At 36.9% G+C, this 72089-nt stretch overlaps 2 protein-coding genes and 1 long non-coding RNA gene across 5 annotated transcripts; 1 reads left to right on the top strand and 2 right to left on the bottom strand.

Moving 5' to 3' along the window:
* Positions 1-33244: 33244 nt before the first annotated feature.
* LOC113319475 lies at positions 33245-35598 on the bottom strand. 2 transcript variants are annotated; one of them, XR_003345539.1, is made up of 3 exons: positions 34893-35598; positions 34119-34219; positions 33245-33823 (listed from the first exon to the last, which is right to left on the bottom strand). It is a non-coding gene; the product is annotated as an uncharacterized LOC113319475 (long non-coding RNA). The 2 variants fall into 2 exon arrangements; XR_003345538.1 differs by having other exon boundaries at positions 33245-34219.
* Positions 35599-46412: 10814 nt separating this feature from the next.
* LOC113317875 (NADP-dependent malic enzyme) lies at positions 46413-51912 on the top strand. Of its 2 annotated transcripts, none has more exons than XM_026565995.1 (20): positions 46413-46529; positions 46816-46979; positions 47652-47772; positions 48058-48132; positions 48216-48367; positions 48487-48592; positions 48737-48802; positions 48972-49067; positions 49186-49257; positions 49372-49455; positions 49590-49688; positions 49959-50006; positions 50134-50187; positions 50280-50378; positions 50483-50572; positions 50655-50732; positions 50827-50901; positions 51010-51100; positions 51212-51340; positions 51464-51912. In XM_026565995.1, the coding sequence occupies exons 1-20, from the start codon at positions 46497-46499 to the stop codon at positions 51550-51552; spliced, it is 1821 nt and encodes a 606-aa protein (XP_026421780.1). In that variant the 5' UTR covers positions 46413-46496; the 3' UTR covers positions 51553-51912. The 2 variants fall into 2 exon arrangements, with proteins under 2 accessions (XP_026421780.1, XP_026421781.1); XM_026565996.1 differs by having other exon boundaries at positions 46417-46529; positions 46829-46979.
* Positions 51913-61081: 9169 nt separating this feature from the next.
* On the bottom strand, positions 61082-62648 carry LOC113316481. Its single transcript, XM_026564649.1, has 4 exons — positions 62508-62648; positions 62259-62462; positions 61921-62130; positions 61082-61810 (listed from the first exon to the last, which is right to left on the bottom strand). Exons 1-4 carry the CDS (start codon positions 62646-62648, stop codon positions 61082-61084), a joined length of 1284 nt encoding a protein of 427 aa, XP_026420434.1.
* Between the last annotated feature and the right edge of the window lie 9441 nt (positions 62649-72089).

Here is a 72089-nt window from a genome sequence, read left to right as displayed (position 1 = left end):
GCGATGAATGCCAAAAGTTTGGAAAAAAGATACATGCGCCCGCAGTAACTCTGAAATCAGTGATTAGCCCCTGGCCCTTTGCCAAGTGGGGGATCAATATCGTAGGTCCCCTACTAGTCGGGTCGAGGCAGAGAAAATACTTGATCGTGTCTACTGACTACTTCACCAAATGGGTGGAGGAGGCACCACTAAGGAATATTCGGGATAAAGACGTTTTTTCGCTTCATCTGGGAACACATTATTTGTCGTTTTGGCATGCCGACGGCAATTGTCTTGGACAATGGAAAACAACTCCAAGGAAAGAACATTGACCTATTTTTTAACACCTATAACATCCGCAAAAGCAAGGCTACGCCTATTTACCCGAAAAGTAATGGGCAAGCCGAGATCAAAAACAAAACCATAGCCGACAACCTAAATAAGAAGTTGGATGGAGAATAGAGAGAGTGGTGTGAGTAGCTCTACAATGTTCTGTGGGCATATAAGACCACCCGCAGGGACGCGACCGGCTTATCACCTTTTATGCTAACATATGAGACTGAAGCCATCCTTCCAACTGAGGCAATGATACCTACTACAAGGACCGAGGAGTGGAGAAGGAACATCTCAGCATACCTCATTTTGGCTAAGCTCGATGACTTAGAAGAAACTAGAGAAATGGACCTACAAAAAATGGAAAACATCCAAAGGAGGTTACAACGTGAATACAACAAACGCGTCCGACCGAGATAATTTCAATCCGGGCAATTAGTATTGAAGGAGCTACCCAGCTACGAGCGTGACAACAAAGGCGGGAAATTAGCGGCACGATGGGGCGGACCATATACCATTGTGGAAAAGGTTGGAGAAGGGGTGTATAAGATACTGAAACTAGATGGAACACCCGAACCGCGACCATGGAATATTCGATGTCTAAAGCTATATCACCCATGAGAGGTGTGTAAACAGGTACGATACTCTGTCATTTATTTCCAATCCACATGGGGTAGGGAATGTGACAATTGCGTCTAATGGTCATTCGTACTCGGGGCGATGGCAGTGTGCAAGTGCTGAGGTGACTTACACTCGAATGGACATTCGTACTCGGGGCGATGACAGTGTACAAGTGCCGAGGTGTCTTACACTCGACGGGCTATTCGAACTCAGGGCAGTGGTAGTGTGCAAGTGTCGAGGTAGTCTAAGTGCCCTGGTGGTTGGAAACCAGTGGCCGATTGTCGGGGCACGAGTACCCGATAGTCGACCATACAACATTGCTCCCATCGCAAGTGGCCGAAATCACTTTCCCAAGCTAGTTAATTGATAACTTCTTGGGATATCGAGCCAATAAAACTTAGGAATGACCGAATACCCTACCACTAGATCAAAATGACGGTGATGAGATACCTCAATCGGTATATGGCATTGGGCCCGATGACCCTCCCTGTTGAGTGTGTTCGACAGAAATGGAATTCATACTAACTAACACATTAAAACATTTTGTTGCAGGAAATAGTAAATTCACCATAAATAAAGAACCAAAGTATGACTACAGCTACGCAAGCAAGGAATGTCAAGTAACAAGAAAATAACCGATTGGCGACGCAGCACCCCATCAAAGAAAATTGTTAAAAAGGATGAAGATGTTCAAACGAATTACAGCCCAACATAAGAAGCACATTAGTGGCGCAGCACTACAAAAAACCTGTTTACGGCTTTGGTGGAACTGATCTCGAACCAGCCTTCTTAGCAGCAGCATCGGCTCGCTTCTTATCAATGACCGCCTTCACACCTTCTTTCACCTTGGCAACAAGCTCAGTATTAAAGCTCTCCTTTTCGGTAGCAAGATCCCGAGTCAGTTGAGATGATGTCACCTCAGCAGTAGCAACCTGCCCGAGCAATTGGGATTCCCTCGTCCTCAACCGAACAATCCCTTCCTCCAAAGACTTCACTTTCCCCTGTTCAACTGCAGATAAGAAAAGACGGTTAATAACAGGGGCACTAACATCATAACATCAAAATGAAAACAAATATAACATATCACAACCAACAACACCTTCAAGCAAGGGAAAAACTACTTTAACGGTTTCCTCGGACTTAAATAAACTACATTTGACGGCCGAGATCTTAGCAGTTAACTCGTTATAGTGTTGTTCGTTAAACTCATTGGTGGGGCAATGTTTTTGTGGTCGCTCCAACTAGCCTTCTGCCGATCATGAGCTAACTGAAGAACCGACAACTGAAACTGAACCCACTCCAAATTTCGAGATACCTCATCAAATTATCGAAGTTTTTCCTTTAATTCTTGGTTAGACCTTTCGGCAACATCTTTCTCTTTCAATATCCGTTTACGATAAACATGTAAATCCCTAATCTGAAGTCTCAGCCTACCAAACTGACTTTCCAAGTTGTCAGCCAACAACGTTTTATCGGCAGCAATCCCTTGGGCTCGAGACAAATTCATCCGAAGATTGTCCATTTATTCCGGCACATACTCAAATCTCTGATATCGAAGTAGCTCATCTCGAAGTTGCTCGATCTCGTCCTCTTGACGATCTATCTTATCGTCCTTATTCACGATTCTTTGGTGGAGATTGTCAACATGGCTCAGCTCAATATCCAGTTTTCTCTTTAACAAACGATATTCAGAAGCTGCATCGGCGTCTATACTAGACATCTCAGCTAACAAGATAATACTAAGTTCAGGATATTGGCACCACGGAATCAATCATAGCTACTTAAGTTTTGAATAAATACCTTGGGTCTCGGCCAGTCGTTTCTCTAACTCTCGGTCTCGCTCCTGCTCTTGCTTTAATTGGAGACGAAGACTCTCCTTCTCTGCTAGCTCCCTTCGCCGATGAGCAGCATCCAACAACTCCTTATTGGCAGCCTGAAAGCATTATGAGTGATTAACAACCACTCCACGTTATAAATGTACGGTTAAAAAAAAACTCACCATCTGATTAAAAGTGCCCTTCAGACCGGCTGAGTACAAAGACACAACATTGATCATCTGATCATCGGAAGAGAGGCAAAGTCGGGAGAAGTGAGAGCCCCTAGAGAATTGCACAACGGACCAGAGATAGTAAAGAAGGTAGTCCCGCCCGAACTCGGGGCAGAAATAATAGGAGGAACATTTTCCCCCAGTTTGTGACATGTTTTGATGTCTCGAGTGTTTTTGTGTAGCATGTTGCTATTGTTTGGCAAGTTAAGCTTGGGAGGCTTGCTGGCTCGGTGGTGACCTTCGACGGTCGAGATTTTGCATCTTGAGAGGAAAGGTAGTCGTTCATTGTTGTAACCTTCCGTTTGGCAGCCAGTGGCATGTTTTAGGCGCGGCCAAATTGGGGTTCCAAACTTGCTTCGGTCACAAAGTGAAGGAGAAGGGTTGGTCTTAGGGAGGGAAGGAAAGAGAGTGTTGAGACTAGAATAGTTGATTCGGGAAGAGTAGTTGTTTGACGACTTGTATCAGAAAGTGAAACACTAGCAGATTAGAAAGCTAACAAGTGATTTCTGAGTATTGTATGCTCCTGACCGAAACTTGTCCTTTGGTGGAAATAGGTGAGACCTATTTATACAAGTCGTAACAAAACGTACTCTGGTCTCGTAAGAAGTGGAAATTGTTTGAGTAATGGAGGATAATGGTAATGGGTAACGCCTGGAGTTGATGTTTCCATAATGAAGAATATGTTTCACCATTATTTCTTGCCAGTACTAACCGCCTCACTCTTATGACACTTTCTTATAACGGGCGTATTGCACGCCGCACGCTGTAAACCTCCAGACAAATACCCTGATGACCATCCCCCAGTTTGTGACATGTTTTGATGTCTCGAGTGTTTTTGTGTAGCATGTTGCTATTGTTTGGCAAGTTAAGCTTGGGAGGCTTGCTGGCTCGGTGGTGACCTTCGACGGTCGAGATTTTGCATCTTGAGAGGAAAGGTAGCCGTTGATTGTTGCAACCTTCCGCTTGGCAGCCAGTGGCATGTTTTAGGCGCGGCCAAATTGGGTTTTTGGCATAAACCGGGGAATTTGGCATTGGGACAGAAGTTTCCATGCGTTTGGTGGCGAACTTGTATGGCTGAGATTTGCATCTCAGGAGGAAGGGTGGTCGTTTATTGTTGAAACCCTTCGTTTGGCATCCAATGGCATGGAGGCGTGGACGGCATGCTTTAGGCGCGACCAAAAATTAGGGTTTGGTACAAACCGTGTAGTTTTGGCATTGGGCCAGAAGTTTCCACGCGTTTAGTGTCGAACTTGTACGTCTGAGATTTGTATCTCAAAAGGAAGGGTGGTCGTTGATTTTTGCAACCCTTTGTTTGGAAGCCGGCGACATGGAGGCATGGCTGGCATGGCTTTTGGGTGCGTCCAAGTTAGGATTTTGACATAGTTTAGGCGCGGCTAAAGTTAGGGTTTTGGCATAGTTTGGGCTTGACCAAAATTAGGGTTTGGTGTCGTGACCAAAGAATTGGCATCGTAGCCAAGTTGGAGTCGTGACCAAAAGTTGCCACAAGTTTGGCGGCGAACTTGTACGGTGATATGTTGCATCTCAAGAGGAAGGATAACCGTTGATCGTGGATACCTTTCGCTTGGCGACCAGCAACATGATGGCATGCTCGCGCATGCTTTAGGCGCGGAGGAAAATTAGGGTTTGATACAAACCGTGTAGTTTTGGCATTGGGCCAGAAGTTGCCACGCGTTTGGTGGCGAACTTGTACGGCTGAGATTTGCATCTCAGAAGGAATGGTAGCCGTCGATTGTTGGAACCCTTCGTTTGGCAGCCAGCGGCATGGAGGCATGGCTGGCATGCCATTAGCACGGTGGTGCGGCTGGCATGGTTGGCATGCCTTTGGCGGCGGAGCTGCGGTTGGCATGGTTGGCATGCCTTTGGCGCGGAGATGTGGCTGGCATGGTATGCCATTGGCACGATGGTACGTCTGGCATGCCTTTGGCTCGGAGGTGCGGTTGGCATGGTTGACATTCCTTTGGTGCGGAGATGTGACTGGCATGGTATGTCATTGGCACGGTGGTACGGCTGGCATGCCTTTGGTGCGGAGGTGCGGTTAGCATGCCTTTAGCGCGGAGATGTGGCTGGCATGGTATGGTAAGCATTCCTTTGGCTCGGAGACGTGGATGGCATGGCATTCCATTGGCACGGTGACGTGGCTGGAAAGGCATGCCATTGGAACGGTGGTACGGCTAGTATGGTTGGCATGCCTTTGGCGCGGATACGTGGCTGGCATGGTATGCCATTGGCACGGTGGTGCGGCTGGCATGGTTGGCATACTTTTGGCGCGGTGACGTGGCTGACATGGTATGTCATTGGCGCGGTGACGTGGCGGACATGGTATGTCATTGGCACGGTGGTGCGGCTGGCATGGTTGACGTGCCTTTGGCACGGAGACGTGGATGGCATGGTGACGTGGCTGGCATGGCATGCCATTGGCACGGTGGTGCGGCTGGCATTCCTTTGACGCGGAGACGTGACTGGCATGGTATGTCGTTGGCATGGTGACATGGCTGACATGGCAGGCCATTGGCACGGTGGTTCGGCTGGCATGGTTGGCATGCCTTCGGCGCAGAGAAGTGGATGGCATGGTGGTACGGATGGCATGGTTGGCATGCCTTTGGCGCGGTGGTGCGACTGGCATGGTTGGCATGCCTTTGGCGCGGAGATGTGGTTCGTAATACCGAGGGTTTTGCCGTGTAACATGACACATATATAAAAAAATAGGTACCCTGGTAAATTTCTCACAAACGTTTTGAAGGTGTCAATAAATGCGCTAGTGGAGACATTATTACTCAAGTTCTGTTTCTTTTTAGAGTGACGTCACTGTTTGACTAAGGTTTTACTATTTTAACCCCTAAGATAAAAACCACCATCAACACTTCCTAACAATGACCGCAAATCCGCGCTGTCCAGATCACATCATGCACTTGAATCACATCAGTATGCGTCATATCGTCCAGATCTCATAGCACGTGTATTTGAGTTAAAGAGAGCCGAGTTGATTAAAAAAATAAAGAAAGGAAAAGTGTTCGGAAAGGTGGTTGCTCATGTGTTTACAATTGAATTTCAAAAACTTGGTTTACCTCATATGCATTCTCTTATATTCTTGGATGGTCTTGAAAAAATAAAGACAGATGAACAGGTAGATAAATTTGTGAGTGTCGAATTCCCAGAGGAAGAAACAGACCCAACTTTGTTTGAGACTGTAAGGAAATGCATGGTACATGGTCCATGTGGTGTGGACTCCATGTGCATGAAAAATGGAAAATGCAGCAGAGGTTATCCAAAAACACATACCCAGAGTACAAGTATGGGCGAAGGTTGATATCCATTATATCACCGCCGCGACAATGGGAATGAAGTATTTGTCCGAACTGGATTCAAAGCAAACAACACAAATGTTGTTCCGTACAATCCTTACCTGTCCAGGATGTTCAATTGCCACATTAATGTTGAGATATGTGGTGGTGTAAGGGTTGTTAAATACATACACAAGTATATCTATAAAGTACACGATCGTGCAATACTAATTGTTGGTGAGTGTGATGAGGTACAAAAATACATTGATGCAAGATACATTAGGGCACCTGAGGCTACGTGGCGTTTATATGGACATTCAATGCATCAGGAAGAACCTAACGTGATTCGCATGGCTATTCATCTTCCCTACCAACAGAGGTTTGTGTACGATGCAACTAATTCAATGGAAAGGGTCACTGTCACTGCACCATTTTTCTGGATTCGCAACTAAAATCGTAACGGCCCAGCATCCGTTACGAACGTTTCTGTTACAAAATGCCATTACAACCCTGTTGTAACAGGTTTAGCCCATACAGAGTATTTTCATTATTCGTAACAGGCTGTAGCCGTTACAAATTGTAACAGACAAATATATTGCGCGTGCTACTCACACGCTTCGTCAAACCAGAGCCGGTAACAGGGGTATTTGCGCGTGTGCCAATTAGTCGTGTGCGATTTTTTTTACACCCAATATTACTTATGCTAGAGGATAATTCCTCCCCATGAAGAGATATTTTCTATCCCTTCTCATCGAGCAAACTCATTTTTTATTTTCCCTTTCTCTTTCTTTTTTTCCCTTCAGCTAGCTCTTCTCATCGCCTCCGCAGAAGAGATTAGGGTTCATCAGTTTAATTCAATCGATCTGTTAAGAGATTAGAGTCTTTCGATCTTTGTAAGTTTTTTCGGTTTAGGGTTTTTAATTAATCGATATGTTAATTCAATTGTCTGTTTTTTTTATTAGGGCTTTTTGTTAGTCTTTCATTTTAGGGCTTTTCTCATCTGATAAATCTTAGTGTTTCATCCTAAATCTAATACGATTTCTTTTCCGGATTTCATTTTAGGGTTTCAGTGAATCGACCGATTTCGAGAAATTTCAATGGCATAAGTTATTAAAGGAAGTAGTGGAAAACGAAGGGGAAAGACAAGTGAAGCTTTGAGTACCGAGAAAAGAAAGCGAGGAGAGAAAGATTTAAATCTTAATCTTTCTAGATGGTAATATCTCTTTCAGAAATTCCAATTCTCGGATCTGTTTTATGGAAAAATCTATTGAATGAAATCGTGTTTTATAATTTTATTTGTTTTTTGATTCTTTTTGCAGTGATATGTTGTGATTCTAACACCACACAGTTAGTTATTTGTTGTATTTAGTTTCCTAGCTTTCCATAATTAGTTAAACTCTTTCCTAGTTTAGGCAGTCTTTAAACTCTAAGTTCTTTTCTTGTTTAGCAAGGCTTTGAAGCTATAAATAGCATAGCCGTAAGTTGTTTTAAGAAATCAATCAATCAATTATAAGAAGTTTATTCAGTTCGTTACCAAAGGCAGAGACTGCTAATCCAAGGACAAAGGGTTTTATCCTTGTCTTTCTTAGTTCTCCGTAGCTTATATCAAGTGTAAAGGTTTAGGACCCTAACACCTGGATCAGAGCAGGTTAAGATCAATCTCCAAAATTTGACCAATTTTTTTTTTTTATATACCATCTTCCGCTCATACTGGAGTATCACGGTCAGAAGCTATCATCATCAACTGATAGCAAGTTGCGACAGCAAGAAGTTCTGGTGTTTGAATCGATTTTTGTTCGTGCACTCATCTTTTTCAACCTAAAACAGTTAGGCTCCCGACAAGTCCAGCACAAGCTTAGGTGTCGTTCTTCTAGCCTACAAGTTTTTCTTTTGGATTTTCTCAAAGATGCCAAATACACAATTCGCCCCTGCTTGAAAAGATACGTGCAGATCGTATAGCTTCCAATGCAAAACTTGAATCCATATTAAAAAAGTTACGGGAATGGCGTCCAGAAAATTTGAAGTTCCCTAATTTTGACGAAGATGATATAGAAGTTTGGATTTCTAATGCAGAAGAGTACTTTAGTATCTGTGGTGTCACTGATGGTGAGAAAGTATCTCTGGCTGCTATGAATCTTAACGGTGATGCAACTCGTTGGTATCGAAGTATGATACACCGTCTCGGATTTCTAACATGGCCACAGTTTTGTCGGACACTTCGTTCTCGATTCGGTTCTCACAAGCATATTGACTCCTGCAACGTTGCTTCTACGATAACGCAAACAGATACTTCATCAACTCAAGAGGATTTTTCGTCATCTTTGGGTACTGGAGCTGTTTCAGCTACATCTGTTGACCAAGAAGAGCTTAAACCTACATCTCAACAGGAGGATGAAAATCAGCTCCAGGTTTCGGATGATTCCCAGGAGTTTATCGGTGAGTGTTTCCAGTTTAACAAAATTATCAATTTGGAAATTCCTGATAATGCTATATCTACTGTTGTGAATAATCAAATTATTTCTCCTTTGGATACAAGAACGGTATTGCATTAAAACCCTAGCAAGACTAAACTTGTTGAGTTACCTCATTGGAATTCTTTTGCGGTATGTTCGTATAGAACAATTAATTATCAGCCATTGTTTTATTCGTTTCTCTATAGATGTGCTTTTCATTCTCTCGGGGATATAACTACTAAGAACAACACCGGAAAAATTCGTGGTCGAATATTTTCAAACGCTGAGAGAGTATCATTAGCACAAGTTTTAAGAGTAAAACTAAGTAAAAAGATTTCCGTCATTAGATTTTTTTCGGACCTGATGGAATAATTGTCCTTTATGTCACCTGGTGCGAAGCTAGAACTATAAAAGAGTTCATGCAAAAACATTCAACTGCCTGATCTTTTTCTTTGTTAGAACACAATTCTGCGAAGGCTATTTTCACAACTTTTTCTCCTGTGAAGACTATCTTCACAACTTTCTCCAGTACAAAGGTCTCCACCTGGATTGTGGTTGGAAATACTGGAATTTGTGTGCATATAATCTTTACAACACTTCATTCTGTGCATAACATATTCACATCACTTTCGTTATGTGAAGATTCTCTTCAAGTCATTTTTGGTTCAGTATTTGTTGGTTCTCATAACAATCTTTCCTCAGATGGTTGTTGCACTGAAATACTGATTTAAAATTAAGTTCTGGTTTAAACTCTTCAAACTGGATGACTTTTTATGAAGCTTTATCTAAGCTGTCTGAAATTCACTATATACGTGAAGAAAGTACTCTGCATTGTGTTCCCAGCAAAAAGTATGAGATTCCAAGAAAGCCTCCTTGGCTTGTGCCATGTACATTCGCAAGGAGAAGAAAAAGAAGAAAGAATACAACTACCGGGCTTACTCCATTTTCGGTGACAGCAATCTTTGGGAATGTCTTATACCAAAAGGTAGAACAAAGGCGTGTTGTGACTGCGCTGATTAACCTGTTGGTTCAAAGTAATGCAAATCTTCCAATAGTTGTCGCTTCCATCTTAGGTGCTCCAGTTGATGCTTTTCATTACACTAAAAGCAAGGAAGATTCCACTGTGGCTTATTGTCTCTCCTGGACTCTTTTCTTTCAGCAATTTCCCACTGTGAAAATTCAAGATGAATATGAAGTTAAAGGCTATCAGTGAAGATATTTTCATGGATTTATTGTCGACATTGAATTCAGCTCCTATTAAGGTTCTCTATGTCTCGTTTCTGCTCCTATTAAGGTTCTCTATGTCTCGTTTCTGCCGAATGCTCGATTCAAATATAAAGACATAACTTCAGGTAGCCTAGCCATTGACCTACCTATAACTTTTGCAAGGTTGAAAAGTAATGCTTTGTTTTGCAGCGGGGAAATTCCTACCATAAGCCTGCGAATACTGCCATCGCCCGTAAAACGAGCATTGCTTAAACACTTTGGTACTATTTTTGACTTGATTATTGTTTACCTCTTTTTGCCTGGTGGAAAACATCTGAAGCAAAATGTTACAAAGAGTTCCAGATTTGAGAAGTTGGCCGCAGTCGGCATCCAATGGTCCTTATTCGTGGAATTACCAATATCTTTAGAGAAACCAACTTCAAGTGTTGAGGCAAAAATTACTGGCAATTTTAGTTATCAAACTCTACTACAGAACGACGCATTAACTGTTTCCGGGAGGTTTGATTTTCTGTTTATACGTGGCAGTGAAGTTATTAAAATCCTCGATGTAGAGGGAGGAATCATAAATGATTTTACTGGGAAAATTAAAAGAGATGAATGCAAAACTCCTAAAGGTGTATTACGACATGGAATGGCGGATGATGCTTTCATCAAATATGACAATACACTTTTCCTTTCTAGATTATGGACTGGACCTTTATGCTTCCCAGAATTCCTTAAGCCTGTCGCTGCATGGTGGACAGATGCTATCAAGTTTTTTCGAAAGTTTTTGCTCGTTAATGGTGGTTGGATCGTTATGAATGCATTTTCGAATTTCTACTATGGAAGCTATAATACACTGAGGACAAATAGTTGGGCGAACAGGAAAATATGCATGTCGTCCACTGATATGTCATTCTATATTATGGATGATCATAAGTGGGATCGTAGATATTTTTATGCCAAGAGTCACTTACAGAATGAAGAAGGTCTAGATATAACATTTGCAATATTTTCAGAATACCAGCTTCAGAAATATGCTAGATTTTTAAATTTCAAGGTCAATGAATTTGGTTCGGACAACTGTCAAGAGAAGTCGCAGTTTAGTGGTTTTCTATTTTATGAAAGGAATCGAACAGCTCAAGCAGTTCTACCCGATTTCATTTTTCTGGATAACTTCGGTAATAATTACTACGAGAGAGGCAAAGACATCTCAACGGCAAAACTATTTGGTTTTTCCCAGTACACAAACATGCTGCTGCTTGAGGAGAGAATGATATTTGTTTGGGAACAACAGATGGGTCGAAGCACTGAAACTCGTATAGTTTCAAAAATTACTGTTGGAATACTGGATAACATCATCGATGCTAGACGATACGTCGAAGACAGAAGACTTGGTTGGTGGATTCTATTTCCAGTTGATACTGAAGTCAAGGAAGTATTCTTTGACCAGAGAAGGACTGAGTTAATCGAACACGTTTTCAAAGGTGTAGCTTCGAAGTTGGAAGACACACATATTATAATCGTGGAAGTCGTTGCTAACATGGTTATCATTACCAACATTAGTGACGTGATTTTTGTCTTTGATCGTGCTAAGCCGTACCGGTGGCTTAATAGATTTATATGGAGAATACAAGCCGCACGCATTCGTTGTGTCGTGATATATTTCTCGAATATAAGACTTGAGGACAAGTCTGTTTTCAAGGGGGTGGGATGTTGTGAAGCCAACACCACACAGTTAGTTATTTGTTGTATTTAGTTTCCTAGCTTTCCATAATTAGTTAAACTCTTTCCTAGTTTAGGCAGTCTTTAAACTCTAAATTCTTTTCTTGTTTACCAAGGCTTTGAAGCTATAAATAGCCTTAAGTTGTTTTAAGAAATCAATCAATCAATTATAAGAAGTTTATTGAGTTCGTTACCAAAGGTAGAGACTGCTGACCCCAGGACAAAGGGTTTTATCCTTGTTTTTCTTAGTTCTTCGTAGCTTATATCCGGTGTAAAGGTTTAGGACCCTAACATGATAGTCAAGGTACTGTTGCATCACTGCAAAATATTAAACATGATCGAAGAAGAGTGAAAAAACGATTTATAGGTTATTTTTTTTTATACAAAGGAAAAACCAACTTCGGATTTTGATTTTATATGAAGAATTTAGGGATTTGATGTGTTATAATTTTCTTTTAAGTTCCTAATCTTAAGTCTCAATTCAGATTTGATTTTGCTTATATCTGAATTTTATTGAAGAAATTATGCTTTGAGTTCATAGTTTGTATTTATTTTCTGAATCAGTGTGTCTTTAGAAGTCAAAACAATACTGAATGATGCAAAATCAAAACCCGAGAAAGAATGGTGAGACCTTGAACAAGTTCGTTTCCTTTAGATCTGACTGTGTATTTGGTTTTGAACTCTCTTCTAAATTGTTTTACGATGTTTCTAATTACAAGCAGATTTTTGTGAAGGCTTTCAAAGAGCTCTAAATAGGTATAAACACCTATAAGTTCTATTGCTCACATTGCTCAAACTAATGGGTGTAATTGACAGACTTAGAGGTCCTAATTCAGTGCAATGTTCTATTGGTGCTGGTGAACTTGTCCGAATATATTCTCCGGTGTCATACTTGGATTGGGAGCGAATTCCAAAGACCTTGAATGAGGATGTGTGGAACGTGTAGCTGGTATGTATGTACTTTTTATATTATTGCTCTTTGAATACTAGTTGTTCTGAATGTTTAATTTATTTCGAGTTATATTTGAGTTACTTTTAGGACATAATAAATTGGTGTATTCTGTCTCGGATTTGCTGACTAAAAATCTGTTTATTTCAGCAACAATTTATAGTTTAACGTTCCAAGAAATTTGGCCTAGAAGTTTGTGGTGAAACATGGGTAGGAGCGTAGCCTGTAATGACATAATCGTTCACTCGTTCTGTTCCTCTCATTGCAGGCAACGAAGTATTGAGTTCAAATTGAAATTAATCGATAGTACCCTGCCTGATACCAAGTGTGGCGATATCTAGCAATGGGAAATCAGAAGTCATACGCCTACTGAGAAGCAGAACTACTCCCACGAGAATGTTGAGGAATCTGCACCATGGACAAGGTATAAGCTTTCACAATTCTCTTCTACTGGTCTGCTACAACTTTAATTCCAGTGATGAACATGGGATGTTCTATTGAGCATGATTTTTCTCGTGAAAAGGGTGATAGTAGTGCTTTTACCTACCGCATAGTGGGTACTGCTACTCATCTTTCTTATTGTAAATTAGAGTTGATTGTTCTTTTGGTTGGTTAGTTACTGTCCTTCATCTATAATTTGCTTCTGGAATTTTTAGGATAACCATTTTATCTAAAAAGCATCTTACAACTTATTGAGGTCTCAAGGGGGTGTGAATTCCAAAGGGATTACGAGCTAGCATTATCGAGTGGTTAATAAATTGGTTTAATATCCTGATATTGTTTCCCAAGCAGTGTTCCAGTTACCGACGGACGTTTGAACATGAGATCCTGGCAAGTAAAAGGAACATATATTTGTTTTTTTTTTTGCCCATTGTTCGTCTATCCATGAACTCTTTCTTTTTCGGGGCTGTCTCTACCTATTAGTCTATCCATGCCACTGATCTTATGACTGCTTTAGAGTTTAACTAGTTAGATTTTTTCAAAAACTGAATCTTGTGCAGTTGATTATTCAGTTTTATGCAGTAATTAGTTTTTGCGCAATTGGTACTAAGATTACTTGTGATTTCATTTTAATTTGTATCTTCCTTAAGGTTGATTTGATAAATTTATCTCTTTTGAAATTAGATTTGTGTTTCTGTGTATATTCGTACATCTTTGTCCAGTTTCAAATCTTAATAATTTCACCTATTCGTATTAGACAATGAGACGTAGGACCTGCCACCATTATCACCTTCTTTGCTTTGGACTGCCATATTCCCAAATGAAGTGAACTTTAGAATCTGATAACCAGGTCATTGTCTTGGTTGAGTCTTTACTTAATTCTTGCCGCACTTCTATCATAGCATATCAATAGAGATGTATAAGGCAGATTAGTGCAGAAATGAGTTGAATGCTAAATTAAATACTAGAATTACAGGGGAGCAGAATCAAATTCTTGTATGTATATCTCATTATTCATGTAGTATGTTGGTATTCAGAGAGTGAAATTATGGCAGCTCCAATTGATATTTTTGTGTAATTTCATCAATATATTTTAACTGCTGCTAGGATTGGTATGCTTATGTATGTTTTTGGTTAGTTTCATGCAGTATGTTTCCTGCTCCACTTGCCGCACTTAAAGCAAGGGATGAAGGGGGTGATTTGTCATCTGGGATCGTAAGTTTCCTGCTCCACTTGTCTTACTTGCAGCAGTAACCTCATAACTTAGGGCTGATTTTTTTGTGCATACTTCCCATCTAAATATATATTTTTTGTGTTTGCAGGTTAATTGGAAGATTCTCTGGTGCAACAAGGATGGAGCAGAAAGGTTGGAGAACAAGGCAGACATTAGGTTGCAGTAAGTTTCCATGTACATTCTAAGTTAGATGAATTTGTGAACATAGGAATTTTTATGAACTGATACTTAGTATATATCCCTTAGTATTTGATACTTAACAAATAAAATTTGTACTTAGAAGAATTTAAGTTCTTTTTTGGATGAATCTTTTGTATGAATCCATTTGTATGTGATAGAGTTGATTGTAAGTGAGATGAATTTGATTGAAGAAAATATTGTTTGATTGTGGAGGATAAAATGAAAGGTGTATATAGGTGGTTATTTGGAATTCCGGGGTATTCCGACCGACAATGAGCTGCCGGTCAACCTTGACCTGGTCAAAATTGGTTATTGCTGATTGCTTTTGACCAGGTCAATATTGACCTACAGTAAAAAAAAATTACAGTTACAAAAACATTCGTAACGACTTAAACTTGTTACAACGTCTTGTTACTAAATAAATTCGTAACGGCTCTGCCATGTTACGACCATGCCACGCAGTAACGGCTGAAAACTGTAACAAGGGCCGTTACGAAAAAGATTCGTAACGGCCGCTGGATCGTTGCTAAAAATTTGTAGCACCCCTTTTCGTAACGGTCAGAAACCTTTACAACCCTGATCCGTAACGCTAACCGTTTCGAATCGGAAAAAATGGTGTAATGTGTTGCTGCAGATAATTATAAGTCGACATTGATGGGGTTCTTTGAGTATTATCAAAAAAATCCAACTGCCAAAGCATACACTTATCAAGAGTTCCTACAACATTTTGTATGGGACAAGAAAGAATGGAAAGAAAGGAAACAGGGATTTGCAATTGCAAGGATGTACTTCATCAGTCCTAATGCCGGTGAATGGTATTACCTGCGGTTATGACTAACGGTTGTACCCGATGCAGATTCATTTGACACGCTAAAAACAATTGAGGATGGTGATTCTAGGAAACTGCACCGTACATTTAAAGGAGCATGCATCGCAATTGGAATTTTAAGAGATTTACAATGAATGGTCTAAGAGTTTACAAGAGGAAGCAGTGATGAAAACTGGGGTTCAGTTGAGAAAAATTTTCAAGATAATTCTTTGTGACTGTAATCCAAATCAACCAGCCGTTTTGTGGTCAAATTTTAGGGAACATATATGTGCTGATTTGCATTTTAAACTACGCATGAAGTATAATATCAAAAAGCCGACAGATGAGCAAATATTTGATTATGGGTTATACCTTTTAAATGAATAGTTGCGTAAATCTGGAAAGTCGCTTGAAGATTTTGTGGATATGCCAAGACCAAAACTACCATGGAGTGACGCTATTGGTGACAAGTTTATGTGGGAGCATCAGTGCCTATAACTTGCAGTGAATGATGATGAGGTCGAACAGAGCATCCGGAAGCTGAATTCCGCCCAGACGTCAGCGTACAATGCCGTGTTCAGTTTTATGAGAGATGGTGCGGGTAAACTGTTTTTTTCTAAACGGCAGTGCGGGAAGCGGAAAAACATTTTTGTATAACACATTGGCATCTAGCTGCCGCAGGGATGGATAAATAGTTCTGACTGCTTCTTCGTCTGGCATTGCTTCACTTCTGCTGGTAGGAGGTCGTACTGCGCACTCTACGTTCAGGATTCCCTTTGAAATAGCCGAGAACAGTGTTTGTGGAGTTGACAGACAAGATCCACATTCCAAAATGTTGAAACAAGTTAAACTGATTACATGGGACGAAGTACCCATGCAACACAGATTCTGTGTTGAAGAAGTTGATCGAACTCTACGTGATATTGGTAATAAGGAAAAACCATTCGGTGGAATTACCATTGTTTTAGGAGGAGACTTTAGGCAGATGTTTCCTGTTATATCCAGTGGATGTCGCGAAGCAGTGGTTGGAGAATGTATGAGAAGATCGCTTCTTTGGAAGGACGTCACTGTATTGGTGCTGCACCAAAATATAAGGATGGATGCACTTGAACCAGACAGTGTATCCTTCACAAAGTTCTTGGTAGAAGTATGAATACAACTTTGTTTTTCACATCCTTATGTTCCATTTACCCTTAAACATGGCTCTGATTTATACCTGTATATGTTGGATATAAATAACAGGTTGGTGATAATCCCAAAACAATTGTTGATCTTCCAAACATAATAAATAGATGCGAGAACATGGATGGACTTATAACCAGTCTTGACCCCTGGATGGGAACAAAAGAAAGGGTATCTACAGAACGTTTTACCGAGCGGATTTTACTGTCAGCCCTTAATGATGATGTGCAGAAGATTAATGCAGAAGCAATGAAAAGATTCGACGGGGATATGTACACGTACCTTGCTGCAGACAGGTTAAATGCATATGATGCTGGCAATATTCCGCACCTTTCTAGCGCAAACCTGCAAAATTTAAATCCACCTAGAATGCCTCCGTTCAAGTTGGATATAAAGGTTGGATGCCCCATCATGATGTTGAGAAATCTTGCACCCAGAGAAGGCCTTTTCAACGGCACAAGACTGTTGGTCACTAGATGTGGACAACATGTGATTGAAGCCAAGATTTTAACTGGCGAAAATACTGGAGAAATTGTATTTATCCGGAGGATAAATTTCAAACCATCTTCGTTAGAGATGAATATTAACTTGACGAGACGTCAGTTTCCTGTCCGTCCAGCTTATGCTATGACGATCAACAAGTCACAGGGACAGTCAGTAAAATATGTTGGGATCGATTTAAGCACCCCTGTGTTTAGCCACGGTCAACTTTACGTAGCATTGTCTAGATGCACTGCCGCACAAAGAATAACCGTTCTACTACCCAATGAAACCAAGGACCTTTCAACAACAAACATTGTCTACCCCGAGGTTTTATTGTAGAGTTATATTTAATTCACGTATGAACTTTGATGTAATTTGGTGATGGATTATTCTTTTTTTAAATTTTTATGCATGCCGACAACTATTTATGTTATTCTAATTTAATATATAATATGAGTCCCTACATTACATGGCCATTATAAGTGATTTACAGATATTTATATCTGATGTTTCAGTAACCTATCCAAACGATTCATTACTTCGTCACTACTATGCCTATATATAAAATTCTAATCACATAACTTACCAACTTATTCTTCTGGGATTTCTACAACTGATATAGAAATGATGAGAAGAGATTTAATCAAACTAAATCTTGGATTTACATCAAAAAAAAAATGCATGGTGAAAACTGAACACAACCATGAATGATCATACAAAACAACTTACAGATATCACTGCAGTATTTTCACAGTCCTGATTGTTTGACATCACGCTATACTGATTAGGTATTCCTTGGAACACAATATTACATAGTATAAGTAGTAAAGAACTTCATGATTAGAATTTAGAAAAATGAATAGATGAGAAGACAACGCAAATTAGATAAACAGCTACGGACTGCATTAGAGAACTTCATAATATTATATAAACAGCTACAGACTGCAGATGACAAGACAACGCAAATTAGATAAACCAATGTTCAAATTCTCATACAGGTTAAAGTGAAAATAATTTTTTTCTCTTATTAGGTTTATCGATTTTCTATTTGGAGCAAGATACCAATCACAAAATCAGATATGCATATATTAGAACAGACAAATACGCTATCATAATAAATGATAACTCAACCATGACATTGTAAAAAAAAGGTCAGCCTCAGATACATATGAACTACAGGGTATGAAGCGATGCAACAGCTGAGGTTCTAGATCACAAAGTAATTGAATGACTACAGTATACAATTTTAAAAAGATATTGAATCAGCAATGAAACAAAGCACAAATTAAGAGGTCTGGCAGAATAGCAAATTCTGCGCTAGGTGGTATATCTTTGTTACTTAGTTAAAATCTTAGACTCTTCGATTTGGGGAAGATTTCTGGTGATTTTCCTCAGTTGTGGTTAAAAGCTGAATCAAGCTCTCTTCTTAGAGCTTCTGACCCCACCAAAAAAACATTGACCAATAGAAATCTTGGAATTTTTTCACACCACTAATATTTCTTAAGGGAGCACCATGTTTACATATTTTCTTCCCAGTGACCAGCGAATACCGAACCTACAAAAAAAAAACTTGCGTCTCAATCACCAAAAAAATTTCTCTCTGCAACTAAACCCTAATAATGGTTTACGACAACGGTGGTAGTAAACGTAGTGCCAATGTCAATCCAACGCCATCTATATCGAAGGATCAAGCACGTTATAATCGATACTTACGTATAAAGATGCGGCAGAAGGAAAAAAGATCCAAATAAACAACAGATTATGTCTACTGAACAAGGTAATGTTGGGGTTGTCTTCTTATATAGTTTCTGTTTGATATTTACCTGCAAACACGAAAAATTCATCATCAACTACAGGTTTTTCACCTTCTTATTGATTATTGTTACCCTAATTTTTGTTCTACTTTCACAACTCTCATTGTTGTAGCTAATATAACTTTTTGTATTTTCGGTGAACTTTTTGCAACTTCTAGAGACATTTTTGGATCTAAGAAACCTAATTTGAGTTTATTAATTAAATTGGGTTTAAAATTTTGTTTGCTGATTATACTTCTAATGTATAGTTTCGGGCTTCAGCTGAAGTTGTTTGTGATAGCAAAATCGTAAATGTCTTATAATTTCCGTTTGTTTTAATGATAATACGGTTTTTGATTGCAGGTTTAGACTAATTTTCTTATACTAGAGGAGGATGAAGAAGATGATAAAGTTCTTTTTACATTGTAGGTTGGGTTTTTTTAAGTCAAAGTGAACATAGGATAGGTTTCTCCTTTTATGTGTTCTGTTTAGATTTGAGTCTTTGGCTTTCTGTTCTATGTTCTTAAGGGAAGAAGAACATTATTGTTTCTACCAAGCCCGAGCTCATGAATTTTTAAGTAGAGTGAATGGAGATAGTCATGATGTTGAAAGTTATAAACTATTAACCATTCTTTACCAAATTTTCTTATGTTTACTTTCTACTGCTAATCTATAATAATATACTTATGTATGAGTGGCTTTTCCATTGTCCCTGCTATAAGAAAAAATAAAACCTTATTATGTTGAGATTTTATACAAAGTTAATGTCATTTCCATGATATTTGTTAATGGGCATTCGAACATCATATCTATCAATCCAAAATTACGGTTGAGGCAGCTTGATGTGCTCGAATTTGTGATATATTTATGTTCTATATATTCTGTTATAGATGCAATCTTCCGGGGATGATTCCAAGGCGCAGAATGCATATAGTAAGGTATATTGAATACGTATCATCTTCTGTCATCCATCAGTTATTTGGCATCCAGTATGTATCCCCTGAAAGGGTATTCTTAATCCTGTAGGGCTATCCTATGTGAACCAAATGCATATAATAGGGTTATGAAGTTTTGGGCTCTTGGAATTTTTGTTTTTTAGATGTTAATATCTCATTATGGTTTAATTTTGGAAAATTTGTTGTTTGGTCCTAGGCCCAAAATATTAGTTATAGCAGGGTCCAACCAGAGAATAATCTTAGCTTAGGGTCCATATTTGTTTAAAATATGGAAAAGACATATTTAGTCCCTGGCGTCGAGCGTGTCAAATAAATAAGAAAATGATCATTTAACAAGACCAAGACGTAAAACAAAAACATAAAAAGAAAAATAAATAACATAAACTTTTGGACAACTAGATTCGCACTTTCCTCTTCCAAGTTACAAAATTTACCATTGACATTAGTTACTGGAATCCTCTTTTTTCAAGAATCCTCACAGTAGGCAGTAAATCTGGACATGCCTCCCATAACATAAAACAAACCTTAGTGGAATATGCTTAGTGCCACGAGTTTATAGCTTTCCCTACCACCCTTCCAGCTTTCCCTACCACCTAACGAGCCACTACTAGCCAAAACACTCCCTACTGCTCCACTTAAGTTGAACCTTATCCTCCCAAAGCACCAACAGCCTCATCATAAGAAATGTCGAAAATGTCAGAACCAATTCAACCTGTCCTCTCTACACCGACACTGTCAGCAGCGACCTCATCATTATGAGGCACCACTCAAAATCCAGGGAATTGAATGAGGCACAATTTTTAGTACAACATATATGTACTGTTTAATGACTACTCTGCAAAGTAGCTTGAGAGATTCCACTGTAGTGCTAGTGGCTTCATGGGATTCACGAGTAGTGTATTCGCAATGTAAAGAATCTGTGTTTAATTGGGGCACATAATATGTATTTATAAAATTGGTGCAGCAAATATGTACTCAAAACAAGAGCATATTCTGTCTGCACTAGAAAATGATGACAATATGTTGGAATCTTGCAATCAGCATGCTAGTTAGCTATCAACAGTGGTGCCGCAAATTAAATTACCATGGTCTACAAGGGGCAACACACCCTTGATCCCATTTTCGATTTCCAGTTGCATAAAATGCTAAAAAAAATTAAGAATATATCAGCATACTTAACTACCCTCAGTAACAACCTATGCGTTACACCTTCATGCAAATTTACGGCTAGTTTGGAACTAATCACTGATTGCTAATCATTACCTGAAAATCGGAACCAACAAAAAAAATACTTTATTATGAATAAGAGAAGATGCCAAATCATTGACATTACCCTTGTGGCAAAGAATGTGTCTGGAAAGGAATTTTTTGTTCACCGTCCCAAAACTGTACACTACCAGTACTATCTCGGCTAACCATGGTACCGTACCTAAAAGAAAAAAGACAATGATTAACGACTGCAAATCGAAACAAGACAAAATCAGTAGATGATTGAATATTAAACAACTTCTGCCAAAGCTTTTTGTTCCTACAATACAAACGAAATGGAAATATTAAACAGTCGAGATTTGGTACACAAGTTAAATCAGTCTTACTGGTAACCACACAAGTTATTGAAGTCTAACACTCAATGCAAAGTAAAACTTTGTAATTCATCTAGTGCATCTGAAAGATCTGTAGTGCGATTACAAATCCACAACGCCTAACACCAGCTACCCAAATAGCAAAAAACGAAATGCCAAATCCGACAAAATTAGTAATTAAGAGTGCAACCTCAGTCAGATTGTCTAAACTATTTGTTTTGGCTCCTCCAATATATTTGAGAAATAACACATAACAACATTTATACAGTGATTTTTTCTTGAGTGTGGCCGGTGGCGATTATACACTGAGAAGTATCACATTACATCATTTATACACTTATTTTCTCAGGAGTGCAGCGCTTATACACTGGGATTTTCTATTAAATTATGGGCCAAAGGAGGTAATCTCCGTAGCTCACCAAATACGACAATTGTCAATTATATACTCTATAGTTATACTGCAGAGAGACCAGAGGTGCTTACACCCGTGTAATTCACAATTTTTATTTTTATGAATTTGAAAATTGTATTCGGAATTTCTTGTTTGCAAGGTGGCTTGTCAAGTTACTTTCTCAATTATTACATGCATATGCACCATCGGCTAATGAACATGTTATCGAGAACTTAAAGAAATGCTTCTAAAAAAGAGTATTTAGTTATGTGCAAGTGTAATCAAAATAAGATCAAGTGGCAGATACAATAGTAACAAATGGAAATTGATTTTTTGGAGTACGTCATTTATGTACTATGAAAAATTCTTATTCCCCGATTCATAGAATGCCAGCAAATCTACAAAATTTCATAGTAACATTATTGGTATGTTTACACAACATAACCTATGCGTAATGCAAATAAAGGAAATTCTTCTTGTCACAAAGGTCAGTACATATTAGCTACACTCATACTTTCATTGGATTTTAAACATCATAACAGGGATTGCATTCTAAAATACAACTAATTCCATCTAAAACCTTTGCATAATGCTAAGATAACAATTCTTCCTTTCACAACTGTGTCAGTACATATTTGCTACACTCATATTTCAGTGGATTTTAAGTATCATAACAGGGATAACATTTGAAAAGATAACTAATTCCATCTAACACCTATGCATGATGCGGGACAAACACAAATAAGGTTAATGTAAATTTCATTTTGGAAAATGGTGCACTTGTCTTCACAACAGAGAGATGAGTCTGTAGTAAATCATGGTGTACTGTAATTTACACAATAAGAGAGAATAAACTTACATATCTTGTAGATGTTTTCTTTAGATCTCTTGTTTGTTCATCAAATGCTTGTAAAGTCTAGTAGCACCACCACCTTTTGAGTACAAAATGAACAACACCATCAACACCATTAATGAAACGGAATAGAAAAAAATTAAGTGAAGTCGTGGCGAAGATCTCAAAGATCTAATTTAACAAAACCAAAAATTACCAAAAATCAAAAAATAAACTCAAGATAATCCTCTGAATATGAAATCAAAAACAACAATATTAGAAGCACTACTGTCAGCTAAATCATTGACAAGGACCACTACTCAGTCATTGGTTTAAACTACTCCTGACAGTAATGAAATATGTACATGTGTATGAAGGCTTCGCCACATATAAAGTTAGGAAGTACGAAGTACATCGTTTATGCAATGATTTTCTCTTGAGTGTAGAGTTTATAACTTGAGAAATAGCACAGTATAGCAATTATACACTGGGATTTTGTCAGCGGTGCAGCGCATATACACTGGGATTTTGTCAGCGGTGCAGCATATATACACCTTGACTTTTCAGCAGTGCAACATATATATAAATTGTGTCTTTTTAGCAGTGCAGTGTATATACACAGTGACTATCGAATGTAAGCTAAACGAGGTTTAGGATTGTGGAAACATTGGCATTAACATATGCACAAGATTAAACTAGTACTCCATAACATTAATCTTTCACGAAATAACTACCATTCTAATCAAATTTCTAAATATTGTAATTATGGGCGAACCTGTGTATGAAAGCTTGTCCTATACAAGTTTAGTAAGCATTGAGCTGCTGCTGCTGCACTTTCATATCCATGTAGAAGGCATTTATGCAGGAGCTACAAAGACTATCTCTCCATGCCTGTAAAAAAAGAAAAAAAATGCAACATCAGAAACATCTTAAATCTAAAAATTCAAGTACAGTTGTTATGCATTGTTAAAAAAATCCAGTACAGCTGCTATGTAGTGTATGTTCTACTCTAGTCTCAAACATACTGCGTTGGGTAGTAGTGTGAAGACGGGTATGCAGTAAGAAGAAAAATTACTTCAATAACAAATCCAGTATAGTTGTTATGCACTGCTCAAAAATCCAGTACAGTTGTTATGTATTGTATATGTTTTATTCTATAATTTTGAACATACTGCATTGGGTAGTAGTGTGGAGATTACCAGCCTCTGATTTTTCAGTAAACCAAATATACTCACATCAAAAATTAACTCACATGATGGGTATTATACTCGCATCAAAAATTAACAACAATTTCAGAGCCAAAAGCACAAACATATACAACCAACAGAAACATAGGAATATATCAGAACCGAAACACTTTCAATTCAGTATTTCATATGTACTGCTAGATCATATGAATTAACTGAGTATAACTATGAACACAACAGCATTACAAGCAATTATTTTCAGTATTCCATATATGTACTTCTGATTCGTAAACTAAAAATCAACTGCATGTCAAAAATAACTTATAAACCTATGAATCTAACAGAATAAAAATAACTCCATTCCAGTATTGGATACAGGTACTTCAGGATCAAACAAAAAAAGTAATAAAACAATGAATATAACAAAATTAAACCAGTTTTTTTTCTTCAGTATGCCGTTTATGTACTGCTGAATCAAATAATCTGTAACAACAAACAGTCATGATTTTAACAAAAAAAAACAAAAAAAACAAAATTATGGCTATATTACTGAATAATCTAAACAATAACAATTTTTCTTCTCAAATCAACACGTGAATTCTTCCTATAACGTTTCAGTGGCCAAAGTGAGATCCATTAATCCACTACCAAACGTAACAGATCATTACATCGAACCAATTCACGGATCAGCAATCAAACATCCAAAATTAGATCTATTTTACTAGATTGTAACTAGTAGATCGAATCCAACAAATCACTCAAATTTCTGTAAAAACCAATTAATTGATGATAAAAAGAACTCGAACAACAAAGAAGAAGATACTGAAAATATCAAAACCCTAAGAAAACAATAAAAAGAAGACTAAATTAAGAATCTCACCATTTCTTAGGGTGTTAGAAATGATCAATCGAAGGAGATACAGAGGAATAAATCTAGGGAACAAAATCTTGCGCAGAGAAACTGATTAATCGATCAAAGACCTCGTAAGAATCTTCATCGCAAGTCGCCAGAGCTCTTCAAATCGAGAGAGACAATAGAGAAAATGAAGAATGATGAATTGTGAATTGGTTTGTAAAGTAGAAAGGTTATTTCTGGTATTTTTAAATTACACATAAATGTTCCCGCACGTGTACAGGACCTGGGATTAAAAAGTTGGGTCCATTTTACTGTTTTCTTTTTATTATGGACCTCTGCTTACTGGGCTTTAGTGGGTGGATCTGCCACTAACCAACACTACAAGAAAGTTTCTCTATTGTAGCACCCTCTTCATGTGTCAAGAACCCAATATTTATGTGGCAAAAAAAATTTTCCACATAAAAACCTTTTGCCACACCGTTTGGCAACAACCTGTGTGACAAAAAATTAATACCACACCTACGGTACATTGCGGCAAAAACTGAGTTTTATGCCACGCCAAATGGTGAGGCAATAACTCGAGGAAAAAAGATATCTTGTAATTTAATTATTCCTTTAATTTTAGTTTATTTTATTTTAAAAATCTATTGCCACACCAACTTGTGAGGCAATAGACTAAGGCAAAAATGTGATTATTTTATTTAATTATATTTGATATTTTATTTTATTTAGTTAGCAAAATGTTTTGCCACACCATTAACTGCTGCAAGCATGCGACAACTATCGGGGGGAAAAAATGTATTCACAAGTTTATAACCATTGTTGTCTAGAAAACTTTATATGCCGTTATTGCCATATTTATTCATACACAGAATAATACTTATAATAAAATTAAGCATTTCATTCATACAAATAAATTGATTCACAACAAATCTTTTCATACACAGAATTTGATTCAAAATCAAAAATTCAAAGTATGTTACAGGGTATAATGAAATCCAATTTTAACAAAATGTAGAAGTAAAAAACCTGCCACCAGAGGTGATGAAAAATAGGAAACTCTGTATCATCCAATGCTATTTCAATATTAGCTTCATCTGAAAGTAAAGAGCCTTTATACTTCAGCCTTGATCAATTCCATGATAAATTCATTCAGCCTTCCATTCCTAGGCCGCGCATTGCTGCTAAATAAATCAAAACAAACACCACGGAAAAAGAACATCAGGTCTTCAAGAAATGGTAGAGAATCATCATGTCTAATGAAAGCTTGAGCTGTAAAAGAAATATCTTACTAACGTGTAAAGAAGTATCATAAGAGATTGTCCAATTTTATGAATTAAAAATCAAGGAAGAGATACTTACAAATAGTTTGAGATCTGTACGTCCGCTCCCCAGGTCTACAGAGTTGCTGCTTGGATTAGTAAGGATGCTCCCTAGATCAATTGAGCTGCTCCAAAGGTCTGTAAGGCTGATCCCAAGGTGCAAATAGTTTCTGCCCAGATCTGAAGTACTAATCTGAAGGTCCTGAAAGTTGCCTCGGTGTTAAAAATTGTTCTGGCCTGGAGCACAATCTGACAAACACCAACATTTGGTTTTGACATATCTTAGCTTCCTTATCATGTTCTTTCATTCATCTCTCCCATTCTACATTTTCTTCTCTCATTTTCCAACCCAGATTGTTCCCTCATTTGAACCTATATATATCAGAATTTTTTTAGGTTAAAGTATCTGATTTTCTATGAGTAAGAAGTCCATGCACTTCACTAATGATGCTTTCATTCCATTAGAGTCGATACTTACTATGTAGCCTTGTGAAATTGGGCGTGAATCTTTTCTGCTGGCTTTGTTCATATGATTTTTAACGGTCACATAATCATCAGTTGGTGGGTTCCGTCCATTCTCTTGAGTCTGTACAAATTCCATTACATATTGGTAACTGAAAGCAAAATCTATATGAAAAACTGCATACAAAAAAATTCTGACAAAACTTCAAAAAATAAAAAATATGATGTAGCATTATCAAATATCTAATAGCATATGCTATTCCATTCTTGACAAGGTTTTGTAATGTGCAGCTAAGCCAGCTGTGTGATGAACAAGTTTTAAACAAGCTAAAAGAAAAAAAAATGCCTTGGTACTGTAACAAATAGAAAACTTTTGATCTTTTGAACCGTCTGGTTGTGTTTTATCGAGATCAAAATCTTTCAAGCAGATCGATGATAGTTGTGCGGATGTTTATCCATCTACCCCAACAACAATTAGGAAATTATGTTGCTCATTGTCAAGATACAAGAACATTTGTTAAGAAAATGTTTATAGTAGGATACAGGAAATAGTAGCAGTCTGGCGTAGCTTTTGTGTTATACGACAAGTGACACAGTATACAAATGTTGAAACATTTGACAGGAAATGAAAGTGATTTAGCTTCACTAAATAATGTTGCAGGATAACAACAGAACACAGGTTACCTTTCCGCCATAAAGATGAGCAGGACATAATCAACACATGGAGACATCTTGCCAAGATATCCTTTCACATTTTGCACATTGCAAAATATGCATACAAGGTGATATTCTCTCTGGAGCACACGAAAGACGAAAACATCTAATGCATCAAGATTAAATCAATTCCTGCAAATTGAAAAGATACAGTCAATACATTATTTAACTCGTCTAGGAAGGAAACTAGTATCAGAACTGCAAATCAAGCAGCCAATTAGTTTGATATAAGTAGAACTGCAACGTAGAGAGATAAGAAAACTTTATGAACCAGTAGCAACTGGAACTGCCGAAGTTCTTGTGCTTATGCACATATCTTTAATATGCAACATTAGAACATGTCCATGAAAAGTTACTGACATAAAAGAGAAGATATGTCTGGGTGGAGCCTTTTCATGCCCATCAACGAAGCACAGTAGGGAACCGAAGCTTTAATTGTTCCAAACTTCTTTTGTGGTGCATTTTGATCAGCAAGAGTTTTACAATATGGTTTCTTCTTTCTTTCATTAGCAACCTTCTGCAACATTTTCCTGCATTTTTAAGACAACAGGTCATCACCTTATCAGTCAAACAATCGACCGTCACCTAAGATAATTCGAAGCCAAGTTTTGTAAAGAATGGAAATTAATGAATAACAAACTTAACCCTGAAATACCACACTTTACCTTACAATACGAGTATGAATAGAAGTTGTTGCACCCCATTCTATTTCAAGGTCCAGATTCAACATGTGTTGTTCTTAAGTAAAGTTTATGTCCCTAAAAGCATAACGAAACTCTTGAACTTGATTTAAAGAATTATTGATTCGGCAGTTACTACTTTATTTTCTCCAAAGTTACTAATCCATATAGAAATAGGCTTCTAGAAACTAAACTTACATATTAACCTCAAATAACAATTGAAAACCCATTTCGAAAAAAAAAAATTCTCTGTCCAAAACCCCAATGTTAGAAACTTTTAGTGGCATTTCAAAGTATATAAAATGATATGGAGATTCAGAAAAACCACATGCAAGCTAAGCTGTAAGAACAAATATCTAACTTGCATTAGTATAAGTGCCCGTTTGAAACAGGGATGCGGGGCTCTAGCATTAATATGTAAAATTATACACTTTAAATAACCCAATTCCAGTCCCACTGTACAAAAGGATGAATCCAACAAAATCTGTAACCAAAATTCAAGGGATTTGTTTCCTTTCAGATGTGAACTTTCCTAGAAGTGTAATGAAATAATCACTACTAAGAAATCGTGTACCTTATATACGAGGAGTTTCAATTTGATCATCAAATAGCATATTCATCAGCTAAACCATCTATTCCTGATGTACTTGTCTCAAAGCTACCATTTGTATTCTTTAATTGCACAATGTTGTCTTTTAAGATATCAACAGTTTTGTCTTTTGCTCACTTTTATGTCAACAAATGAAAAAAAGATCAATGACAGATAAAGCATAACTAGTGATCTACTAGCTAACTTACATATCATGTCACAGAATCTCAAACTATTGGAAAACAATAAGAAACAATGATGTTCACCCCTGAAGAACCAAACATCAAAAATAAATTAATAAAAAACCTAAAATTAATTTGTAGACTAGTTTTGAAATTCTAGATTGAATCCCCGTAATATAACAAGGTAAGTTTCCGGAAGCCCTAGATTTCTCCCAAAAATTGAAGATTGAATGTAAAATCAAACCAAAATAAAACCACCGAATTTATGATGCACTTATAAACGAAATAATGGTTGTACCCTTTCTTAAAATCAAATTGAATAACAAACATCCGGAATTAGAAGACCCAAATTTAAGTAGAAATCGGAAGCCTAGTTTTCTGATTACCTTTTTCGATCGAGAGAAGGGAGATGATACCCTAGTTTTCTTCCATTGAGGTTGGGGGAAGAGTAGAAAGAAGATGGTTCAGTTCTTCTATACGAACTGAGATCGTGTTGTTTTTAGGCTAAGGGTAGGAGGAGTTTTGATGATTTTCACGAGGATTTTAGAAGGAATATCGGGGCTGGATTTTTTCCAAAACTAATTTCAATTTTACTTAATACGAAATATTATTGAAAACAGATTTAATAATATCATTTTCATCGTGTTGCCACATCGGTGTGGCAATAACTTGTTTTATTGCCGCACCACTAGCCTGCATGACGCAAAAGAGTATTATTTTGCCACGCCCACTCTTTGTTGCGGCAAAAGGAGTCTGTTTATGCCACACCAATCGTGTGTTGAGGCTAAAACCCTCTTATTGCCACATCGTACGCTGCTGTTTGGCAAAGATGTGTGGAAATACCCTCACTTTCTTGTAGTGCAATATTAGGATATTAGTACCTATAGGTAATTCCTACTTTAGTTTTTCAGGTGAGGGTTATTCTCTCTATTCCAAATGAATGAGGGTTTTCCCCTTCTCTCTTCTCTGTTTTGATTTTTATTTTGCACAATTTTCTTAATTTTACCGCAAAGTTTTGTTTTTTCACTGAACTTGCTAATAATTGTGGTTTTAGAATGATTCTTTCCATGTTATTCTTTTCAAATTTGATGCAGGTGTTAATGTATATTTTTGTGTTCTTAGTAGAAGGATGGTCGTGATATCGGTAACTTCTCCCTATTATTCACTTTATCCGTTTTCTATGAGCTGTCGATTAAGGTGATGTGATGTTGTGCATGAGTTTCGTTGACAAATCCATGGTACAACACAATGGTGGAATGCAACATGGATGGGGTTGTAGCTAACAGAGGTATTATTGTTTCTTACCCATGGTTGAATCTCCATAAACTAAGTTTTATTTGTGGATTCTTAAACAACATTGTGAATTTAGTGACAAATTAATGGACTTTGGCTAGAATCTTTAGATTTTCAAATTTTGATTTGATTTTTGGATTGCAAGGTTGGTCCTACCCACTGCAGATTCCTCTTCCTGGAAGAAGAAATATAATCTTCATAATAACTCATTAAGCAAATGATATTTGTTGTCTTAGCTCAAATGGAAGATCGCATGGTTTCAGCCATGTAATTGTGGTGTGGGTTCGACTCCCACAGGTAGCACAATATTTTTTGTGTAGGATAGACTAGAACCTTACAGGCTTCTAATGGAAATAATGAGACTGCACTACACATGTATATATTTAAGAAGTGTCATATATCATTTTAGTACCTTAGCAGTAGCAAAAAAACGCCAACAATTTTTTCATTAGGAAAACAACATGTTTTTAATGGATTCAAGCATTCTCCTAATAGAATATTGTTCGTATAGACACACAGTATTGTTATTGTTGTCAGAAATCTAGTTGGATTCTTGAAATGTTATAGCACTCTCAATCTCGCACTTACATGGGAACCCATTATGTTTAGTTTTATTTGTCACTGAATTAGAATGTAAATGACTCACTACCGATCTACCATGCCACTGATCAAGCGTCACCCAGCAGAGAACTTTCTATTTCAAAATAATTGAGTTGGCAGCCTACTATGTCTGGCACAACTGGGTACTAATAGAGAGACGGAGTTTGCCGAAAAAACACCATCTTTGTTACTGAAAACAAGTCAAATATAGCTCAAGTTTGGTTATATAATGTGTACCGGGTGCACAGAAAAAAGAAGAAGAAGAACGCTTAAGTAGAATGTATAAAGTTTGTTTGTTACTTCTACTTAAATGTTATTTTTCTTCTACTACTAACGCACATGAAAAAGAAGAAGAAAAAGAATAGTTAAGTCCATTTCACACTCTCTGTCTCATACTTGGCCAACGAAGTTGAATAATAAAAGAAGCAACACAAACAAGTAATGCAAGCATGATAAAAGTAAGTAACAAGCAAATAGTCTATACTCTTCATTTGACACTTCTGAGAAACAAATTTAATTAGGAATGAATTTTTGAGACAAACAAGACTAATTATATCGAGAAGAGGAAGCAACAGTAAAGAAAATGAAAATGCAAACATCAAGTAAACAGAAAATTAAGATAGAAAACAAATTACCACTTGGGTTTAGGTGCTTCAAAGTGTATCAGTTAATCCATATTTTTAATCTGACGTGAAGGAATTTTAATCGGTCGTGAAACAAATTTAGTGAAAATCTAATCTTATTTAAATTTTGGACAACTAAACTAGGCCCGTGCAGCGCACGGGCGCACAACTAGTTATAGAAATCTCAGATTCTATGCCTTCTTTTGTCAAGGCTCGGGAGTATCCCCTTTTCAGAGGGACACGAATTGAATTCGTATGTATTTAAATTTTACAAATAAAAGAGATAAAATAGAAATAATAAAATTTGTAATTATATCTCTCTTAAAAATCTGAGGAGAAGACAAGCCATGAACAAACATGCGTGTTTGATGTTTTCTTGAGGAGCTAGATTGCTCATACTCTTACAGGGTTTACTCAATAAATACTTTTATTGATTTCCAAAGAATTTAATGAATTTACAAAGTATTGTGTTATTGGTTGTATACTTTTAAAATCTCTTTCAAAGTATATGTTACTCGTTGTAGATTGTCAAAAGGTCTTCTAAAGTTTGTGTTATTCGTTGTAAACTTGAAAATTCAAAGACTTTGCATAATTAACTATTTTCAAGACTTTGAGTGACTTTTATGCATATATTTGCCTTGATAAAAGTCTTGCAAAATATGTAAGATTTTGGAAGACTTCCAATTTTTTTATAAAGATGTTTTTTACTCTCTTTTGTTTTATTTTATGAATACAAAATCTACAAAACTCCCCGCATTATAGATGAGTATAAATTATATGATATGATTAATTATTTTAATTAAAAAATTAAACATTTTTTATTTTTTTTAATTATTATGTACAAATGTACAATAATAATTATTTTAATTTACTGTTACACTTTATTCTATTTTATTGAACAAAAGAAATAAGTTATATATATAAAATAGTAATAATTAATTTTAATTTTTAATTAATAAATAAGCTATAATAAATTTTGTATTTATGTCTATCATGCATATTTCCATATAAAATTTGTTTTTATAAGTTACAACTCTTCATGACTCTACAAATGTCTGCAAGACATTAGACAACTCTGCATAACTCCGCAAAACTTCGCTCAATTCTGTATAATCCTCGAAAAGTTATTAACTTTCATGACTCTTTTTAAATCTCTACAAATCTACAAATGTATTTATTGAGTAAACCCCTGTTAGGCTGTGTTTGATAGGAGTTAATTCCATGGAATTAGCCATCTTTCCATGGAAATAGTGTATTTTCCGTTATTGCAAAAATCTGTTTCCATGGAATTGCAAAAAAAACGTGGCCTAAAGTATGTTTTAAACTCAATTCCCTGGAATTCCACAAAAAGTCTTTCTTTGCCTCCCCCAGAGAACTGATTCCATGAAAACACTTTCCATGGAATTGTTTCATTTCTCTGTTATCAAACACAGCTTTATTGGGTTTTAGTAAGAAGAAGCCCAAGGAAAACATGGTATTTTTGATGAAATACTGTTCAACTTTTATCAAATAATTAAAAACAATCAAAATACAAATGCTACATCGGAAGAATTGAGAAATTTGCTCACTTGGATGGTACTACTAAATTATACAGGTGTAAAGGTGAAATTGAGACGATACGTGTAATTGAGTACCAAAAACAAATCGCGCTGCAGATAATCTTCACCGACAAACCGAAAAACACAAACCCAACAGATAATTACAACACCACAACCACATACGAAAGGAACACTAGCCCAATCAGCCGGGAGTTCTAACTAAACTGTTGATAGCTTTTTTTTTTTAGAGAGATTTCATTAAAAAGAAGAATTCACAAAAAGTCAGACCAGTGGTAGGAAAAAAAAAAGACAAAGCAAAAATTACATAACACTAGTACAAAAATGGCCTTTGGTCACAGTATTTTACCGTGTCCATATGTCTATGGTCACGGTAATTCATTTTTGGTAAACCGTGACTAAAGCCTGCGAGGCCAAAAGTCCAACATTTGGTCACGGTTACTTCCGTGGCTACATGTCAAGTCCACCGTGACCAAAACTTCAATTGTCACGGGTTTTTGTTGTACCACCGTAACGAGTTGGCTCTTTAGTCACGGGATGCTGAAATACACCGTGACCAAAGTTGATCAATGGACACCAATTGCTTATTAAATTGTGACCAATATGTAATATTCAAACTATCTAAAATACTTGGATGTATAGGCACATCTTTATGCCTTGCAAAAAAGAAAGTGGAGCAACAGTGAAATAATCTTAATTAAAATTCTTAACATGGCATTGAATCCAACAATTTCTTACAAAATCAACATAGTTTACATTTATCTTGATTATGGATTCTACTAGAGTTGATAACAGCGACATATCAATATAATTAGCAAGTATCAGAACATATAAAAGCATTCGCATAGCAGAGTACGAAGCTCCAACAAAGTTTCGGAAGCACAACTACACTTCCTTTGCGTGCCTAATCCAAGTCTTGTTTACTGAAGATGCATGTGAACACTCACACTGCAAGAGCTCCTCCAAACTGTGCGTCTAGTATGTCCCTTGGCTGCAAAAGATAAAAGTAAAACAAATTTATTAGTAAAGATACAACACACGATCTTATCTTACATAATTCACATTGTGTTAGTGCCAGAGACATCCGAACACCAAAAATAAAAAATAGGGAAATAACAGAAAAATATCCTTAATTTATATTGCAATTCAAACAATTTATACAGAACGTGCAAGTGTTTAGTCTCAAGTCACAAAGTAATACTCCGAAAGTATTTCTGGAGATTTATGTTCCTCCATTATTCCAAGTGCCACAACTTCCCATCTACAAATGAAGTCAGGTGATTAGCCTGTGAGATGGCGGAAAAGCATTTGAAGATCAACCTAGAAAAAAAAAAAAGGAAATATCTAGCAGGAAAATAGAGACCATATTTCCAGTACAACACAAAACGAAACTGATGAGCAGAATCTCTTCATGTCGACAAAAACAAGAAGAAAACTTTCTTTAAAAAGAAAACTCTCAATTTTTCATTTTTCATATCTTTCTCGTCATTAGGCAGTGGAGTTTTGTGTTTCTGGTTCACTGTACTTCTAAGGTTTTCTAGTAGGGATACATATACCTAGTTCATGCCCCACTTCCAAATTGCCAGTTCCAAGTGCTTGCTACATCTTTGTTTACAGGATTATTGACAATCAGTAGCTTGATCATTTCCTGAAACTCCTGAAATCCAAAATGAAGTAATAAAGGATGAGATAGAGAAAGCCAGACAGAAATATAACAATTACCCTAAGAGAGAGACAGGAAGTATAATTTTTTTCACTGGAAGTCGTTAGAAGCAGGACAGGAAGATATAGTATCACCAAGCAACTGCTTTATCAGTTTAACAAGCAGGATAATATCTGCATTTCTAGCTTCACACGCAGGGTAACAACTCCTTTTTTTGGCTCCAAGTGGGAATATATCAACTGATATACTGTGTCAGAGAATACATATTAGTAAGGCTCAACAATGGGATACTAGTCTAACATCAGAAAACTCGGCAGGCTTATAATATTAAGGCTTCATGTTCGCGTGATTTAATGACGTAACCAGCTAGTCGAGAACTGCACGTTCAATACATGGGATCACCTGTAACAATTATTTCTTTGGTTAATTTTAATCATTTAATTCTAGTGAGCATCCACACGAAAGATATCACCCTTCGGCAGAAAAATCATATAAATTGCATACAAACTTGTATTGAGGTTGAATGGTGGATGAGTGTATAAGTGTTGCTTCCAGAGTGTAAATTGTTAGAGTCTTACAGAAAGCTATTGGAAATTGTTATTCATAGAAGTTGAACTAAACCAAAGCAAACTATTGCTTGATATAGAATCATAGTAAATCAACTTACTGGCAATATGGGGCCCTGAGAACAAATTACAGATTGCATCTCAGATGTCTCGCAAACGGCTTCTTCTTTTTTGCCAAGAGACACCAGTCGTGCATAACATTTTACATGACAAAGAAACAAGAGAGGGTAACCATTAAATCCCACGCCCGGAAGACTAAAGAAATGGAGAAAAAAGTAAGCTGACAAACAAACCTGTCAGAATGAACTAAGTTTTAAGGTTATCTTCATCAACAATGCCATAGTTCTTTGAAATCTTTCGATTTGGTTGTGGCCCGCATCCACGAAATAAAAAAACTTCACACATCAGATATAATATCGTATAATAACTATTTAAAGCAAAACTGGCCACAATAAAGGCAGAACTGAGTGAGCTTGTGAAAAGACATAACATACCGCATAATAATTAACTTTCTGTTTCATTAACAAGTTACAGAATTAGTTCACAAACCTTTGCAGTTCAACCTAAAACATACTCAACATGTACGAAAGGGATTTACAGTCCATAAAACTTGCATCAATTGCCCTAGATTTGGTATTATGCATCCAAGTTTTCAGATAATTCAGATAAAAAGATTGTGTATGATAAGTGGATGAAAGACATGCAGGAGAAAAGTAATCAGACGACTTAAAAATCAGTACAATACTTCCCACAGAACCTACAATGATATTGAATATCTCAGTTGAGGAGACCACAAGTTACCTGCAATTGAACCACATATAACTGAACCACAAAAAAAAAAAACAGAGCTCTAAAATATCATACTGAAAAACATCGGTAGATATATATACAGGTACTGCTGCGAAATCAAATCAAAGACACATTAGGTTAAGGATATCGAATACATTGAATCAAGCACCAAGGAAGAAGGAGACCAATAACAGGAAGGGGAGTTCTAATTTCTGAACAGCCTTATAAGTGCGAGAATCTAGTGCCAACTGGATTAGTTGCCATTATGATCTTTGGGTTCACTGTCAAAGAAAACATAGAAAACCAGTTCATCTTTAAAATAGGTATCAGCACAATATAAGATGCCCAGGAAGAAACTAACTTACCGTTCACATAAAGGGAAAAGGCGTGCATCTCCCATACTCTAGCAATGCTTGTTGGTCGACTGAAGGGGGACCTTCTATATGGTCACTTGAGATGCAATTGTCAGTCACGCAATTGGTCTCAATTTTGCAAAAAAAAATTCAATTTCATCACAATTGGAAGCCAAATGATCATTCTTTTTATTCTTAGGGTGCCTATTTCTAAATTCAAACACAATCAAAATTGGAAAAATAATGTGCCATTGTCTCAATCAAGAAAACCCTAAAATATAAAGAATCTCATTCAACACACTATTACATCTATTGACCAAAAGCGAGTCCAAAATTTAACGAATTCAAAGTCTTACCAGAAAAAACCCAAGATGCTTGAACTTAATCGAAAATCAGTTTCACCATGAAATAGAAAAACGCGTTGTTCACTGAGTACTCCTCTAATTTTTGAACCATAAAATTTAGCTGAACTATGTAATTCTGATCCCACAGAAACATTGATTGACTGATTGGACCTCCGATTCAAACTCCATTGGAACATGAAACCAGATCGAGCAAGATCTCCCTAAAAACATTGATTGACAGATAAAATAAGGTTTTTATTTGAGGAACGACAAGGAAAAGAAGTAGAGGAATGATTGCTCTAAAACATAAGAAGGTGCACAGAGTTGGAGTAGATCGTGTGAGACTGGGAGTGTCCGGGAGTGTAGAAAGTGGGTTAAGAAAACAAAACAGTTCTAACTTCTAATCGTGTTTAGAAAAAGATGTAAACTAGACACGCACCAAGTGTACCCGTATCTAAAGAGATATGAAATGGTTACGGACACATATTTGGCCGGGACAAGCAACACTTTAGTCCCGTTTATAGATACAACCGTGACAAGGTCAACCGTGACCAAAGACCATAGTTGTACTAGTGTAAACAGAGTTTTGGTTGTACCCTAATATTTTACACTAAGAATAGACTTAATTTGGCCAATATTCTCCTCTTATTAGCTAAGTATAGCTAACTGGGCCTCACAAGCACTTTACCTAGAAGCTCATGTGCATAGATCCAAATCAAGCTAAGGAGTTACCCCAAAAATTGTTCACGTGGAGAGAAAGGTAGCAGTTCGATCAATACCAACATCAACATCAGATTCGTGTTTGAGGTAAAAATCTTTTACTGTACAAATATTGGTGCCGACTAAGGGGATTCTAGAAAAGAGATCATGTTTTTCCGAATCGAGAGTATGGAAAAATTAAAACAAACTGCATGAAGGATCTTGTCTGCTAGCAACCCTCGACACTCAGCGAATGAACAGAACGAGGTTCAATCAGCACCCGCAATGCCTACTGGAAACAGACGGGATCGAGATCGAATTCGTGAAGAAACCCAAGATCCAGATAATCGGAGAAGCGAAAAGCGACCGATGATTGAGTATGAAGGAATGGTCGTTGACTCCATACCTCATGGAGGAAACCCGCGAGTTCGAGTGAACAGAGAGCTTGTATTCGGTAGCCCGTCAAGGAGGAATGACGGTCGACTTGATTTGCGAGATGGACGAACTGCAACTCCTAGTACGGAGGAAGATCTATTGCGCCAGCGACGGAATGAGGTGGAGAAAGAAAATCATATCCTGATACTAGAACATGTGAGACAGTCTCGATCGAGAAGTATTAATCTAAACAATCAAGATTGAGAACTATTAATCTGAACAATCAAGATTGATTGGCGGATTTTTATCAAAATAGGCACGGTCGGTGTATTTTGGAGCGCCTTGGAAGACGTGTTGACCATCAAGGTTCTAACCGGCCCATAGAAGTTATCGATCTAGATAGACCAGAAAAATTTCCATTAAGGAATGACCAGGTGGTCACTGGAGATATACCTATACGAAGGCGTACACGAGCCCGGCGAGCAAGCGCCCGAGCGCGGCCAACTTCAACTCAACAAAGTACATCCAGAACCTCCACCCGCTCAAAACGCCAGGAATGATGAAGAAGATGAGGTTCGAGATCGGTACAATGAAAGAGAATTTTCGCATGATTACTATGCTCGTTCGGAGCAAGGTAGAATCAAAAATAATTCTAATATCCCTCAAAGGAAAAGAATAAGATCTAAAGTTGATATTCCTGATGGTCAGGACTATGAGCAGGAAGACAGTTCCTCAGATGGCGATATAAATGCAATAACAGATGCTCGTCTTTGCAAGATGATCGAGAAACTAATGTCGAAAAATCGCTCCAGAGAGGAAAAGATAGACAAACTGCATCGAGCCGCATGAGCTCCCTTCAAAGTGAATATCAGAGAATTCCGACCGCCAGTGAATTTTCAAGTTCCCATGATGCCATAATTCGATGAGAAAACAAATGATCCAGATCATCATGTTTTACGTTGTAAAACTGCAATGATTCGGTGGCAGTACATCGATGAGTTGATGTGGAAGATGTTTCCGCAGTCACTGACTGGCGGTGCAATTACGTGGTTCAATCATCTCTAGGCACAGTCGATCGAGACATACCGCGAGCTGGTTGACAAATACAACAGACGTGATCGGAAGGGATACCACTAATTGTTCCTTTTGGGTATCAAAAAGAGGAAAGCATCAGACAGTTTACTCGACACTTCAAGCAAGAGTTGTCCAAGGTGGATGGTGCCAACGATCAAGTCGCCATCGAAGCTTACAAACAGGCATACCGGTATGATCAAAGAGGTGTATACGGTTCCTTAGTCAAGAGACTTCCAAAGACTCTGGAAGAACTGTATGATCGAGCAGAAGAATACGCTCGAGTTGAGGATTATTCAAAAGCTCTAGAACAAGAAAAGTTAACAGATCACCCAATAATCCAAATGATGGGAAGAAAGACAAGTTGAAAAACTGTTCGAGTTGGATAGTATAACGATCGAGATGGAGTTCGAGAGTAAAACCATGGGGAACGAATGGAAATTGGATATCTGAAACATCATGGTATGGAGATGATATGACTTACATAGTTTTTTGAGAAAATAAGCAAGGATTTGATCTCCCCTCGGCCTTTGCCAACAGAGACACGATAAAAGCAAATACTACAATTATCATAAAGACATTGGTCACAAGATTAAGAATTCTCGCTCCTTACAGATCGAAGTCCCGCGAATGATTGACGCTGGAAAGCTACAAGAGTACGTGAAAAAGGATTTTGGGAAAGGTTCGGGACAATTTGTCACAACACATGTGATTAATGTCAGACACGCAAGGATCCATTCAATGATCAGACGGGCATCGGAAAATGAGACCGGGAGAAAGCTCCGGCAACTAAAGTAGTGGTATGTGACAAATCACATCGTTTTTCCAATGGAAACAAAGCAGAAATTATGGAGCTTGGATGCTCAAAGATAGAGTTCTCTGGAGAAGACATGATAGGTGTATACGCTCCTCACAATGATGTTATCGTTATAACAGCTTAGATTGGTATGTTCCGTGTACATCTTATTCTAGTGGATACGGGAAGCTCTGTGAGCGTGCTATTTTTAGGAGCTTATTCCTCTATGAACCTCTCACACAACTTTATCGAGGAGGATGAAAATCAAATTATCGGCTCCAGTGTCGAAGTTACAAAGGAGATTGAGGAAGTAAAGATGCCTATAATAGTAGCTGACAAGTCCATTCGGGGCAATTTCTTGTTGCTGGATTGTCAAGCTCCATATAATGTGATCGTAGGACGAGACTGGTTGCATGCGATCGGTGCAGTCACATCCTCGTATCATCAATGCCTGAATTTTACTACCCCCAAAGGGTCGAGTTAAAGGCATAATAATCCCTGAGAAAGGAGGTTTATATGCTTATGAAGAGGACCGACCAAGGAGAGCTAAGAGGGCTAGGTCTTCTTCTTTTAGCGATGACTCGGATACTCCCTTCGATGAGCAAGTTCAATCAAAGCAATGAAAATGTGTTCGAGGCGGTCGAGGTGGACGTAAAAAAGGTGAAAAAGGTTGCCGTGGTCGAGGTGAAAAAGGTGGCCGTGATGGGACAAGTTCTCGAGGTGGACGTGTTGGAGGTAAAAAGACTCCAAATCAAGGTGGCAATGGAAGAGGTAAAAAATCTAGAGTTGTAGAACAAGTTGTGGAACAGGAGAAAGAGGGCGATTTGGATGCGTTTATGCACTCTTCTTCGGAGGAGGAATCAAGTGAATGACAATTTACTCGCTTTTTATTATCTACTTCATGGAATTTTTATTATCTAAGACTTTTCGCTATCACTATTTGCGTTGTTTGGTTATGGATTTGGATGGATGAATTTTTATAACTTTGCATGTATGAATGAATGTTAGTCTTTTCATTTGTCTACCTAAGAAAACTGAGAAAAAAATTAAACATTATTAAATTTTTTGTTCACCTTCGGCTAGGTCGATGCTTCACATAAACTAGACGAAAATGCATATAATTCTTGTCAAATTAACTTGCACAGTTTTTCGGTTAGAAAATCCCGGCCGTTAAACATAAAACGGTTAGGAAAGGCATCCGTAAAATGTTTACTTTTTGGAAATTCCTAGACGTATATTACTATGATATCCCAAAAATAAAATGGCTCCCGTTTACGGCTACATATCTAGGTCGTATATCAAATTACGGTTATGACTCCAAACCGTAATTCTGACATAAATTTGCAACTCTAGTTTACGGCTTGGTCGACCTTTCTAGTTCCCAACCGTAATAACAGAATGGTTAGGAAATCCATATGTAATCTATTTACGGTTGGAAATTACCTATCCTTATACTACTCTGATAAACCAAAAAGAAAATGGCTTCTGGTTACGGCTACATATCCAGGCCTTAATTCTGACAGAAAGTAACTCCTATTATTTACGGACAGAATAACTAGCCGTAAATCTGACACACGACAAACCCCTATAGATTTATATATAATTATGGCTGGGTTTACCTTTCGATTTCCTAGCAGTAACACCTATAATTTCCTTTTGTACCACATCATATTGGCTATTTTTTTGAATTTTTAAAAATAGATCCGTTTGAAGACTGATCTATAGAAGGTTCTAGCTGTTCAACCACTTATTTAAACTTGAAATAACTCCACCTCCATATAACCACCCATTACAAATCAAAATCACACATTTTACATCAACAGTCTCCACCAAAACTCATACAAACTCAATGCAATGTATTCAAAGGATAAACCCGACTTTACTTTGGAAGAAGACTTATCTCTATGCAACAATTTTGTACTATGCTATCCAAAGCGGGGAGAAAAACGAAGGAAACGTGGTTTACCAAGTCAATCGTATTGGAGTAAGATTTTTGAAATTTTTTGTAGTGAAACAGGTAATACTAACAACCGCGATGGGGTTGAATTGTATCTTCGATTTTCAGACATACGCAAAAAAGTGGAAGAATATATGGGCTTTACTTCGTATGTGAAAGCAACTTCGACTTAGAGGTGAGACTGATGGAGAAGTCGTATCTCAAGCTAAGAAGGAATGGAGAAAATGGAAAGGTTATAATTTCAACTCTGAAGCTCAATTCGCCATCATCAAAGACTTCTTGATACATCGAAAGGGATGTTATTAAAACCAACTTTGTAATGGAGATCTATTAAGTATGTAATGGGTCTTATTGTGGTCGAATTAATGAAAGTATTGTTAATTTTCAATCATAGTATGTATTCATGTTGAAATTCAAAATTTCTCAACTTACATATTCATTTACGGACGGAAAAAATATGTTATCCCAGCCGTAATACAGACTCAGGAGATTTTGGGAAGAATAAAAGCCGGAAGTTCTTCACTTTCCATCCGTTTTTTGTGTACACGGCTTGGAATTCCTCATATCCCAACTGTAAGTACTTATTTATGGCTGGTTCGACACATTTTCCCAGCCGTAACAATTAAAAATTTCAGATTTTACTATGATTTTTAACGGATTTGAATCGATGAAATTGATGTTGGGAGTTGATTATAAGATTACCCCAAATTTTATGACGAAGGATTTCATCATTTTTCTTAAAATAGAAATATGAATTGTTTACTAACCAACTGAAAAATTTACAAGGGAGGGTAAGGAGTGAAAGAGAGCACCAAAACCCAAGCGACTCAACCTTATCAAAGCCCAAAAAAACCATTACAAAAGCCTATTAAGGTAGAGGGTCCTAGACAGTGAAAATAACATCATCTTTTCCAAAGCCGCAATTCACACTTTGCACCACCACGAACCATTGCAGCACCGATTTTGTGATCAACAGAAATCAGCATCGATCTTCGATGAACAAACAACGCTGCATTTAAAATTACTCGCAAGAAATGCTTACCTACCGATCTTATTGTTTTGGCCAGAGCTACCAAACTCTTTTTGTTTTCGGTTGTGTAGGTAGGCTTAGAACATGTCAAAGTCAACTTTTTTATTTGGTCTGATCAGAATGTCAAAGCCCAACTGACCTGAATGTAAAAGTAGGATTTTCCTATTTTGATCGTAGTTACGCGGAGAAATAGTACAGTCTAGAAGTTGAAGCAATTTGGGATTTTAGTGGGATGAAGACAACAATAAACATCTGTAATCCCAATTACAGTAGAAATTCTTTTAATTAATACTCAATTATTTAATAAACTCTCTTAAATAATATTTTTGGCGGGTCCCGAGTCAGAGACAACGTGTCAAATTAATAATTGGTTATAATTATAAGATAATGCATTTTTGATGACCTAGATAGACCCCATATGAAATATAAATTAAAAATGCATATATATATTCAATATATTAGTGATTTACGCAGACTTTTTGAAAAATGATTTAATCAATATTGGATTGAATTTCATCTCTAATTTTTCTTATCATTGTTTTTGTGTTGTTTTCTCATAGCTCAGCAAGAAATTATTCAATGTTATTGTCGCTTTAGTAACCTCGTTTCGTGAACGGGGCACTATTTTAGAACTTCCATCATCTTCTTCTACATCTTTATCAAGTCCCATAACGCTCTTGATTATTTCTTCATCAGTTAACAACTGTGTAACCTCATTTTCTTTCGAATAATTTAGGACATCTTCGACATTCATTGAATTGCGATAGCCCAATTTCTCGATCAGATTTCGCAAGTCTTGAGTGATTTCACTGTCTGTATGTTTATCCAAATTGTCTGAACTTGTGTTATTTGTTGATCGAAGTTTACAATGACGAAAGCATCAATTTTGTCTAACTTGTAATATGAAATTTATCTATAAGTTAATAAAATATTAATTAATAATTATTAATTTATCGGTTAATTAATATCTCGTTTAATTAATAAATTTTGATGGTCCCGACAGCATTAATTTATAGAGTTTCTACTGTATCACCACAGATCAACTCCCTTTTGTTCTTGTTTGAAGCACTAGGTAGGTTCCATCAAAAATAGAAAGAAAAAAAAAAGATAAATCTAGAAGTAGAAGTAATAAATCTATCTCTTTTCTTCTCTCTCTCCTCTCGTTTCTTCTTCTCTCTAAGAAAAAAAAAACCTTAGCATCCATTAATTTCTTGCTCAGATTTTGTCCTTTTTGGACCAGATCTGAGCAAGATTTCCTTTTTCTTTTTAAGTTTTAATCGAATAAAAGTAGTTTTTTTTTGTTTTTTGATGTCATTTGACATATTTCTTCGCTATTTGAAACGATTTTTCTTCGCCATTTGGGGCGAGTTTCTCTTCGCTTTGAGGGCGATTTATTCAAACCTTCATCGCTGGTTCATGACTTGCTATTCTCGATTCAAGAACATCGACAATTCAAAGGATTTAGGGCATCTGAGTTTGTTTGGATTTACAAGATTTTGGGCAAATAACTCCTTTCTTATAGGAGTATCTCTTATTGAAGAAGAAGAAAATCAAATTAAATGGTCGGAATCGATTCCGAATTATACCATCATCCTTCCCTATTACATCTATAAAAATTTGGTATCTCTACGGTATACGGCTCTTTCTCTTCGCGATGTACTTGTAATTGATATTTTCACTTGTATTAGGGTTCTTATTATCTTGTACTTTGATATTTTTATTATTCTTGTAAGCGATCATGTAATCATAATTTGATTTGAATAAATTAAAATTATTGATTGGCAAAAAAAAAATAAAAATAATAATAATAAAAAAAGTAGAAGCAATTTGAGATTTTAGTGGAATAAAAACAAAAATAAACATCTGTAATCCTAACTATCAACCAACACAGATCAACTCCCTTTTGTTCTTGTTGGAAGCACTAGGTAGGTTCCATCAAAAATATAAAAAAAATACAATAAATTTCCGTCACAATCAAAATAACAGCTAGTTACAACGAAAGTTAATTGAACTAAATCACCTTTCACACGGTATCTTTCACGGTTTATTTATTTTTTGGGGTAAGCAAATGCGTTTGTTGGCGATGATGTCAGTCATGATGTTGTGCTTCGTATATTCGCAGGCATGGTATTATTTAAGACTCGTTTACTAAACGGCCATGAGAACCAAATATTTCCTCAATGGTAGGGCCCTAATGTCTGAATAGGACTTTTTATTTAGATGACTTCTGTCCAGAAGCAGAAGACTTTACCGTAGCTAAGAAGAACTCACTTTTGTTGTAACATAATTACGCGGAGGCTGGTACGGTTTACAACCTAGAACCAGAAGACTTTAGTGGCATCAAGACAAAGTTAACTTCTGGTCCTTACCTAACATATACTCTCAACTAAAAATGGACCAAACTTTATTTTCCAAACCTCTAGTTCCAAGAAAACCAAAGTTAAGATGGATGAACTATTTACAGCATGTTTGTTTAGGATCTGACTCGATAACTGACTCGTTTCGAGTCATTTATCAATTTGTTCTTTCATTTTATTTTATTTTGGATGTCTGACTCGAGGTCATATATATCTCTGATCGGAGGTTATTTGAGGTTATCAGAGTACACAGTGTTTTCAATACAAATATCTTCCAAGGAAAGAACAAGAAATTGTCACCGTGCAGCCGAGGTGATATATCTGATCATTACATGGGGCCGTAAGAACAATTTTATTTACAGGGGCAGTATCTTTCGGTCAGAAACGAAATTGCAGCCATAGTGGAGTTTGTTACGGTAGATATCCTTTTCCTCTATGCTATTATGTGCACATGATTCCTAGCTCTTAAAATGCCCACATGACCATATTCATTCGATACAAATGTTCAACTACAACTTATTCACAATGATGCACTTGTTAAAGAAAAAACAAGACAGTGCATGATTATTATAATATTACGGAATTAAAACATGTAAGCAAGTGCGTTGTTGGTGATGCAAGTAATGATGTTCTTCACAGAATATTACAATTCCGTGGATTCATACCCGTAGTAGGATATAGCAGGGTTGTTAACGAGAGGTACCCGTTTATTGAGGAGGGTACCAAAATCCATATATAAGATAAACTTGAAAGTTCCGTATTTTATGTGGGTTTTGGTACCTCCCCAGTAATCTGGCACCTCCATTAGCGACGTTGCGATAACAAAATCCCCTATTTTATTGGATCTGATTTTAGCCCGATACTTAACTCAATAATAAAGTAACTTTTTGTGTATTTTTTCTCAGGGTTTTGCTCGGTTGGTGGCTCGGTGTTGGATGTTAACAGCATGTTTGTTCTCATCTGACTCGACGTATGGATATGAGTCAACATTTAACTCGACACGAGTCAAGATGTCAGACCGAACTTTTTATTCCGAGTCAGATCAACTTGCTACCTGACTCGAACCTAACCTCTGATTTGTACCCGTGCGGGGCAGGTAACAAAATATCTCTGATTCATGGGATCAAGCCAAGACACTGACTCGCATATTTTTGAGTCAGATGAGTCAGATGTGACTCAAAAAACAAAACATATTGAGTTAGATCGAAATGAGCCCGGTGATTCAGTCACATGGATAAGTCAGTTTAAGAAAAAATCTGAAATGAATCGGGTGATTTCAATCAGATTGATAAGTCGGATTCAGAAAAAGAAACCAAGCTTTTTTTTTCACAAAATTAGTTAAAAAGACCAAAATCAACAATTCCTGGGTGAAAAGAACATTTAGATTTTGATACTGTTTAAATGGACAAAAATTTAAAAATAGCCAGGATGTAAACAGTTTCATCCTACCCATTTTCAAATACTTTTTCTTATTTTTAATTTACATCAGGATGCATCCAGTTTCATCCTTGCTATTTTTTAAGTTTAAGCCTGGATGAATCCAGTTTCATCCCTGATATTTTTTTGGTGTCCATTTCACCCATACGAAATTTTACTCGTCCATCTGAATCATGTTTTAAATATATTTGGACAAATAACCCATTTTACGTTTTGTTTTTTTTGAAGCACGGTGTTCCTCCGGAGTCTGGACTTAATACTCATTTCGATGGATTTGTGAGAAAAAACCATATTCAGCCCAAAAAACATGTACCGTCAGATCATTCAAACAAAATATTCTTCAATAAAAATCAATGGTCAATTATCAGAACTTATAAATGGATATTATAATACTCCCGATAGAATGTCACAGATTCTCGGGCAACCATTAAGACACAGTAAGAAATAAACCCGGAGAAGTCTCAGCAGCCCCCCGAAAAGACTCTAGGCATTTCACAATGTTCACACTCAGAAATCAAACTAAATCTCTGGTAATTTCTCAATCTTTAACCAAAACCCATTCTGTAAATCGTAAAAAAACTTTCAATTCTGAGTTGAATTTCAATTCTGGGTCTGTTTCTAGAAGAGTCGCGAGTGGCTGCTCTGTTTCTTTTTTTTTCTTTGACAGAAAGAAAATTCCTTTTTATTCCTTTATTTATTTCTTTTAATTGATTAATTTTTGGGTGGGTTTGTCTGGAATATATAAATAGAGGGTTGGTTTAATTTGATTTCATAGAATTTCAAGAATTCGTGTTTGTAGCCTTACTTGATTTGCAGAGAAAATTTGTAGGAAGAGAAGGAGAAAGAAGAGTAAGGATATTAATGGAGAGTACAATGGTTGATCCTAAAACTAGTGTTGGTGGTGGAGTTCAAGATGTATATGGTGAAGATCGTGCTACTGAAGATCAACTTGTTACTCCATGGACTCTCTCCATAGCCAGGTAATAATAATTAATAGAGTTCTTGATTTTAATTTATCTGTCTAGATGGATTTGTGGGTGTAAAAGGTGGGGATTGTCTTTGCTATTGAATATATTTAATGGGGGTTTGTTTTTATCTGATTTCATCTTTAAGGGTTTGGTTGGCGCCTAGCGCCTAGGGTATCGCCTTGCTCGCCTTTGTCAACATATAGATGTTTCTTGATGGAATTATACTTCTCTTTTTCAATTATCTTTGTTGGTTTTGATTTCTATGGAGCTATATGGTGGATTCAAGGAAAAGATGGTTTTTACCTTCTTTTTTTTTTCTTACAGCATTTTGCCTTTTCTTTTACTGCTTTCTCTTTTTCTTATTCTGGAATTCCTTGCTCAGAAGACAAGGGAAGGATATTCTGATTGATGTAAAAGATTTTTCTGTGTTCTTAAATTTCACCAAGTCCTTTCTATTTAAGTGATTATCCTGTGTTCATAGTTTTGTATGTTTTGATCAAAGCAAAAATGGATTTTCCCCGATTGACTAATGGTTGGGCAGATTTTATGAAATGGCTCTCAACTAATGCTTGCAAGAAATATCTATTGGTGTAAAGTGTTGTCATTATAAACTCAAATATTTGCTATGGGTTGTTGTTGTTGTTTTATGTTATTATTCATCTTAATCTTGTTTTTGTGTTGTAGTGGATGTACATTGTTGAGAGATCCTCATCACAACAAAGGACTTGCATTCTCTGAAAAGGAGAGAGATGCACACTACTTGCGAGGCCTTCTCCCCCCAGCAGTTCTAACTCAAGAGCTTCAGGTTACTTCCCATTAACCTTTTTGTTCTTTTGTATCAGTCTCTCTTTTGCTATGCTTTACTGGTGGAAGTGTAAAAAAAATCCTGAAGTTTCTTTTATTTAACCCAATACTCTTAACTGTCAAAAGTTTTGTACCACAAATCGTAAAGAAACTATATTCTAAGAACTTGTAATGTTGAAGATTGGGTGATTACTGCTCACTCAGTTCTGATTCTTCATCTTAATAAAGGCAATTTATAGCATTTGTAAAGCTGTAGTTAACCCCTCTCTCCAATAATGGATATCAGGAGAAGAAAGTGATGCAAAGTCTACGAAAATATGAAGTCCCATTGCAAAGATACATGGCCATGATGGATCTTCAGGTATTCTATAGTTTCAGCGTCAAGTGTATATTGGTGTGACATGTGCACCAGAGAGCTTACTTTGTCTTTGTCCTGTTCTGTAGGAGAGGAATGAAAGGCTATTCTACAAGCTTCTTATCGATAATGTTGAGGAGTTGCTTCCTGTCGTTTATACCCCAACTGTTGGTGAGGCTTGCCAGAAATATGGTACCATCTTCAGGCGTCCTCAGGGTCTTTACATCAGTTTGAAAGAGAAGTACGATTACTCAAAGAATTCTGTTTTACGTTATGCATCGCATACTTTTTCTGATTTCTCGTCTTAGTTATATGCAAATCTTTCTTTTGAAGATTGACATATCTTTATGTTGGGTGCAGGGGTAAAATACTTGAGGTATTGAAGAACTGGCCTGAGAAGGATATCCAAGTTATTGTCGTTACTGATGGTGAGCGAATTTTGGGTCTTGGGGATCTTGGCTGCCAGGTGAATATTTTTAGACTTAATTTTGCTTGGATTTATGGATGAAACACTTAACTGTTCTGGTCATTATTCTTTCGTAAGATCAAATTCGTGTTCATTAACCTCAATTGTTGACTCAGTTCAATCAAATGTCTAATATTCTTGCAGGGAATGGGAATTCCTGTTGGTAAACTTGCCTTGTACACTGCACTTGGAGGTCTTCGTCCTTCTGCAGTAAGTGTTTCTTAATTAAACTGAATCTCTGCCACGCTGTGCACTATTGAGCAATACAACAAATGAAATTATTGATCTAGATCAACAAGATGAACTTTGGTTATGGACATCTCATAGAACTGGTTGGTTTCTTACTGCTCATTAAAAATTCCGTCTTATTTCTTTCCAGTGCTTGCCTATAACTATTGATGTGGGCACAAACAACCAGAAGTTGCTGGACAATGAGTTCTACATTGGGCTCAAGCAAAAGAGGGCAACTGGGCAGGTTAGATAATTTTCTTCGCCTAGCGAGTTTGTTTTGTAGCTTGAGTTGCTGAATCTTCATTTATGATCTTTACCAATTTTTGTAATACTGAATGATGGTTTGATCTTTCTGATCCTAGGAATATGCCGATCTTCTACATGAGTTTATGTCTGCAGTTAAACAAAATTATGGGGAGAAAGTTCTCGTACAGGTTAGTCATCAAAATTTTACTTGACAGTAACAGTAATCAATTGTTACGTTTCCGCGAAGCTTGATTATGTTGGTACAGAGTTCTGATGGTTTGTCTTTCTTTGACCACGTCCAGTTCGAAGACTTTGCAAACCACAATGCATTTGAATTACTCTCAAGATATAGCAAAAGCCATCTTGTTTTCAATGATGATATCCAGGTAAAGCGAGTGTGGATAGGAAGTTAATTGGTGTTTGACCATGTTTAAAATGGCGTCTAGCGGACTGCATATGTGGTTCTGTTTTGGCTTATAACTTATAAGTACGTTGGAAATCATTTGTTGTAATGTTGCAGGGGACTGCATCTGTGGTTCTTTCGGGGGTCGTTGCAGCGTTGAAGTTAGTAGGTGGAACCCTACCTGATCATAAATTCTTATTCCTTGGTGCTGGAGAGGTCAGTTCTATTTCTATATTTGAATAAAAAAGACATCTCGATAATAAACAAATTCGAGAATAGAACTTGTAATTTTTTATTTGGACTTGCAGTTAGTCGTAAAAATTCTACCATCTAGAATAAGAGTGAACATGTTATTATTAAGAATCTTAATCTTGTATTTTTCAGTTGCTCTCCTGAATAATATTTATACCTCATTATTGGGAATTTTTGGCCTTCCTTTTCTTCTATGCATCTTGGAGTTTCTCATATCTATTCATTGGTGTTCAGGCTGGAACTGGTATAGCCGAACTCATAGCTCTTGAGATATCTAAACAGGTATATAAATTACAACTTTCATCCTTTTATGCCTCTTTCATCATTGGTTTTCTTGTTAAAATGCAACCTGCATACAACCTCTCAATCTGGTGAGACATGTCTCCTAATGTTTGGACTTTCGTTGCAGACACAATCTCCAGTAGAGGAGACACGCAAGAAGATTTGGCTTGTGGACTCAAAGGTGATGTCTCGAATACTTCCCAACTTGTTAAGAAACATAGATTGCGTAGCATCCCTTTCTTATTCTTTCCCGCATGTTGATTTACCTTTCAGGGATTGATTGTTAGCTCACGGAAGGAGTCACTTCAGCACTTCAAGAAGCCTTGGGCTCATGAGCACGAACCTGTTAAGGAACTTATAGATGCTGTCAAGGTCAAATCTCTTATGTCACTTGCTTCCACACTCGATTTTTACTGTTTCAAATGACAAGGAATTTCTCACTTTCTTGTTGTTGTTGTACATTCTCACTTATATAGGCAATCAAACCAACGGTATTGATTGGTTCTTCTGGAGTAGGACAAACATTCACAAAGGAAGTAGTTGAGGCCATGGCTTCCTTTAACGAGGTATATCTCTCTCCCCGCTCTCCTCTTACTAGTAGTATTTGAGAAAAATGAAAATTTGATGCCAATTCCTGACTTGATGCAGAAACCTATAATTCTGGCTCTATCCAACCCAACGTCACAATCTGAATGTACAGCTGAACAAGCTTACACATGGTCAGAGGTAAACAAATGCTGAAACCCATTTAAGCAATCAAAACTATCTCATGCAAACTAAACTTATTTGCAACCAAAACTGACTTTTTTTTTGTTCTCAGGGTCGTGCTATTTTTGCTAGTGGAAGCCCATTTGATCCTGTGGAATATGATGGAAAAGTTTTTTCGCCTGGGCAGGTTAGAGTTTAATTTTTAACCTTATTGTCAGTCTGACAGGGATTCCAGTTTTACAATCATTAGCACTGCCACACATGCCTGACTTTTTCTTTCTCTGTGTTGATTCAGGCAAATAATGCTTACATTTTCCCTGGGCTTGGTCTTGGTTTGGTAATGTCTGGTGCAATTCGTGTGCATGATGACATGCTTCTAGCTGCATGTAAGAAATACAGAAAAGTTCCATATGTACTCAAGATATTGAAATTGATTTAATTCGTGCGTATTAAATGACATGTCTCTTAAATATCTGGTCGCGGCTTTGTCTTGACAGCGGAAGCTTTAGCTGACCAGGTTAGCCAAGAGCACTTTGATAAAGGTTTGATCTACCCACCATTCACTAATATCAGAAAGATATCAGCACACATAGCTGCAAATGTAGCTGCTAAAGCTTATGAACTCGGTTAGTACCCAATCAGTGTTCAGATCGTACAAGTGTTATTTTGTCTTAGCTTATTGCGAATCTACATCAATCAAAACCAATAAATTCGTATAATACAAGCTTTTTTCTTCTTTGTAAAATCAGGTGTTGCTACACGCCTCCCTCGCCCTGAGAATCTAGTGAAGTATGCTGAGAGTTGTATGTACAGCCCTATCTACCGGAACTACAGATAAATGAGTTTATCTCCTCTGCAGTTTTTTTAGTTACCCTTTTGTGCAAGGTGTTGCTGTTTTGTTTTCGGGCTTTTGCCAGTCTTCCACGAGTGTTTCACTAATTTCCTGTTGCGATTGTCAAGTACAGTCAGTCATAAGTTGGGTGTAGGTTTAAAGTTTTATCGTCTTTGCTGTTCTGAAACTGCTGTCGTTTCAGATTCAGTTTGAGCAAAACTAATGAGCTTTATTCAATTGTAGTTTTCTTTAAATCCTTGTTAGTAATTTCCTATGGATCATTGTTAATCTCTGTGGTTTACAGTGAGGAAACCACATTTTTAAAAGCTTTACAGAATCTAAAATGGCAATGATGTTTCGCGTTTATTTTTCCCCAATGAATCAAAATGAGTACAAAATAGCATAAAATAGATTGTTTCGTCCCCCACCTGGAATTACCAATTTGTAATCAACCTTCAGAACTCCACATTTCATTACCTTTGAAAAACTAAAGAAAATCTAAATAGAGCAACTATTTTGCACTTGCTGTTGTGGGATCAAAATCTGAAGCTGCTGCATTCCTCACATTCCTCCCCCAGTACGTGATATCTATACCCGCCACAGATTTTACCTTTGAGTGGGCCTGTGGGGACAAGTTGGGGGAGGATGTTTGAGGCCGTACAAAGCGTTTTCAATCAGTGAAGGCGGCTTTAAAAAGAAACCTATTTCGAGGCATACCGTGATTTTTTGAGGCATACCCAACTTTCTGCCGAACATACGTTTTTGTCTAGGTTCGGCTGTTAACTTTCAGATGAAGGTATTGCCTCCAAATATTTTCGTATGCCTCAAAACAGGTTTAAAAATAACTGCAGTCGTAAAGCGCGTAATTTTTAATCCCATGGTCAAGGGTCACCATTACATGAACCCTCTAGTCTTTAGACAATTACAGCCCTACATCGGCGGTATCAAAAAGCTAGACGAGAACATGAACAACATACAATAATTCGGATTCACACAATGTTAAGAAGTGAGAGATGATACACGCACCGACACTGCTTTGTCCTGAGATTCTTCCCGATAGGGGATCTGATGGACAAAGCAAAGCCTCTTAGCATTTGGTCCCACCATTTTGTGTGTCCCGGGATTAAACTCGGGAGCAGTTTCCGGTCAATATAGCATTTTCAAAGTACTATATATTCCTTAAATGAGTGCCAACAACTTCCTAAAACTAAGTCACCCATAACGTAAACGGAATAAGTGCTGTTCCGCTTCAGACCAAATCTTTTCTCCTCGAGCTAATTATTGACAAACCGACAAAGCGAGAAAATAAATAAAAGGGAAGGCGTATCATAAAACCCGCCATAATTGAATCGGTTAACTCGCTATAACTCAGTCCTCAATTTCTCGTTCTTCTTGCTCTTTTCTCTGATTAAATTATCAGATTTTTGGACTGCATATTATAATCAATTCTTTCTACATTTGTTCATATATTTTTTAAAGAATACTTCACTAATATGGTTGTATTTCACCTTTTCTTTTAGGTCTGGTTCGCTGTGTTGGATGTGTTGCTGAGACAAGTGAGCAGTTTTGCCTCTGTCCCCTCTTTCAACTACTTTATACTCCGATTCCTTTACCACCTTCTGATACCTTTTTGCACGAGAAGATCTTTTATTCCACTTTTCAGAAAATCTTACAATCAGTCTTCCATTCCTTTTCTCTTTCTTAATTAAATAAGGAAACAACTACAACCTACAACTATGTCTACTGGCCACTCACTCGTCTGCCAAGTTTGCAAATACTTCTCCAAGTGTATCACATTTATCCATCAAATTTTCGGCAAATTATATTTACAACCGAGAGTTTTCCTTTTAATAATTTTATTATGCCAAGGTACTGCTATTTTCTTCACATGGTTCTTCTTCATGGAGAATCAAACAACAGAAGTTCAACGGAAGATGGGTTCTACATCTCTATCTGACAGATTACGTGCTCTTAAACATCCGATTATTACTTTTGAAGTTCTTATTGAAGGAGCTAACCAATGGAATTTTTGTTTTTTTAGCAAAACTTTATTCTGATAACAACTACTCTGTTGGAGAAATGGATAAGGATCTTAAAAAACTGTGGATTAAAAGTAAAGAAATTTTTATAAAGAAAGAAGATCTAGACTTGCTCATGATAAAATTTTACTCTCATGAAGAATATGACTTAGCTACCAAATATAGGCCATGGTTTGTTGAAGAAGATCTACTGGCAATGGAGCCATGGAACCCTAGAATTCCCAAGAGTCAGATTGATCTTAGAAAACAACTTCTTTGACTAAGATTGTACAACATGCAACCGGAGTCCGCAAACACCACAATAGTCAAGAGCATTGGATCTGCTATGGGCGAAGTGAAAGAATTAGATCCTCCAGATTGTGTGGTACCCAAAGGAAAGTACAGAAAGTTCAAGTTTTAGTAGATGTTCGTGATCCGCTTCGTCGCAGTTTCTGGATGAAGAATGCAGTTGGAGAAGAAGTTTGGATTCGACTTTTCTATGAAAAGAAACCGTTTAACCTGTGTGGATATTGCTACACCATCGACCACAAAGAGAATGAATGTGCAAAAATACAAATTTTCTGTTACAGCAACAAAAATGATATTTGTCTTCTCGTTCTATCCTTGACCCCCCTTCATGGAGTAATCCAGATAATAGGGGAACAAGAATTCCTCCCCAGATTCATCTGCAAACGCAAGTAGATACGGAAAACCAACATGCATTTACTAGTAACAACGAACAAATGCATGCAAGAGATGGGAATCAACATGCGGTGGCTGCTGTAGCATTCAATGAAGATGCTGCTCCAATTTCTGCACCCAGGGTGATCTTTACTACAAACCAAAGCCAGCTGGAAAGAGATTATTCTCAACGAGTTGAACCAGTGAGTCAACGATCACCGATTGCTACAATTGGGTGCTACTTGCAAGGTATGCTTCAAGTCCATATTTCTCGTGGAAGAGAGTCTGAATCGATAGAAACTAGAAGATGAAAGAGAATAAGGATGGAGAAAGGAGAAGGTAGTAACCTAATGTTGGTCACTCCAATATAGAAGAATGAAAAGTTTCAAGTAATCTCTTAGATTTTGTTAACAATCCAAATTTATAAAGAGATATTTTATCAATTCCCCCTTATTCTAATTTAGGAAATGATGTAGATCCTAATCTTCTAAGAGCTTATCTTCAAATGGGTGAATTTGATATTTCAATGGATAATTATAACGCAAATAATATAGATCCGGCAATTATCCACACAACTAGGGGTAGTAAAGGCCCGATTCACTCCCTTCTTAAAATCTATGAGCAAAATCAAATGAACCAATTTTCCTCTTCTGCTGGTGTTGAATCTTCAGGAAATACTCAATTAGTTTTAGACAATCAGAGTTGTTCTCCATGTTCTTATGAATCTTATCATGGGACTGTTTCAGAGCAAAACTACTCAAGAGCTTTTGGAAACAAAACATCCGACACTGGTGACCAGGTACAGTTCTTCAACAAATTCTTCATTATCACATCATTATTTCATTTTACTAAGTTTTCTAGAATTGACCAATATTTTGCATGCTATATTCTAACGCATACTGCAAATAGTCAAATTATCATAATGAGGATTTTAACCTGGAATGTTCAAGGTTTTGCTTCAAAAGATACTTGGGAGTATTTGAAGGACATAATTAGGGACCATAATCCAGACATAATATTTATGTGTTAAACTAAAATTGGGGAAGAAAGAGCTAAGGCACCGATTCAGACATACTCTTATCCAAATTCTCTTATAGTTGGTTCCATAGGTAGAGCCGGGGGTTTAATTTTACTTTGGAAAGATGGCATTTCGTGTGATGTGGTGTGTGTTAAAGATAATATAATCCATCTTCTTGTTACTTCTAATCCCGCTAAGGAAGAATGGTTGTTATCATGTATGTATATATGGATCTATACATGATGATGCTAAAAAACTGCAATGGGATTTTTTGAAAGATCTCAGTGACAATGTTTTTCAGCCATGGGTAGTTATAGGAGATCTAAATATTCACTTGCAGCATAAAGATCAACCTTCAAGGTATTCTTCTATTAATAATTGGGTTTGTAATACAATTGATGAGGCAGGGTTGATGGATTTAGGATTTGTAGGCAGGGATCATACTTGGACTAACCAATCAAATGGTAAAGGATATAAAAGAGCTAGAATTGATATGGCACTTCACAATGATAAGTGGAAAATTCAATTTCCTGACTCAAACTTATATCATTTTCCATTTCTTGGATTAGATCATTGTCCAACTCTTTTAGTGACAGAAACTGATAAGCCCACAACTAAAAATGTTTGGAAATTTTATAAATGTTGTTTAACTGATCCATCATGCTCCCAAATTATTGCTCAATCTTGGAAAGCATCTGGATCCAATTTCAACTGCAAGATCAACTATACTAGGAAGGATCTATCCAAGTGAAGAAGACTTCATTTTTGTGATATGGTCGGGCACATATTTTTTTATAAAAATCAATTACAGTACTTTCAGTCCATACCATATAGTGATTACAACAATGTTCAAATTCAGAAAAATATAGATCTTATCAAACATTGGAAGAAAATAGAGTCAGAATATTGGAAACGGAAATCGGGAGATAAATGGATTAAGGAGCCAGAAAACAACATTGCTTACTTCCACTCGAAGGCTAATAAAAGAAGAGCTAGAAATAATATAATGGCCTTACGCAATCCAAATGGAGTCTGGATAACTAGTAGAGAAGATTTAGTTGTTTATCTTACTACTCATTTCTCTGCGATAGCTACTACTACTTCTCCACAACTGAATGATAGATCTTTTCAACACATTCAAAGTAATATTACTACAATGGACAATATTTCTCTCATGAGTGTGCCATCTGAAGAAGAAACAAACAGGTTGTCAAGAGCTTAGCTAGTTTGAATTCTCCGGGTCCTGAAGGATTTCCTGCTGGATTTTATCAGTCGCAATGGGATACTGTTGGTGCAGACATAATCGAATTAGTGCATAATTTCTTTACTAAAAAATCTCTGCCAATCTATCTTAATGAGACGACAATCTGTCTTATTCCTAAAGTTAATAACCCATCTACTCCTAATGATTATTGACCTACTGGATTGTGTAATAATAGCTATAAGATAATATCAAAAAATTTAGTCAAAAGTATGCAACCTATGATGGAGAAATTGATATCTCCAACATATGCGGCTTATGTTCCGAAACAATAAATAAATGATAATATCATTATGACGCATGAATTAATACACTCAATGAAAAAAAATCAAGGAGTAAGAAAGGCCTTATAGCACTTAAACTCGATATGTCTAAAGCATTCGATCGGCTGGAGTGGTCATTCTTAGATAAAATGATGCAATCCATGAGATTTAAATCAGATTGGAGAACACTGATACAACAGTGCATCACAACAACTAGAGTCTCAATCATATTAAATGGTAGTCCTTGTGATTCTTATGCACCAAATAGAGGATTAAGGCAGGGAGATCCTCTATCTCCCTACCTTTTTATCATTGCCATGGAATATCTTACTCAAACTTTTCATCAGGTAAAACAAGATCATCTAATTAAAGGTATAACTATGGCGAAGAATTCTCCTTCCATTAACCATATGCTTTTGGAAGATGATTCCTTGTTTTTCTTTCAAGATGATGACATCTCACTAATGTTATCAAAATTCTTGAAGATTTTGGGTCTCTGTCAGGTCAGATGATAAATTATTCAAAATCAGCAGCTTTTATAGCAGGTGATATCTCAGCGGAAAGCAAACAATGTATTATATCTAAACTAGGTGTTAAAAAATTGTGTACCTCTGATAAGTAATTAGGTTTGTCAATACTTCTTCGAAAATCTAAAGCAAGTTCCTTTGGGAGTCTGTCAGATGCCTTTGCTACTAGATTACAAGGTTGGAGTTCTAAAACTCTAAATCAAGCAGCAAGAACTACACTAGTGGAGTCAGTGTTGAATACCATTCCTTCTCATTATATGAGGAGTTTTAAAATACCAAAAGAAACAATTAAGAAATTAAATTCTATACAGAGAAGATTTTGATGGGGTCATAAGACAAGTAAGGGGATCAACTACTTAGCTTGGGATTCTTTCAATGCATCAAAACAGAATGGAGGATTAGATTTCCGTAATCTAGAACAATTCAATAATGCTTTAATAACTAAACTAGCATGGAGGTTGTGCACATAATCAAACAAACTCTGTTCAAATATTAAAGCCTAAGTATGCTCCTTACTGTAATTTTCTAGATTTACAAGAAGAGCATAACAATTCTTCTTGGACATGGAAGGGGATAGAACAAGGTTTAAAATATGTGAGACAACACCATAGATGGGCAATAAGATGTGGAACCAAAGTGTTAGTTTGGTATGATAAATGGGTTTACGACCTTCCAGATCCACTAACCCCAAAACAAACTTTTCTTGAGAATTGTGTATGTTGCAAATCTAATGATGAATAATCCAAGAAGATGGAATGCTCCCCTCATTCGGGAAATTTTTGAATCTCATACAGCTCATCTAATTCTTAACATGTACATTCCTCAACAAGGAGAAGATATACTTGTTTGGGAGCCAAACAGAACATGAACATTTACTGTCAAATCAGCTTACAAGATTTTAACTCACACTAGAAATGATACAATTGGGCACCCACATCAAATATAAAACTTGGTCTAGAAAAAACTTTGGAGTATTAATGCTCCTCATAAACTAAAACTTTTTATTTGGAAGTGCTTAAAAGGCATAGTTCCCACTTTAGTCAAAATTAGCTACTACAAAGCAGGCATTGACACCCTATGTCCTCACTGTGGAGCAGAAAGTGAAACTATATATAGAGCATATTTTAATCACCTGCACATATTCATCTTCAGTATGGCTTGATATGAGTGTAAATATTTCCAACATTCAGACTCACCACATTTCAATCACGAAATGGATAACAAGTTGGCTCACTTCTTCTCAACATGTTAATAGTGAAGAGCAAAACAACTGGATTCTGACATTGATGATTACTGCCTGGAAAATATGGAAGAACAGATGTGACAAGATATTTCAAAAAAAAAACCCAAATAAGTGGATCACAATAAATAATATCAGATGGTTACTAAATCAATATTCAACATATTATCAACGACACAAAGCAGTTATAAATAAGTATGTTTGTTGGTCACCACCTGTAGATAATTATCTTAACATAAATATTGATGCTTCTTTGATGATAAAATGAAAACTTTTGGATTTGGTCTAATTATTCGAGATTCTACAGGTACAAGCAGTGGCATCAGAGGAAGCTACTACGACGGAGGACTAAATCCAGAGCAGGCGGAATGCTTGTCCGTAAAAGAAGCATTAAACTGGGCCATCAACTTTCATTGCGATAAGCTTCTTCTTGAATCATATTTTCAAAGTTGTTTCTTCAGTTAATGATGCTACCCAACTTGTACATTGGAACCATCATGGGATTGTAAATGAAATAAAGCATCAACTATCTACTAGATTAGGTACTACTATAAGATATGTAAGGAGATCAGGTAACAATGTAGCTCATATAATAGCCAACAGAGTAGAACACTAAGAGCTTCTTTTGATATTTCGGACAATATCCCAGCAGAAATATGTGAAGCTATAAGGGATGATGTTGTTAACCTGAAATTATGTACTTAATTTTAGTTTAATGAAGTTCAGTTTTTAAAAAAAAAAGTCATGCATAACATCTATTTCATATATAGTCTTTACATAGCCACTTAAGCTAAAAAAGCACTCCCTCTCCTAAAAATCTTGCGATCAGATTACCCACAACCGCTTAAGTTTCTCCCACTCAGATCTGCTCCTTAGGAACGGATCTGAGTAGAACAAATCTTCTTTCATCCAATCTTCTTTTTGTTTTACTAGATCCAGATAATTTAATCTTGGTTTCTTGTTTGTTTATTTAATTTTTAGTAACTTTTATTATTATGGTTTCTGTTTGGAGCTAATTATGTTCCCGTGTTCTTTAAATCTTGCAAGTTTGTGTTTATAGTGGTGATTCAAGCTAAGGGTTAGTGTTAAAACAAAAATTTCCTGCTGATAAAACTTTAGATCTCTTTCAGATAAAGATTTGGATTCTTGCAAGTATCTTTTGTTTCGATATTGCATTCCATAAGTTTGCATCAGAATCATCCCCTCTTACACTAAGATCAGTAAAAGCCGATTTGGTAGAGAAATTTCCATGAAACTCAGAGGTATTTGTCCAATCAATATTTTTTATTGTTGATCAAACATGTCACTCAATTTTGCCACGTTCCATGACCTCGAGTCATGATTTATCAAGTCTAAGACTTTACGATACTTATCAGGAACAATGTTAGTTTTAGGTGTGGCAGATCCCTTACCGGGTACCCAGTTGTGACACCATGGGTCAATAAAATTTCCTTCGCCCACCACCCATACAATAAAAAACTTAATTCTACTCATTGTATAGTGGAGGCACTTCCTTTCCCATGAGGTGGCACTGCGACGATTAGCATTGAGTACATTGACATAAGCAAAATATCTTACTTTTAGCACTTGTCACCAATCTCCACATGCTCCTAGCCATCATTGCCAAATTTTTTATTTTACTTTGTTTGAATCCTTACCCTTTTCACCCTTAAATTTACGGATATTTTCCTAAGCTAAGAGATGCAATTTTCTCAGCTTTGGCTTTGGGTTTTCTCCCCACCAATACTTATTCGGTGAGCGTCTATTTTATGACACATGCTTTTAGAAATTAGAAATATAACCATTTACTACAAGGACATAGCTTGTCCTACATATTTCACCAAAATAGTTCTTCCTGCTTGGGCTAAGAATTGAATTACCACCCATTAATCCTTTGTTCCACATAATTTAAAAGAGAGATATGAGTTTGGATTTTAGATTTGGGTATTGTAATTGGAGCGTCCAAATACTTTAGATATGTTCAAAATCTTAGCAGGAAGTTTCTTATGTTTCTGATGTACTCTCCCACTAAAGAATAATCCCGGCTTGTCAAATTTATTTGTTGGCCACTTGCTTTGCTATACTTTTACAGAATATTTAATAACATGAAAATTAGGGATGATAGCTTTTGGTAAACGAATTTGGTATCAGAATTACAAATTTGGCAAGTAATATTATTTTTCTATTTATTTCATTTGTTTTGAAAAGAAGATATTACTTGCAACTTACAGAAGATATTACAACATGAGTTACTTTAGATTGAAATACTAAAAAAAAAATTTGACTCAGGAAGGGAAAAAAATATTGGAAAAGATCAATCTACCACCAAGAGAGTGGCAAACTGATTCAAAAAGAGATACAACTAAAGCTCAGTTATAGTGGAGATTCCAAAAGAAAACAAAACAACCAAAAACTAAGACATAATTGCTTCCCAGATTTGCAGAACTGTATTCAATGAAAATCCCTGAACTATGTCAGTTCCCATACACCAGTTGTATATGTAAACCTTCACACTGTCAATGATAGCTTACATAGGCTTGTATTTACCATTAAAACATCTTTCATTCCTCTCCATCCAGATTTCCCACCAGATTGCAAATTGATGCATATCCCAGATTCTTTTCCTTATAGATGTTGAAGTAGCTTTCTTCTTTCTCCACTCCCAAATAATATTCTTCACACAATCTTGAAATACCCATTGAAGTTTATAATACTTCAGGAAATAGTGCCACACTAATCTTGTTGTATCATAATGAAGAAAAATGTGTTGATTTGTTTCAGCAGCTTTTTTGCAAAGCAAGCAACCATTTACTACATAAGAATTCTTATAAGAATCAAATGTAGGAGCATCATTATAACACAATATCCATATGAAGAAGATTACCTTCTGTGGAATTTTTGGATTCCACACAGACTTATAAGGAAATATAATGAGACCATCCTCTTCAAGAGCTTTACAACAGGCAGCCACAGAAAAACTATTATTACCTGCAACCCAAACTCTTTGATCTGGACCACTATTAATATCGATAGGTGGCAACAGGTTCAGCAAGAGAGCAACATCCTCCACTTCAGATTCTTTCAAATTCCTGCAAAAATCCAAATTCCAGCTATTTGAACTGGATATTACTAAGAAATCCTGAATTGTGGCATCTTTTTTTCTAGTAATCTTATATAGTGCAGGAAATAAAAGCTCCAGAGATTGTCCATTAACCCAATTATCCTTCCAAAATAAGCACCTATGACCACTATTGACCTGAATAGTAGAATTGGATTGTACAACAGAATTACTCTTCAAGATACCAGACCACAGACTTTTTCCCACTGAGATTTTTGATTGATTTGGAAAGAAAGCTTTTTGATTACCACCAAACTTGTGATTAACCACTTTCCTCCATAATGCATTATCCTAATTTCCATACCTCCATATCCACTTAGCATGTAAGATTTGTTCATGATCCTTAGTTTTTTAATGCCAACACCTCCTCTTTCTTTTGGTAGATTCACTGTTTTCCAAGCCACCCAACTCCTTTTTGATTTTGTCTTAGAAGACCCCATAAGAACTGCCTCATAATTCTGTCAAATTGTTTCTCAACAGAAACAGGCAACTAAAACAGTGACAAATAGTACACTGGTAAACTACAAAGCACACTCTTTATCAACATTAATCTTCCCCTTTTAGAAAGGTACCTTCTTTTCCAAACACTCATCCTTTGTTGAAATTTCTGAATAATAACATCCCAAACACCCACAGGTTTTGATTTACTACCCAATGGAATACCCAAATGCTTCATTGGAAAAGTAGCTAAAGGACAACCAAAAAGTAATGCACTTGCCTCAGCATTTACAGCTTCACCAACTGCTACAATAACACTCTTTCTGAAATTAACCTTCATGCCAGAAACTAGCTGAAAGCTCAAAAGAATATTTTATAAAATATGAACTTCCTCCACTTTATCATCTAAGAAGACAATAAGGTCATCTGCAAATTGTAGATGATGAATGGCATTAGCATCAGTAGCTGGCTTAAAACCAGAGATAAGATTCATATTGGCAGCTCTTTTTATCATCACAAATAACATTTCCACCACCATTATGAATAGAAATGGAGAAATTGGGTCACCCTACTTAACACCCTTGTGACTTATAAATAAAGAAGAAGCAGAGCCATAAATTTCCGTAGAGAATCTTGTTGTTGACAAACACCATTTTATCCAACTCTTCCAAATATTGCCAAAACCAAACCTAGTTAAAGTGTAATCCAAAAAGCTCCAACTAATATTGTCAAAAGCTTTTTCTAAATCAACTTTTACCACCAAACCTGCTCTCTTATCCCTTTCTCTAGCATCCACCAACTCTGAAGCAATTAGAATTCCATCAGTAATCTGCCTATTATCCACAAATGCACCTTGAAATTCTGAGATAATAGAAGGCAACACCAACTTCAATCTGTCATCCAAAAATTTAGAGAAAATTTTACAGATTCCACCAATAAGACTGATGGGTCTAAAGTTATGCATACTAACTGCACCTTCACATTTTGGAATAAGAATTATGTTGGTGCAGTTGAGTCTCCAATCTAGTTTCTTTGTGTGTTGAAATTCACCCATAACTGCCATTAATTCTGGCTTAATGATATCCCAGACTGCCTTAAAAAATTCCATTGTGAAACCATCAGGACCTGGAGATTTGTTGGTCCCAAAATTCCAAATGACTTGCTTAACTTCAGCTTCCAAAAATGGTTTCTCTAACATAATCCTGTGTTTCACACTTAAACTTGGAAGCTCAAGGTTATTAAAAGTAGGCCTTGCATTGACTTCTTCTGAAAATAAATTCATAAAAAGTTTTGGCTTCTGCATTGATTAGGTCTTTATCATGCCACATAACATCATTTATTAGAAGTGAGTTAATAGAATTCACCTTGTGATTGTAGTTTGCATTCTAGTAAAAAAAAATTGAGTTTCTTTCACCATCAGCTAACCGCTGACCCTTTGACCTTGCAAACCATTTCCTTGCCAAATTGAGAGAAGTCTTCTTATGATTTATTCTTGTTGTCTCTCTAGATGCATAATCCTCTTCATCAAGGATATTCATTTCTTCTAAGCTATCATAAACATCAATAAGAGTTTCCAGCTTATCTACCTCAGCTTGTAAAGAGCCAAAAGTATCTCTACCCCACTTTTTTATAAAGAATTTTAGTCCTTGTAACTTTTTTTCCAAAATATAACTAGGACTCCCAGAGAAAGTAAGATTTGCCCACCATATTTTCATTTCAACTAAGAAATTAGGATGTGTCAGATAATAATTCTCAAACCTGAAAGGTGGCTTAGAGGAATTACCTGCATTACAGTCCAAAAGAATTGGAGCATGATCTGAAATAGGCCTCTTAAGCCTAAACTGCACCAAAGAAATACATCTCTCTTCCCATTCTGCAGAAAAACAAATTTATCAAACCTAACCAGGGTAGGTGGATTTTGAGAATTTGTCCAAGTATAACAACCTCCTGACATTGGAATGTCAATTAGATTTTTTTTGTTGATGAATTTCTGAAAAAAAATCCATTTCTTCTACAACCACCTGTTCGATTCCTTTCAGATTGATGTAGAATGACATTCCAATCACCACCAATCGACCATGGATCAGTAAAACGAATACGAATATCCTGCAACTCTTACTAGCATTTCTCGTAATCAGACGGATTTGTAGCCCCATAAACCGATGTGAAATTCCATGTAAAATTGTCACTAACATTACGAAATTTTAAAGAAACAGAAAATGCGCCAATAAGGTAATCTTCCATTTGTAGAACTGCTCTATTCCACATTACCAGAATGCCTCCAGAACGACCTTCAGAAAGAAGATAAATGTAGTCACAACCATTATTCCCCCAAATACATCTAATCATAGCTTCATCAATAACCTCCTTATTTGTTTTTTGAATTGTTGCAATTGTTGCATTATTTTTCCTGATAGCATTTCGAATCGATGTTGTTTTTAGATCATCCCCCAAACCTCGTAAATTCCAAGATAGAATTTTATGATCCATGACCAACAATACAATCCCGTGACATTACCTTAGAAGATTCTGAGCTAGGAGATAGTTCGGAAAGTATCATACTTTCACTATCTATGCCTACTGTCCCACGAGCTCTACAACCCAATCTTCATCCGCTGAATCATCATCGAATTTATCCAATCCATCGAACTGAGCAACATCACCTTCATTACTCATCTCATTGTTCTTCAAGTGGACCAACATATTTTTGTAAATCTCTCTTGAATTAAGATCTTCACAGTCAACACCCAAATTCTTACTGAAACCTAGTTGGTAATCAACCAGATTGTTAATTTCATCCTCTCGAGAAACATGAGAGATAGAGTTTAAATTTTGAACCAGAGTGTCAGTGGCCGTTGGAGCTACATATTTTGAATTCTCCACTGATTTCTGATAAGAATTCAACGTTTGTGATGATGATCCATCAAAATTTGTTTTTGAACTCGAGGACGCATCCATTTAATGCGAAGTTATTGGACCATCCAAATCCAGGTCAAATACCCCGCCCGAAAATTTATTGTCCAAAGAACCTGTGTATCTCAATGAATTATCCAACGTACCAGCTTCATTTAGATCATGGGCGGGCCTGAGTAGAGCTCTCTTACACGAGTCATGACCCGAAGGGCATCCAAACACCCTCTTGCCTGTATAATGATCCGCGTTTACTGAGTGGTGTAAGTCATGGGCAGGCCTGAGTGGAGCTCTCTTATACGAGTTAGAACTCGATGGGCCTCCAAACAACTTCTCACCCATAAATCGACTCACACCCATGTTCAAATTTGCTTTATAAGCAAAAACAGCTGGTGAATCGGTTGTTTTAGAGTATGAATCAGTGTTGAAAAGGGGATTTTCTAACCATACTGAGTTCACCCCCACATGAGCGCGTTTCACTGAAAGATTTTGAATATTTTGAAACTGGTCTTGCACGAAATCCGGTTGAGAGACCTGTTCATCAATAGAATTTTCCAAAATCTTATCAGTATCCAGCTGTTGAGAAGAATTTTGTGCGTTATACTCGACTGGGATAACCACCAATGACTTTAGTTTTGGTTTGACCACTGACTGATTCCCAGACTACATCAACTGTTGCTGATCGTCATCATCATGAGAACTCAAAAGACTTGTTGATTTCTTCTGATAAGCCACAGACTTTTGATGTTGATCAAAATGCACATTTCTTCTCGGATGTATATCAGATATCCATTCTACAGACAGTATCATATTTTCAAACTTGATAGCTGCTGGAATTTTTAGAACCTCACTTGAACTTTGAGCTTGCAAGAGTTCAGTCTTGAATGATTCAGAGTATCTAAATGAATATCATGTAGTACATTCCATGGTGAGCAATTCCTTTTAAAAATAGATTCTTCCCACATACGGAATGGAAGTCCTCTAATACCTATCCAATGATTCTGCGCGAGCAGTGATTGAGTATCAAAGCAGAAATCATTAGATACATATTATTTCAAGAAAAACCTGGATTTACCCACGTTAATAATAAGAGGTTGTTGTAAAGCATTATGAATCAACAAGGATGAAGACTCAAAAAATGCTTTTTTCCCAGAGATACGACGAAGGTCAACATCATCTTGGCAATGGAAGTACACTTGGATATCTTTCGAAATACCCACCCAACCATTATGGAAATTTAGTACTTCAACCGCAATCCCTTTAGTATCAGATATAGTTTTCCCAGATGCCAAAACCTTCCTTGTGTTCTTTTGCATTGGCAAAGGAGGGAAATCCTTATCTTCTAATTGAGTTGTTTGAACTTGAACTGGGAATACCTGAGTTGATGGATTCAACCTTGCTTTAAAATTCTTCCAGATTAAGCCACCTTCACCAGCCGGAATACAAACAAATCGTAATTTCGTATCTTTTGATGAATCCACTTTTGAAATCTTCAAATATATTCCATTAGTGTTGGATAACAGTTCTATAAGAAAAACTGTTTGATTAAATCTTTGTGTCCAACGTTGTTCTGGATTAGGCAACTTTGAAACTGCATTGATCGCTATGTTGTATTAGGCGCTAGGCGAGGCGAGGCGCCAAGCCCAGCGCCTAGCGCGTCCAAGGCGAGCGCCCAGAAATTAGAAACCAACAGAAATGGGCATATTTCTGCGCCTTGGGCGCCTAGGCGAGCGCCCGGGACGCCTTTTACAACATAGGTTGATCGCCTCAGTTAAATATATTTTAACTGATCAATGGAAGTTTCCGTAAACAATACCCTTAAACCTTTCCAGAATTTTGAATTCACCTTGGTTCCATGTGAACTCAAAAGTTTTTGATCTTAAAAACAATGGAGAAATCTTAACCATGGTATGATGGTAGGGGTAAAGAGAAGAAAAAAGATTTAGAAGAAGGAAACTAGACGAAAAAAGAAGATTGATAGGAGGATCAGACGAATAAAATCACCATGGTCAAGTAGATAACTCAGTCGTCAAATGAGACGGCCAGAGTCAAGGAGAAAGATAAAAATTACCTGACTAAGCTAGAAACATCAGAATAATATTAAAATTTCTGTATACAAAAGTTTTGAACCAAAAATAAAAGAAGATGCCAAATAAAAAGTAACAAAAGATATGTCGCACAATTCCCATCAGGGTGTACTGTTCCCCACCGGCTGTGACCGCGAGGGAGCTATTAGCATTCTCACTTTCTTGAACATCTACCGGGTCAAGAAGGTCGCCCAGAGGATTTTTTTCTGCAAATAATTATGTTTACGTTAGTGTAGAAATACAAAGAATTGATGCCCACGGATTATTACGGGGAAAAAAATGAATGTTATTTTACAAACTAATGACCGCCTTTTGGAAGAAAAATTAGTCTTTTCTTTAATCGCTTTTGTTATTGTTGTTGTGTAAATCGGCATGAGTAACCAGACAAAGAAATGTGAATCAACTTATACTAAGCATGCTCTATGCGCAGTTTAATTAATTACAGGAGGATGAGATAAAATACTTACGGCCACCATTATGCTCACCCTCTTGAGCATAAGAATAAGCAGAAGAACAAATCATAATGGTGAGAATAAGAAGAAGGGACGCAAAGAAACATTTTCCCATTTTGGATAAACTGATAAGAATTCGATTAACAATTTTGGGTTTATTCATCCTTCAGAAGTGAGAGAAAGAAAGAGTTTGAATGATGAGACTTCGATCCAACCCATGCTTTATTTATAGCGCCCTATACTTCAATACCATATGTCTAACTCTCACCAACAACATGTTTGGTTTAAAGAAAAAAAGCCAGGGAATTCCTCAGGGGTGGAATATCGCACATATCAATAAGTATGCGAAGTAAGAATTATCTGATGTAAGTGAGGACTATCGCACATGGCAAAGCTGAAGTGACGCATTGGATGATGTCAGCAAAATCACTAGTAAAGTGTGATGTTCTATGCGAGGTATAGTCTGTGCGACAATGAGTGATTGTAAATGAGCGAATGTATCGCACAGTGATCCCGAAAATAGTGGATCTCTTAGCTGTCATCGACTGTGAGGAATCGCTATATAAAGGAAGGAAGTCATCACATAGGAAGAGAGATTTTTAGTGTGTGTTAGACAAAAAACTAGGAGAGAGAAAGTTTGTTTTGAGAGGAAGAAAAGTCATTGTTATCCATTGTATCCAATTATAATCCTTGAAAGTTAATAAAGAATTCATTATGATTACTTGAGAAATAATCTAGATACATTGGAGTGTGGTTGTAGGATTTCCTGCAACTACATTTTTGGCGCTAGAAACATCTTTGGGTGATAAATCCTGGTAGTAAATTCGTAGAATCTTGGAAAAAGTAAGATCTGTAAATTGAAGATGGCAAGACTTGGATCTACTATTGAACAGGGAACAACAGCCAGAAAGAGCAATAGAATTGCTGAGACAAGAAGAATTACAAATCTTGATCAACAAGAAGAAAGAGTAAGAGAAAATCAAAGAAACGAAAATCCAATTGGACCTCAGCGTGAACAAGAGCGGAATAATGATATTGATTATGATAGAGTGAGCATTCATACTTCGCAAATAAGTTCAATTGAAGAGGAAATACAAAGAACTGGGGATACGGGAAGAATTGAGGGGAATGATGAGAATATGACACTTGCAGAGCTTAGACAAAGATTGATTGCAGAACGACAAAGAGAAGGTGAAGAGCGTGCGAATTTGATACGTCAGAATGATGAATTAAGAGAAGAGAATCTTAGATTGCAAGAGCAGAGATCGATAAGTGCCACATGATCCAGGTCGAGATCAAGCAGGAGTTCATCAAGGCAAAGTCGATCCAATCAAGAAGATACTAGGCGAAGACAACGCATGGAAGCAATTGAAGAAAACATGCAAGTAAATGATAATCCACAGGACCAACAAAGAAGAAGGGATGTAGCTCAAGATTTGGGAACTAATCGATATGAGCATCTGCGTAAACTTCTACATCGTACACATAATAATTTCGAAAGAGAAGAAGATGATTTGAGGCAAGGACAGATGATATTGCATGGAAGAGAAATGTTGAGAGCAGAGGATGAACGCGAAAGGGAAGCTACACGTGTGAGGAACGAAAGAGACAGACAAAGAAGAATGGAAGAAATTGAAGAGAGAGAATTGCAAGAAGTATTACGCCAAAATAACCATGATAATCGAGTAAGGCGGCGCTAGCGTCATCGCATGAATAATATAGAGCAAGGATGGGTTGCACCACGAGAAAGAGAAACATCAAGACATCGACATGATCGCACAGGTGAAGACGAACGACATGATAGAGCAAAGATTGAAACGAACACTGACAGGCGTAGGACAAGGAGAGAAGAAACTGAAGAATATGAGATACAAGAAGCAATATGTCAGAATAATCATGACAATAGACTGATGCAAGCAAGATTAAAAAGTCATGTGCGCGAAGATATAGATCAAAGCTTCAGTCAAGAAATTCTTAAATAAATAGCGGAATTAAGAGAAATGATGACTGCAAAAAGAAATGGTGGAAGGAGACAATTAGAGGAAGCAGTGGAGGAAGCTGGGAAAACTCCCTTTACAAAACAGATTAAAAGGGCAGTGATACCGCCTAATTGCAGTTTACGAACATTCACTAGCTTATTTGATGGAAGCGCCTGTGCAATACAACATGTGAAAGCTTACACACGATCTTTGTTGCAGTGGGAAAAAAATGACGCAGTAATGTGTAAATATTTCGCTGCGAGCCTGGCAGGGGAAGCTCTGAAATGGTTTGAAGGACTACCAATAGAGTCCATTGGATCATTCCACCACTTACAGAACGTCTTTTTAGGACAATATATCAGCAATAATATGTCAAGACCAGGGATTGAGACGACATTTGGACTTCGCAGAAGAACAAATTAGAGTTTGCGTCATCTGACAACACGCTGGAGAACCATGTGTAGTGAAATAGGGAGACGAGTGGATGAGCGACACCTTATTCTTGCATTTATTAATGCTCTTTTCGCTACAGATTTATTATATACGCAAATCTTTAGGATAAAGGATACAATAACAATGTCAGAGTTGCGCGAATTTCAACAGGAGTACATAGAACTTGAGGAAAAACAAAGAGATATGGATTCGTATCCAGTCGCAATGCCTGATGCGAAAGGTGGAAATGCAAGTTTACTCCCAAGACTGACAAATGTTGTTGCGAGTACGTCGCAGGGTAATCAAGGAAGGAACATTACAGAAATGGAACAAAAACTAATAGCCATGGGTGGTGCAGATCAAGCAGAATTTGACAAAGAATACAGAGACAGACAATTTCAAAATCATGGAGGTGGTAATAAAATCCAAAGAATGGATAATCCACCAGAAAGTTCAGGAGGTCATATTGTGAACGATTGAACAAGGAAAATTGGATCATTTCTTAGCACAACAACCAAATAATGTACCACCACCACCACCACCAGGAGGAAATGTATATACAAAGCAGAAAGGAAAGGATACATTTGTAATTGAAGTAGGCGCGAAAGCGAAGAACCTATATTGTAATTCAATTGTACATTCATTCAGAAGCATAAAAGACTTCCATGACAATGTCTTAAGAAGGGTGTATGCAAGAGATGCTGATGGAAGGGAAATTCTTAATCTTGCGAAAATATCACCATTGAAGGATTGGCAAAAACAGACTATCTCATTTAGTGCGGAAGAAACACCAGGAGGAGGGGAGTCGCATGAATGTCCATTAGTAGTGAGATTAGAAATTAATCCGAAGCCAAAAGTAGAAGATGATGAAGAAGATGAAGAAAACACTTGGGGAATAAATAGAATACTTATAGATCCCGGAAGTTCTGTTGACATTCTCTTTTATTCTACATATAAAACCATGGGTGGAAGGGACGACGAATTGATGCCTTCAACGTACAAAATTTATGGCTTCAATAGAACTGCGAACAAGCCAAAATGAGATGACTATGAGAATTCTTCTTCACAATATGCCTATAGATATTATGTTCTGTGTTGTAGACGTCGAATCACCCTATAATGCTCTAATTGGAAGACCATGGCTGCATAGTATCTTGGGTGTGGCTTCAACATTTCATCAGTGCATAAAATTTCCCTTACCTCAGGGTATTGGTATTATAAGAGGAGACACAGTTGAAAGTAGAAATTGTCAAGAAATTGGTATTGACAAGTGCGAATAAAGAGAGAGTAAGCGAAGAAATTGGAAAAAACATGTTGCAGATAGTCAAAGAGCTTAGAGGTTAATGGTGGATACAGTATAGTTGAGAGTTGGACAAACAAAAAAACAGAGTACTGAAATAGGGTTTAAAAAGTATGTGAAACCCTAATAGTTATCGCATAGAGAAGTTTGAAAGGGGTATGCGAAATAGTATTCTGAACAATATCTGCGAGTTTAAAAAGATACAAAAAATGAAGGGGATAAATGAGTAATATGGAGAATGCAGATTTCTTTCTTTATGAGAAATAAATTCATAAGAAATCCATGTACTAGAGTTATATAAACTCAAAATTTGAAAATGGAATGACAAATTCTAGTTTCATGAAGTGATACCATGTCGAGAAAAGAAAAATTAAAACCTTTATAATAAGACCTTAATAAAAGGCATCAGAAGTGATTTTAATCAGATTGGCTAGGAATTCGAATGTGGCGTGCAACCTAGTTCGCATACATGCAAGAGGCAAAAAAGTAAGACCTACCGCATGTCATAGTTGGAGAAACCTAGAAAGCATGACTCAAGGGAAAGCAACACCGACCCTGGAACTTGAGTCATGGAGATTTGGGGTGAGAACAAACGAAAATGCCCATCCGGTAGAGGTACCTTTAATTTTCAGTCTAAGATAATAATCTTAGATTGAAAGACTAAGGTGAGAAAGTCTCTCTTAAGGAGTGCAGAAACTCGATCAGGGCGCCGAGGTACACGGTTGAGTCAAGAGTGCACGGGCATCTGGAGTGTACCTTGCCACTCTTGACAAGTCCTGACTATGATGCACTCGGTCCGAAGATACCCCACTTAGGGTG

This window comes from Papaver somniferum, chromosome 10, assembly GCF_003573695.1.
Source record: "Papaver somniferum cultivar HN1 chromosome 10, ASM357369v1, whole genome shotgun sequence".
NCBI classification, from domain to species: domain Eukaryota; kingdom Viridiplantae; phylum Streptophyta; class Magnoliopsida; order Ranunculales; family Papaveraceae; genus Papaver; species Papaver somniferum.
Note: the sequence above shows the minus strand (reverse complement) of the source record. Positions and strands in the feature narration are given on the sequence as shown.

Excerpts from the sequence above, each read along its gene's own strand:
- LOC113317875 (XM_026565995.1), top strand. The coding sequence starts at position 46,497 with ATGTTCACACTCAGAAATCAAACTAAATCTCTG. Across the intron at positions 46,980-47,651 it reads TGGACTCTCTCCATAGCCAG|TGGATGTACATTGTTGAGAG; the intron begins GTAATAATAATT and ends TTTGTGTTGTAG. Across the intron at positions 51,341-51,463 it reads TGCTAAAGCTTATGAACTCG|GTGTTGCTACACGCCTCCCT; the intron begins GTTAGTACCCAA and ends TTGTAAAATCAG.
- LOC113316481 (XM_026564649.1), bottom strand. The coding sequence starts at position 62,648 with ATGGTGGTGGAAATGTTATTTGTGATGATAAAAAGAGCTGCCAATATG. Across the intron at positions 62,463-62,507 it reads TTGTCTTCTTAGATGATAAA|CTAGTTTCTGGCATGAAGGT; the intron begins GTGGAGGAAGTT and ends TTGAGCTTTCAG. Across the intron at positions 61,811-61,920 it reads GGTTAATCACAAGTTTGGTG|GTCAATAGTGGTCATAGGTG; the intron begins GTAATCAAAAAG and ends TCTACTATTCAG.